At 39.3% G+C, this 72,089-nt stretch overlaps 2 protein-coding genes across 4 annotated transcripts; one reads left to right on the forward strand and one right to left on the reverse strand.

The window, feature by feature from the left end:
• Window positions 1-28,582: 28,582 nt before the first annotated feature.
• On the reverse strand, window positions 28,583-42,992 carry LOC135599194 (arabinosyltransferase XEG113-like). 3 transcript variants are annotated; one of them, XM_065094050.1, is made up of 14 exons: window positions 42,900-42,989; window positions 42,695-42,742; window positions 41,671-41,910; window positions 41,378-41,583; window positions 40,026-40,131; window positions 39,095-39,351; window positions 36,519-36,654; window positions 35,275-35,369; window positions 35,115-35,168; window positions 33,320-33,433; window positions 29,735-29,833; window positions 29,508-29,627; window positions 28,951-29,037; window positions 28,583-28,859 (listed from the first exon to the last, which is right to left on the reverse strand). In XM_065094050.1, exons 3-14 carry the CDS (start codon window positions 41,870-41,872, stop codon window positions 28,689-28,691), a joined length of 1,647 nt encoding a protein of 548 aa, XP_064950122.1. In that variant the 5' UTR covers window positions 41,873-41,910; window positions 42,695-42,742; window positions 42,900-42,989; the 3' UTR covers window positions 28,583-28,688. The 3 variants fall into 3 exon arrangements, with proteins under 3 accessions (XP_064950122.1, XP_064950121.1, XP_064950123.1); XM_065094049.1 differs by having other exon boundaries at window positions 42,695-42,992; XM_065094051.1 differs by lacking the exons at window positions 39,095-39,351; window positions 40,026-40,131 and having other exon boundaries at window positions 42,695-42,992.
• A 5,813-nt stretch (window positions 42,993-48,805) lies between these two features.
• On the forward strand, window positions 48,806-49,679 carry LOC135599196 (protein NRT1/ PTR FAMILY 5.10-like). The gene has a single exon (XM_065094053.1). It carries the CDS (start codon window positions 48,910-48,912, stop codon window positions 49,609-49,611), a length of 702 nt encoding a protein of 233 aa, XP_064950125.1. The 5' UTR covers window positions 48,806-48,909; the 3' UTR covers window positions 49,612-49,679.
• Window positions 49,680-72,089: the final 22,410 nt, after the last annotated feature.

Below are 72,089 nucleotides of genomic sequence, written 5' to 3' on the forward strand. Positions count from 1 at the left end.
ATGCTGAGGGTAGGTTCCATGCTTCAGAAAAATTCTTTGTTTTGAATTTGGCTTGCCTAGTGTATCCTTCAAAGGTAGGCTTCTGGATTGTTGACTCTATGTTAATTGCGGGGGGGTAGTTTACTGGCCCCATAGTAGAGTCTGTAGGTGGTCTGTAGTTTGATATGGCAGAGGAGGAATATACTTGTTGGGAGAGTTTGGCTAATTGTGAGTATCCCACTTCCCAATTTTCCTCAAGTCCTACTGCTATAATTTCTTCTTGAAATTTTTGGGGATATGGCATCTCCCCACCACCTTCTGAAGTGTTAATATCCTGAAAATAAAAATTCAGGTTATTCTGCAAGCCTTCCGCCTCATTGTCTTTGCTGCCTAATGTTTGTATTATGACAGTTATTGTGTGGCTCCAAATTTCTTACTCGTCGCTGAACGTCTCGTCATCAACGGTATTGTAGTTGATCCGGCTTGATATAGATGCAGCTTTGTAATTGTCAAAGCTGATAGATATCCTTCCATCTAATAAATTTCGGCTTCGTGCTTTTGATGGCTGCATTGTTTGTCTTTGATAATAAATCTTGAATATACTTTCTTTGTGAAAGGAAGAAACCTGAAGATGTAAATGTTGCTTCCACTCCCAGAAAGTAGCTTAAAGTTCCTAGATCTTTGAGGGAGAATCGATCGGCCAAGTGCTTTAGAAATGCCTGAGTCTTCAAAGGATCATTTCCTGTGACAATAACATCATCCACATATACTAAAAGATATATTATGCTTCCATTGTGCTGGCAAATGAATAACGATGTATCAGACTTGGAATTGATAAAGCCAATTGAGGTAAAAAATGAGCCAAGCTCGTTATACCAAGCTCTTGGAGCTTGACGAAGTCCATAAATAGCTTTTTTAAGTTTGCAGACATACCTCGGATATTGAGGATGAACGAAACCAGGAGGTTGCTGTATAAAGACATCTTCAGTAAGTGACCCCTGTAAAAAGGCATTGTTAACATCCAATTGTCGTATATGCCAGCCCTTTGAGATGACCAAACTCAGGATAAGACGAATTGTTATGAGTTTAACAACGGGACTAAATGTCTCTGTGAAGTCGACACCAGGTCATTGATGAAACCCTTTGGCGACTAGACGTGCTTTATGTTGAATCTCGGATTTTGATAATGAAGTCAATTGTCATTTGTTGTCTAATCTATGTGTTGAGATAAGTGTGCAGGATTAACTACGATGAAAGTTAGACAAGCAGCAAGAGTTGTGCCAGAGTCAAGTTCATGATCACGTTGGGAGTTCGAGAGTTCGACGGAAGTTCGGACGGTCGTCGGAGGTTCTGCGAGAACAGATCCGAGAAGTCCAGAAGCTTGCCAAGCGAAGCTCGTCGGAACTTGCCAAGTGGATCGTCGTAAAGTCCAAGAGTTTGCCGGAAGTCCGCAGGAGCATCACCGAGAGTTCATCGGATGATCGACGGAAGTTTGCCGGAAACTCGCCGGAAGAAGCGATTGACGCACCGAAGCAAAGCTGCAGAAATTATCTTAGATCTAATCGTAGTTAGCACGTTGATTAAGTTGGAAAATGGGAGGTGATCCCATTAGCTTAATCTTGGGGCAATTGGGCCCCTGAAAGACTGAAATTGGGCCGAATGGAGCTAACCATTCGGACCCTGATTGCACTAGGAGGTGCAACCGCCTAGGCCAGGAGGTGGCACCACCTGGGCTAAGCCTCCCAGCGAGACTGGGCGGTGCAACCTCCCCAGCCAGGAGGTGGCACCGCCTGAGCTCAGTCTTCGAGCAAGATTGGGCGGTGCAACCTCCCTAACAGAGAGGTGGCACCGCTTGAGCTCGGTCTTCGAGCTCTGGCAGAGAGGTGCAACCGCCTCAGTCAAGAGGTGGCACCGCCTGGGCTCAGTCTTCGAGCTATGCCAGGCGGTGCAACCTCTCCAGTCAAGAGGTGCAACCGCCTGATCCCGGAATTCCGGGATTTGATCGTTTTGAGCTCCAAATTTGAATTGGGTTGGGGCCTATAAATACCCCACCCATTCAGCACTGAAAAGATACAGATCCACACCGAATTCTTGATCTTTTCAGTGACTCTAAGAGCTCAAATTTGTGTAAAGTCCTAAAGTTCTCCTCTTCTCTGTTCTTCAAGTCTTGAGTTGTAAAGAGAGGAGAGAAAGGATCTGTAAGGGTTGTCTCCTGAGCCCGTCAAAAGGAGAGAAACTGTAAAAGGGCAGTTGGCCTTCGCCCATTGAAGGAAGGCCCCTAGTTGACGTCGGTGACCTCGCCGGTGGAGGAAGCCAAAAGTGGAGTAGGTCAAGACTGACCGAACCACTCTAAATCTCTGGTTTGCGTTTATTTTGAGCACTTTATCATTACTGCAAACCTCCTACATAGCTACTGCTCTCTACGCTTTTACGAACAAGCTTCTAAGTTCTAATCTTTCCGAATCTGCATTCAGACGTCAAAAGGTGTTTTCATACGATCTTTACATTGCAGCTTACATTTACGTCTTGAATCTGTTTGTAACTGTGAACTGTCTTCTGCGCTTTTACGAACGAGTTTCTTTGCAGTTTACATTTACATTTTGATTCTATTTATAACTGCAAACTGTCTTCTACAATTTTACCAACGAGTTTCAACATTTAGACGTAAAACTGCATTTAGACGTAAATCGGCTTTCCTCGCACAATCATCAGATTTCAGTTTACGTTTACGTCTTGATTTCAATTGCATACTGCCTTCTGCGAATATACAAACGAGTTTCAAAGTTCAGACGTAAATCTATGTTTAAGACGTAAATCTACGTTTAGACGTAAATCTGCGTTTAGACGTAAATCTGCGTTTAGACGTAAATCTGCTTTTTGCATATTACTTTTTGAGCTGTACAATAGCAGCACATTGTCTTTATACTTCTGCTTAAACTGCGCTTAGACGCAAACTGTGTTTAGGCGCAAACTGCGCTTAGACGCAATCTGCGCTTAGACGTAAACTGCTCTTAGACGCAATCTGAGTTTAGACGCAATCTGCATTTAGACACAAACTGCGTTTAGACGCTAACTGTGTTTAAACGTAAACTGCACTTAATCATAAGTAATCTTAGAATCGGCTTTTGCATCAAAATAGTTTTTATCGAACGAACGCAGCTTTAGTTTTTAATCGCTGAAAGATTTCCGCTGCACTAATTCACCCCCCCCCCCTCTTAGTGCTCTCGATCCTAACAATTGGTATCAGAGCAAGGTTAACTCTCTAACGGATTAAAACCCAAAGAGAAATGGCATACGCCGGAAACCAAGAGGGGCATTCTATTACGCGTCCACCCATGTTCAGTGGGACGGACTACACCTACTGGAAGACCCGAATGAGGATCTTTCTTATTTCTATGGATTTTGAACTGTGGAATCTTGTCGAAAACGGATTTTCGAAGTCTTCTCTTCCAATGATCGATTGGAATGATTTGGAGAAGAAGGCTTTCGCTCTTAATGCAAAGGCTATGAATGCCTTATTTTGTGCACTTGATAAAAACGAGTTTAACCGTGTTTCAACTTATGAAACTGCATTTGATATTTGGCACACACTCGAAGTGACCCATGAGGGCACAAGTAGAGTAAAAGAGTCAAAAATCAATTTGCTGTTACATTCTTTCGAACTTTTTCGGATGAAACCGAGTGAAACCATTGGCGACATGTTTACCCGTTTCACGGATGTCGTCAACGGTCTAAAAGGACTCGGAAAGAGTTTTTCGGAATTTGAGCTTGTTAATAAGATACTAAGATCCCTTCCTAAGAGTTGGGATCCTAAAGTCACTGCTATTTAAAAGGCAAAAGATCTACGAAATTTCCCTCTTGAAGAACTAATCGGGTCATTAATGACCTATGAAATGACTTGTAAAGCTCATGAAGAGCAAGAAGACATCCTTCCAAAGAACAGGAAGGATATGGCACTCAAAACTTCTGAATGCCACTTGAGAGAAAACTCAAGTGATGAGGACTGTGATGATGACTTGGCACTTCTAACAAGAAAGTTTAAAAAGTTCTTTAAAAGAAACAAGTTTAAGAATGATGCAAAAAATAAACTTGAACCCAAGAAGGACCAAGTAATCTGCTATGAATGTAAAAAGCTGGGACACTACAAGAGTGATTGTCCCCAAGTCAAAAGGAGAACATCAAAGAAGAAGGCGCTTCAAGCAACATGGGATGACTCAAGCGCATCCGAAGAAGAGGAGTCCAACACCGAGCAAGTTGCTCATTACGCCTTAATGGCCATCGAAGATGAGGTAACAAATTCAATAGATGCAGATTTATCATTCGATGAATTATTAAATGCTTTCCATGAATTGTTTGATGAATGCAAAAGTATCAGTAGAAAATATAAATTGCTGAAAAAGGTGCATGATAGTCTTACTTGTGAGTTTGACAAGTTAAAAGTTGAACATCATGATAGTTTAAATTCATGTATCAAATGTCATGATTTAGAAACTTTCCAAAAAAAAAACCTGCTACTCAAGGACACCTTGAAGAAATTCGAGGTTGGTAGCAAGTCATTGAACATGATCCTTGCAAACAAGGGTCACGTTCCAAAAAGAAGTGGAATTGGATTTGTGAGAAGTCCTCACCTAAATCCAACCACTTTTATAAAAGGCTCCATCTTACATGTTCAACACCAAGCAAAATGCAACTTTTGTTGCAAAATTGGACACAAGACACATTATTGTCCATTCAAGAAAATAAGTCCAAACAAATTGATTTGGGTTCCTAAAGGAACCATAATAAACTCTATGCAACATGATAAACAATGCAGATCTATCTTTGAGGCACCCAAAAGCAAATGGGTACCTAAAAATCATCCTTTCTTGTAGAAACCCACACCATCGCAAGCTAGGAGCAAGAGATGGTACCTTGATAGTGGATGCTCAAGGCATATGACCGGAGATCCATCTCAATTCTCTAAGCTCACTAGCATAGACGAAGGCTATGTCACCTTCGGAGACAACAACAAGGGTAAAATCATTGGCAAAGGAACCATAGGTAACAAATCCAACCTTTTTATTGAAGATGTTCTGTTAGTTGATGGTTTAAAACATAACCTCTTGAGTATTAGTCAATTATGTGATAAAGGATATACTGTCAAATTTGAATCTAATGCTTGCATCATTGAAAAACCACATAAAAATATGTCTATGATTGCATTAAAACAAAATAACGTATACACTATTGACATCAATGACTTATGTGATGAAATGTGTTTTGCGGTTATTAATGAGGATGCTTGGCTATGGCATAGAAGATTAGGTCATGCTAGCATGAAACTAATCACTCAAGTATCATCTAGAGAACTTGTAAAAGGAATTCCTCATATCAAGTTCATCAAAGACAATGTATGTGATGCTTGCCAATTAGGTAAACAAATTAAGGGTAGTTTCAAAGCTAAGAATCAAATAAGCACCTCTAGGCCCTTACAATTGATCCATATGGACTTGTTCGGACCAATCTCTACATCGAGTCTAGGATGTAGCAAATACGCCTTTGTCATTGTTGATGACTATAGCAGATATACATGGACCTACTTCTTAAAACAGAAAAATGAATGCTTTAGATATTTTACCAAGTTTTGTAAACTTGTTCAAAATGAGAAGGGATCTATGATTTCGTCAATTAGAAGTGATCATGGTGGAGAATTTCAAAACCATGATTTCCAAGAATTCTGTGAACTCAATGGATACAACCATAATTTCTCTACTCCAAGAAATCCTCAACAAAATGGGGTAGTAGAAAGAAAAAATCGAAACTTACAAGAAATGGCAAGAACCATGTTGAATGAACATGGCCTACCCAAATATTTTTGGGCCGAAGCTGTAAACACTGCATGCTATATTTTGAATAGAGTTCTAGTAAGACCCTTACTCACCAAAACTCCTTATGAGTTATGGAATAACAAAAAACCCAATGTCTCATATTTTAAAGTCTTTGGGTGTAAGTGTTTTATCTTGAATGAAAAGGATAACTTAGGAAAATTCGATGCTAAATCTGATGAAGGAATCTTTCTTGGTTATTCTTCGGTTTCTAAAGCTTTTCGTATTTTCAATAAAAGAACCTTAATTATTGAAGAATCCATCCATGTTGTTTTCAATGAGATTTCCGAAATTAAGAAAAATGATCTTGATGATGATGTTAACTTTGATTCTTTGAATTTAAACGAAACCCCGTCTCCAACTAGCAACTTGGATGCATCCACTTCCTTACCCAAGGATTGGAAGTATGTAGATGCTCATCCTAAGGAGCTAATCTTAGGAGACACATCAAAGGGGGTTCAAACACGATCCTCTTTTAAGAATTTTTGTGCCAACGCCGCCTTTCTCTCGCAAATTGAACCCAAATGTGTTGATGAAGTCATAAAAGATGATTCATGGATTATCGCAATGCAAGATGAATTGAATCAATTTGAGAGAAATGAGGTGTGGACGCTTGTTCCTAGGCCAAATGACCATTTAGTTATTGGTACTAAATGGGTCTTTAGAAACAAGCAAGATGAAAATGGTATCGTGGTTAGAAACAAGGCTAGATTAGTGGCCAAGGGTTTCAACCAAGAAGAAGGTATCGATTACGAAGAAACCTTCGCACCTGTGGCTCGATTGGAAGCCATAAGGATGCTCCTTGCCTACGCTAGTTGTAATAATTTTAAGTTATTTCAAATGGATGTTAAAAGCGCTTTTCTAAATGGCTTTATTTCCGAAGAAGTTTATGTTGAACAACCTCCTGGATTTGAAAATAATAGCCTCCCTAATCATGTGTTTAGATTAACTAAAGCTCTCTATGACTTAAAACAAGCCCCAAGGGCTTGGTATGAGAGACTTAGTTCTTTTCTTATCAAAAATAACTTTACAAAAGGCAAGGTTGATACTACATTGTTTATCAAGAATTTTGAAAATAATTTTCTTATTGTTCAGATTTATGTTGATGATATCATCTTTGGCTATACAAATGAATCTCTTTGTGAATCTTTTGCTAAAACTATGAGTCTTGAATTCGAAATGAGCTTAATGGGAGAATTAACATTCTTCTTAGGTTTACAAATCAAACAACTAAGCAATGGCATCTTTATTAGTCAAACTAAATATGCCATGAATTTATTAAAAAGGTTTAATATGAACAACTCAAAGGCTAGTAACACTCCTATGAGCACCTCCACTAAGTTAGAAATTGATGAAAGTGGAGAAAGCTTTGATCAAAAAACTTATAGGGGTATGATAGGAAGTTTACTTTACCTCACTGCCACCAGACCAGACATCATGTTCAGTGTAGGACTTTGTGCTAGATTTCAATCAAACCCTAAGATATCTCATCTCAAAGCAGTTAAAAAAATACTTAGATATCTTAATGGAACCACAAATCTAGGATTATGGTACCCAAAATCAGAAAATTTTGAGTTTATAGCTTATGCTGATGCGGACTTCGCCGGCTGTAGACTAGATAGAAAAAGCACATCAGGATCATGTCAATTTTTAGGACATGCCCTTGTTTCCTGGTCATCTAAGAAACAAAGCTCGGTTGCTCTATCAACAACCGAAGCTGAATATATTGCAGCAAGTGCATGCTGTGCACAAGTTGTATGGATGAAAAACACTTTAGAAGATTACAAAGTTAATCTTAAAGATATTCCCATTAAATGTGATAACACGAGTGCAATATGCTTAACTAAGAATCCTATACAACACTCAAGAACAAAACATATTGATATTAGACATCACTTTATACGAGATCATGTCACTAATCATGACGTAACCATAGAGTTCATTGATACTAAACATCAACTAGCTGACATTTTTACAAAACCTCTAAGTGAAGAACAATTTGATTTCATTCGAAGAGAATTAGGAATGTGGATGTGTCCGAATAGATAAATTTGTTAAAATTATTTTTCGGACTATATTGAATGATCAAATCACTTGATTGCCATGTTTCTATGATTATATGTGAAAATCTGTAACAAAATCTTGTCCGAATACATCTTATTCGAATGCTATAAAACAGATTTTCTCGTACACCTTCATGAAAAATAAGTTTCTAAAATAAATTTGATGAAGTGATTCATGTGTATGTATTCCATCCTGCAAAATCTTTACATAGACAATGGATTATAACAAAAAGGGGAAGAAGTATTTAAAGCAATCTATGTAAAATTCCTCTATAAGCTTGCTATTGTTATTTTCCTGGTATCATAATTACTATGTTTTTTTGTTGATGACAAAGGGGGAGATATATGAATTGATAAACACTGCCATGATTAGAAATACTATGAGTGATGCTATAAACACTGCTATGATTATGCCATCCTTGCATCACCAAGAGATATATGAACATGTGCTAAAGTTTGCATTATGCCCTGAGTTGATATCTTATCATGTGAAGAAAATGCAAAACTTGCTAGAATATTTCAAATGTGTGCATCATGTAATAGTGCTTCACAGCTTTATATGATAATGTTCAAACTATATGATGAATAGTTACAAACACAATCATACAAACTTGATGATGTATGTCAAGCCTTGACATCATCCTTGAAGAGATACATCATGATGAGTATCATGATGGGAGTATTGATAAGTTTAACTGATCTAACTTATCAATACGTCACTTGAATTCTTAGGTCTTGAATTCAAGGTTGACTTATCTCAACTATGGCATATAAACAGGGGGAGTTAAGGATAACTCCATTATCAATTGATTGTCATCATCAAAAAGGGGGAGATTGTTGAATCTCGGATTTTGATGATGAAGTCAATTGTCATTTGTTGTCTAATCTATGTGTTGAGATAAGTGTGCAGGATTAACTACGATGAAAGTTAGACAAGCAACAGGAGTTGCGCCAGAGTCAAGTTCATGATCACGTTGGGAGTTCGAGAGTTCGACGGAAGTTCGGACGGTCGTCGGAGGTTCTGCGAGAACAGATCCGAGAAGTCCAGAAGCTTGCCAAGCGAAGCTCGTCGGAACTTGCCAAGTGGATCGTCGCAAAGTCCAGGAGTTTGCCGGAAGTCCGCAGGAGCATCACCGAGAGTTCATCGGATGATCGACGGAAGTTTGCTGGAAACTCGCCGGAAGAAGCGATTGACGCACCGAAGCAAAGCTGCAGAAATTGTCTTAGATCTAATCGTAGTTAGCACGTTGATTAAGTTGGAAAATGGGAGGTGATCCCATTAGCTTAATCTTGGGGCAATTGGGCCCCTGAAAGACTGAAATTGGGCCGAATGGAGCTAACCATTCAGACCCTGATTGCACCAGGAGGTGCAACCGCCTAGGCCAGGAGGTGGCACCGCCTGGGCTAAGCCTCCCAACGAGACTGGGCGGTGCAACCTCCCCAGCCAGGAGGTGGCACCGCCTGAGCTCAGTCTTCGAGCAAGACTGGGCGGTGCAACCTCCCTAACAGAGAGGTGGCACCGCCTGAGCTCGGTCTTCGAGCTCTGGCAGAGAGGTGCAACCGCCTCAGTCAAGAGGTGGCACCGCCTGGGCTCAGTCTTCGAGCTCTGCCAGGCGGTGCAACCTCTCCAGTCAAGAGGTGCAACCGCCTGATCCCGGAATTCCGGGATTTGATCGTTTTGAGCTCCAAATTTGAATTGGGTTGGGGCCTATAAATACCCCACCCATTCAGCACTGAAAAGATACAGATCCACACCGAATTCTTGATCTTTTCAGTGACTCTAAGAGCTCAAATTTGTGTAAAGTCCTAAAGTTCTCCTCTTCTCTATTCTTCAAGTCTTGAGTTGTAAAGAGAGGAGAGAAAGGATCTGTAAGGGTTGTCTCCTGAGCCCGTCAAAAGGAGAGAAACTGTAAAAGGGCAGTTGGCCTTCGCCCATTGAAGGAAGGCCCCTAGTTGACGTCGGTGACCTCGCCGGTGGAGGAAGCCAAAAGTGGAGTAGGTCAAGACTGACCGAACCACTCTAAATCTCTGGTTTGCGTTTATTTTGAGCACTTTATCATTACTGCAAACCTCCTACATAGCTACTGCTCTCTGCGCTTTTACGAACAAGCTTCTAAGTTCTAATCTTTCCGAATCTGCATTCAGACGTCAAAAGGTGTTTTCGTACGATCTTTACATTGCAGCTTACATTTACGTCTTGAATCTGTTTGTAACTGCGAACTGTCTTCTGCGCTTTTACGAACGAGTTTCTTTGCAGTTTACATTTACATTTTGATTCTATTTATAACTGCAAACTGTCTTCTGTAATTTTACCAACGAGTTTCAACATTTAGACGTAAAACTGCATTTAGACGTAAATCGGCTTTCCTCGCACAATCATCAGATTTCAGTTTACGTTTACGTCTTGATTTCAATTGCATACTGCCTTCTGCGAATATACAAACGAGTTTCAAAGTTCAGACGTAAATCTATGTTTAAGACGTAAATCTACGTTTAGACGTAAATCTGCGTTTAGACGTAAATCTGCGTTTAGACGTAAATCTGCTTTTTGCAGATTACTTTTTGAGCTGTACAATAGCAGCACATTGTCTTTATACTTCTGCTTAAACTGCGCTTAGACGCAAATTGTGTTTAGGCGCAAACTGCGCTTAGACGCAATCTGCGCTTAGACGCAAACTACGCTTAGACGCAATCTGAGTTTAGACGCAATCTGCATTTAGACGCAAACTGCGTTTAGACGCTAACTGTGTTTAAACGTAAACTGCACTTAATCATAAGTAATCTTAGAATCGGCTTTTGCATCAAAATAGTTTTTATCGAACGAACGCAGCTTTAGTTTTTAATCGCTGAAAGATTTCCGCTGCACTAATTCACCCCCCCCCCTCTTAGTGCTCTCGATCCTAACACTTTATATCTGGCAACAGATCCGTCTAGGTTCCGCTTAATTCGAAAGACCCATTTACACCCGATGATATTTTGTGTGTGATGAAAGGGTACTGAGGTCCATGTAGAGTTATGGAGGAGAGCATCATATTCGTCACACATGGCTTTACGCCAGTGAGAATATTTTTGAGCTTGAGTGATTGTAGTGGGTTCACTGGCCTTAGTGGAGAAACTTGTTATAGCATGTAAGTCAAGGACTCGACGTGGTTTGAAAATACTACTTTTGGAGCGTGTTGTCATTGGATGTCTAAGGGGGATGAAAGTAGTAGATTGTGTTGGTGGTATAGCCGAGGGCGAGTCACTGTCACGGACCGGGCCAACCGTCGGCATAACAATGTCACTAGGTCTAGGAGAAGGTAAAGCCAGTGGCAATGTTGCCGAGGGTATGACTTCATTAATAGGGAAACTTGTGAGGAAGGGAGTGGAGAAATAGAGGGAGTGAGAAGCTGTTGAACTGGAGTAATAGTAGTATGCGGATCTTAAGAGTAAGGACTGGACGGTGTCATTGGAGGTTCGTGTGATGAGATCAGAGGGATATTCCAGTGATGTATGTTTATCAGAGTAGCTTGCATGGTAGGATTATTTTGAAAAGGAAAGACAGACTCCTCAAAGATAACATGACGTGATATAAAGACCTTTTTAGTTTGAGGTTCATAGCATCGAGAAACATTATGTTCAAGAGAGTAGCCTATAAAAGTGCAAGGCTTAGATCGTGGTGTTAGCTTATGTGACGCATAGGGACGGAGCCATGGATAACATAAACAGTCAAAAACTCTGAGTTTATGAAGGTTTGGAAGCTTGTGGAATAATTTTTCAAATGGTGACTGGTATTGTAAGACTGGAGTGAGCATACGATTAATGAGATAAACTACAGTTTGAAAAGCTACTGACCAAAAGATGGTGGCATGGATGCTTGATGTAGAAGGGAGAGACCAGTTTCAACGATATGCCGATGTTTGCGTTTGGCAGAGCCAACCAATTGGGGAGTATGTGGCGGTGACTTGAGGTGTTGTATACCACAAGCAGAGAGACAGGATGTGAGGGCTTGATATTCACCTCTGCCATTAGAGTAAACTCTTTTAATGGAAGATTGAAAAAAATTCTCGACCAACTTTCGAAAGTTGGTAAATACTATAGAAACATCAGACTTATGGTGGAGAGGATATAACCATGTGTACTTAGTAAAATAGTCTACAAAAATGACATAAAAGCGAAACTTGTCAAAAGAAGGAATTGGGGCAGGGCCCCACACGTCGGTATAAATGATTTCAAATGGTTTAGAGCAAGAAATGGAGGTTGTCCCAAAAGGCAGTTTATGACTTTTATTGCAAAGACAAGCATTGCAATGATTGACAGTACTATTGATTTTCAAGGTAGGAAGAAAATAACGAGGAAGTATTTTTTGTTGAATAAAAGGGGAGGGATGACCAAGATGATGATGCCATACATCAACCGGAGCTGCGACTAAAGAGTGAGCAGTAGGAAGGGTAATTTACGAAGCGGTTGGCCACTCATAAATGTTATCTTTGTTCTGGCCCTGGACTAAGGATGCCCCCATGCTCAAATCCTTGACAAGAAAAAAGTTATGAAAAAATTCAATTGATGTATTATTTTGTTTACAGAATTGAGAAACGGAAATGAGGTTTCTTTTAATGTTAGGTGCACATAGAACATCATCGAGTGTAAAAGTTGTGGTAAGTGAACTAAGCATTGAGGAACCAGAATAAGTAATAGGAATTCTTTTACCGTCACCGATGATGATATCTTCATTTCCGTCATAGTTGTTGTGGATGGACAAGTTTTGAAGATCAGAGGTGATGTGATGAGAGACGCCCGAGTCCACAATCCAATTAGGTTGGGTAGGAGTTGGAGTAGCCATGAAATTCGCCTGAGGCCACTATGATGGAGCAGGGAGTCTGGGACGAGATCGACAGACTTTCACAGAGTGTCCGACTTTATCATATAGTTGGCAAAGGACTCATTGGTGGCTTATGAAGTCAGGACAAGACGATTGAGGATTATGAAAGTTATCACCTTGATATGGATAAGGGGGGTTTGGTCTGGGCCCCATAGGGCTAGGAGGTAGCTTAGCCAAATCGTTGTTGACATGCTTATTGTACTGGTTGCTCTTCCTCTTGGATTTTTGATTAACTTGAGCTGTAATAGGTGGTCCGGGCAACCTATCATCACGCTTCAAGTACGTCTCATAGTCGATCAACTTATCATAAAGTTCTTTGAATGATATTGGTGAGTCGCGTGCCCGAAGTGCTGCTGTCAGTTCTTTGTACTCGCCTCCTAAGCCATTGAGGGTATGGATTAGGACTTCTTCATCACTGAGAGAATGACCTATCAAAGCTAAATCATCGATGATAACTTTGATATTTTGTAGATAATCAGCAATAGTACTTCCCTCTTGTTTCATTTTCATCAGATTGGAGAGAAGTCCGAGCATGCGAGTACGCGAGCGATTTGCCAAAGTTGTTTGTAACTTACACCATGCTTCTACAACAGTCATACATGAGGATATCAGCGGGGCAACGGATCCAGCAACGGAAGTTTGAATAGCTTGGAGGATGATGCGATCTTGACGTAACCATAGTTTATGGGCTGGATTTGGCACTGGATTAGGTTCGCCTGGGATGTTGATCATTTCAGGTGGACACTGGAGAGAGCCATCAACGTAACCTAGGAGATCATAGCCAAATAGAATATTAGAAAGTTGTGCCCGCCAAGATGCGTAGTTGTCGCCTTTGGATAATTTGAAGGGAATGAGTGCTGCAGCATTGATGGTGATAAGACTTTGAGAAGTGCTCAAAGTCCCTGCAGAAATAGGGACAAGAATATCGAAAGAGAAAAATGAAGACATCCCAGATATTTTGTGGCGGTTTAAGTGATCTCTACAGAAGATGTAAAGATATAGCAGGAAGGGAGGAGGAGAAAAGCAGATCGATGCGTTGTAGAGGAGGCTGCAGCGGTGAACAGCAGAGGAAGCTACAATAGTGAACAGTAGAGTAGGTTGCAGCGGTGAACAGCAGAGGAGGTTGCAGCGATGCACTGCAGAGGAGGTTGCAGTGATGCACTGCAGAGGAGGCTGAAGCGATGGGCAAGAAGGCTGCAACGATTAGGGAAAAAAAAAATCTGCAGCGATTAGATGGAAAAAATCTGCAGTTGGGAACTTGGAAATGGTTTCGGATGCTACTTGTCGAGGTGAAGTAGAAGCAGAGGATATCAACTTGGGAGCAGATCACTACTGCTGCAGCTGCTGCGGTAGAGAGGGCTGCTGTGGCATGGATGGCGACAGCGGCACTTCTTGCTCGAGTGGGAACAAGGAGGAGAGGTCGCTGGCCGGGAAGCAGTTGCGAGGACGACGGCCACCACGATAGTGTAGGCGAGGTTCTTGTGAGGGTAGGAGGTGGCCGAGCAGTCTCTGACTCCGGAACAGGAAGCAGCGACACCGGAGGAGAGGTAAGCAGCAGCACTGCCCTTTCCAACTGAACAGAAAAGAGGAGCTGTAGAAAGCTTCGGCAGAGCTACCTACATCCGCAAGGAAGAAGGCTCTGATACCATGATAAGAATTAAATGAAGAAGATAGAAAGATAGAAATTGTAGAAGAAACTATGAAATGTATAAGATGTAATTGCCTAATACATTTTGATAGTGAGCTCTTGATAGTTATTTATACACACTCAGTAGGGAGGTTATACACATTCAGCATGGAGGATTTTTCTCAACTGCCTTGAGGAAATCTTATTTGCTTATCACAAACAACACACACTACACGTACTACACAAAACTCATAACACAACACACACACATACATACACAACTCATAACACACACACAAACAACACACACAATACACACATACATATATACACAACTCATAACAAAACACACTAGAAGGAGGGCCGATGTCGCAAGAGCATCCCGTAGGAACTCACCCCGAGGGAGGACCACCAACTGCTCACCTCCCTTTCAGACTCGGAGAATAGCCCCTCCCCGTCCTTAGGGATGGAGGCATCCCGACGCTGATGCCAGATCGCTACTGGTGCTTGTTCAACGATCCGAGACTCTCTCTCCCTAGAAACACTATAACACCCTCGGTCGTTTCGCCCGAGGCATTCCTTGGCTTAGCCAAGCAAGTACAAACTTTGGCGGGAATGATGCAAACTGTCGTCTCGCTCATCTCGCTGATCATGCAGTTAGCGGCTCTCCCGACTGACCCAACACCGTAGAGGCCAAATAGGGAACAGGTCGGGATATGAGAAGCTCGGGAGCAGACCACAACCCCTAGAAACCTCCCCGAGCAAAGCACGCTTGCACCTTGCTAAGCCGCACCATCGCTCCTTGAGCCTGACACCTTATCATCATACTCGATAGACGACTCATTCAGGGTCCAATTATCCATGGTCAACCATCGCTTAGACGAGTTCCAGCGTGAATTCTAGAAGTCGCGCAGCGAGACTAGGGAGAGCAGTTTAGATGGATCCCCTATTGCTCAAAAAATCCATGACAAGCCTGTGTTGCTCAACTTCAGACTTCTAGCACTAGAGACATACGACGGTGGTTCCGACCCCACAGAACACGCCACTGCATTTCAGACTCAAATGGCCCTTTATGACACTTATGATGCCCTAATGTCAGGAAGATGCAAGGATAGCAAGAGGCTGAGGATGGAATTGGCTCGAGGGGCAACTTCAGGATCATCAATAGCACAACCCCGTAGGAGGCTTGACCAGCCCAAGCATCTACTCCTGAGGCCCCTGCCTTTGCCTTTGAACACCTCTCGTACTGAGATCTTTCTCCAAATTAGGGAGAAAGATCTTTTGCGACAACCCAACCCCTTGAAAGCTACTCATAAGGATCAATCTAAATATTGCTGGTTCCATCGGGATTACGACCATGATACTGAAGACTGTCACGAACTCCGGAATCAAATTGAGGAGTTGATCCAAAGAGGTCACCTCGGGCACTACCTCAAGAAGCCGAGAGAAGCATTATCATGTCCCGGAGGCCCCATCGAGAGGCAAATCGATATCATCATCGGGGGACCAGCTTCCGGGGGCAACAGCAAAGATCTAGTGGCAATCTTCTTTAGCACCACAACCATATGAAACATTACATTTTTATGTTGTTTCAATTCAAATTTTAATGGAACTGACAACACTAACATCAAGTTGCAACCATGGATGTCCAGCATTAGTGCAGAAAATTGCTTCACATAGTCTCGGATGGAAGTATTTTGGCGGAGTTGTCTCAACTTCCTTCTTGCGACGAACTCAGTGTTCTCCGGTAGGAACTGAGTTCTCAACTCCCGCTTCAAGTCCTCCCATGTGTCGACTCAACACCGACCTTGTTGGACCTCCTCCCAATGGGTTCGCCACCAAAGTTTTGCATCTCCGTTAAGATACATGGTCGCTATCGAAACTTTGGTCTCTTCAGAATCGGGCCTCGTAGCTCGAAAGTATTGTTCCATGTCGAACAGAAAGTTCTCGAGCTCCTTGGCATCTCTGGCCCCTCCATAACCGTGAGGCTCGGTTGCCCTCAAATTTTGTGGTGGTGCAATGCGGGTGTTGCTTCCTCCCGCATTTAGTGCTCTAGTGAGCATAGCCACCCTTGAAGTGAGTTCCGCCACAACTTCCTGCAGGTGTTGCACGGAGTCTTTGGTGTCATCTGACAGTCGGTCGACTAGGGCCTCGACCTTATCGATCTTGGACTCCGCTTCCTCTTGCGAGCTCTCTACCTCGACAAGCCTTTGTTGGCCATGATAGAGTTCCTCCATGCTCGCTTCAAGAACATCCAGGCAGGTTTCCGTCATTGTGAGTCTCTCCTTGTGACTCTTTTTCCCAGTTGGCGCTCTAGATTGCGCTTCCTCTACACGCAGAGAGTAGCCAACTTCTCGCTCATCATGTTCGCTACCGCGTTCCTCTTGAGCAACTCCAACAGCATGAGAACGAGTGTGCACATGCAGCCCACCTATGGCTGCTTGGGGCAAGGGTCCGGCTTGCCTCGTCTTGCTTGATTCGCCACGACGCTTTGCAATGGCGAAGTTGTGAAGTTCCTTCGATGCTCGCTCGAAGTGCTTGCCTGCTCTGATACCATAATGTCACAGCCTTAGCTAGAATTGCCTAAGGCGTGAGGCACCCTTGCGGCCAAGACACGAACTTAGCTTGCGTTGCCTAAGTCGCGAGGCACCCTTGTGGCAAAGACGCGAACTTAGCTTGCGTTGCCTAAGTCGCGCACCGCCCTTGCGATATTGCTCCGCAAAGATCAGCCCACTTGCAATCTCTCGCAGGTCCCGAAGGACCTGTAAAAGAGAAAGTTGATTAGTTCGAAAGAACGAGCGTGCGTCGACCGCCGCTCGTCTCCTAGCTGCCGCTCCCCCTTGCTCTGCATCCTTTGTAACAGAAACAGGGCAATCACGGGCAACTCACCTCTGCTACCCTTGTTTCCAACCATCGTCGTCGCCTCGAGCGTCATCGTCGTCGCCTTCCAACCAACCCACCACTGCTGCCAGCCATCGTACGATGACCACCGCTCGCCTCCCAACCACTACTCCCCCTGCTCTGCATCCTTGGTGACCAAAATAGGGCAATAACCATCGTCGCAGTCGTGGGTCCCCTTGCTGCTGCGAACGCCGGTTGCCACCCCCGTCGCTACTACTGCCTAGCCAACGACGACACCGCTCGCCGCCCAGCCATGATACTCGCAGCCTTCCCCTTGCTCTAGTGATGGAAACAGGGCAAATCATCGATTGCCCTTGTTCCTCGTAGTGCCACCGTCGATTCCTATTCTCCACTGCAACCTCAACCCCGACCACTTCAACGACCGCTCCCTCTTGTTCTGCCTCCGCTGTCGCCGGTTGCCATCATCGCAGCCTCAACCTGACTATTCGGCGATCACTGTCGTGAGTCACAACAGTTGCAGCCGTCGCCTTCCAGCCCCCGACGCTCTCATCTCACTCAGCGACTGAAACATAGGGCAGCACCTCTTCCTTCTTGCAGCGACCGCAACGGCCACAGTGCGGATGCCCTGGACTAGACATCATAAATAATAACTAGGGATTACCGATTTACAATTGTACGCAATGACTGCCGATAACTCAGCGAAAGCACAAATGGAAGCATTGGAAACCAGAATTAAGAATCAGCAACAAAAAAGAGCTTGTTGGAGCACTTTAGAGGGTTCCAACAAGATGGGAGCTCAAGTTATACGTTGAACAGATTGGGAGGTACAGGAAAAGTGACACACTACCCATGCATTAGGGTAGAATTTCCACGATAGGAAGATGGAGATCTAACCAATTGGATCTCTAGGGCAGAAATTTTTTTTCGTTTTCACAGAACTCCAGAATAATCCAAGGTGGAAATAGCCTCAATAAAAAAAAAAACTAGAGGGAGATGCAATCCAATTGTATGATTGGTACGAAACATGCCACGGAGTCTGCTCATGGGAGCAATTTAAAAAAAGACTTGTTATTCGTTTTGGACCATCTGAATACGAGAATGTTGATGGGCAGCTCGCCAAAATTTGTCAGACTTCTACAGTGTTGGAATATCAGAGCAGGTTTGAAAGATTGTCAAATCAAGCTAGAGATTAGTCGGAATGACAACTTCTGGATACATTTATTGAAGGGCTTAATTCAGAGATTCGGTGTGAAGTTAAGGCTCGTCAACCCCGCACCATGATAGCTGCGATTTTATTTGCATGCCTGCATGAGGAAAAAATCAGCATGGAATAACATCGAAACAGAGGTGTCAATAAATAGGTAATCAGCAAGCAACACACCCCATCTACTCCCAGTCGAAATCCTATCACTTGCAGACTAACCCGAGAAGAACTTAAAGAAAGATCAGCGAAGGGTTTATGCTGGCATTGCGATGAAAAGTGGAGTAAGGAGCACCGATGCAAACAGGGAAAACTTATGATAATTGAGCCGATCGAGGAGAAACCAGAAGCAGAAGAGTTGGACTCCGATCATGAAGGTGCGAAAACTGATAAAGATATAGAAGCCATCACATATACAGTGCATACATTGGCCGGCTATGCTAACCCACAAACTATGAAAATCAAAGGAACTTTGAAGCATCAGCCTGTCACTATTTTGATTGATACGTGCAGCACTAATAATTTTATGGACAAGAAAGTTGCAGCTCGATTAGCTTACCACATTGAAGGTTGTGACAGATTCGAAGTAAAGATCATTGATGGACGAATTTTAACTTGTGATAGCAAATGTTCAAAGAAAAATTTGATTATACAGGGCCACGAGATTCTTGCAACAATTACTACACTAAAAGACCAACCTGTTGTATACACTGTCAGAAAGTGGAGACCATACTTACTTGATCAATAGATTGTGATGCGTTATAGATAGCCTAAGACTAAAGTGCTGAAAGAGAAGCTCCCCGAGTTTGATGCTGCTCAACCTTGAGGACAAGGCTGATTTGAAGAGGGAGGAATTGTTAGGACCTTTTTTCTGAGCTTTTCAATAATATTTATTGAGTATGTTTAGTTCAGTTATTTATTGAGTTTATTTGGTTCAGTTAGAGTCAGGTAGAGGTTTATTTAATATTTATTTATTATTAGAGTCTAAGTCCTGGTGGACTCTGGGTAGAACTCTATAAATAGTGATGTAACCCTTTCTTTTCGGAAATCAATGAATCAATCAATCAATGAAATATTATTCCAGTCTATGGACAAACCCTAGGAGGCCGATCCCCTCAAAGCGATCAAGGAGGTCGTTCCCCTCGAAGCGATCATTCCCTATTCCCTTCTTTCTTTTACGATAAAAGCTTAGGGTCTATTCAGCGACATCAAATGTGCAGCGGAAGAACAGAAAACAAATCCTCAATTCCCAAAGATATGTTCGTCGTCGTGGGAAGATTGGTGCGCAAAATCTGTGAAACAGAAAACTATGTGTTAGATAGATTGTGTTACCTACGGAGATCGTATATCCCTGAATCCCTACAGATCTCTAGGAGAGGGTGAAGGAGGTCAAGCGCCCTCCTCTCTAGTAGTGATACACACAGCAGGGCTACGACGACGCTCCTCCAAACTCCAAGTCTACTCTGAGGTGGAGAGGGAGAGGAGAATAAAAGAGGCAAGCAAAGGCTCTAGCCTATGAACCACTGATTCCCTCCTATTTATATAGGTCCCCTGTCAACTTAACCCTAATGGATCCTGCCTTATTGGGTATTGGATCTTCGTTCAACTACTAAAGCCTCTTAGATTAGTGGATCTCTATCCAATAATCTCTCATCGGCTCTTATTGGATCTCATCCATATGATTCTATAATTATGAGGTTTATTAGATATCCAATAAGATAGGGGGTCCGGCATATATCTCATATTCGAACCTTTACTCATCGCAATGCCTACCATATGTGTATGACCCTCTAGGCCAAATATCGAGCTAGCCGTGAGTCATACCTATCAGAACTACTTATAGCTCAACGAATTATTATCCCCATAATAATTTACTCGACTCATCGACTACGGACGTACTAGGCCACTACGCTATAGTCCCCAGACGATACAGGGGAATCCAATCCATTAGACTTGTTTGTCCTTAGTTACCAAGTACCTATAGTCCCTCATCTATCTAATATCCAGAGATCGTATACCGGGCATGGTGCTATCAGACTCATACGGTTTCCTCTATACATAGAGATGTACGAAGAACTTGAATGTGTTTGATCCATCGATACTACCTTTGATGTATGACTTGGTGATCGACCAAGAGAAGGCTTTGGATGAATACACCATTGTTAAAAAGAAGGTTAGTACCATGACATTTGGCGCAAAATAGTCAAGTAGGACACAAAGGGTAGAATCTGATTCAACAAAGCGATTCATAAAAGAGGCCAATGAACCAGAGTTTCCCCATCTTCAATTTCATATTCAACTCCAAATAAGGAGAACCATGATTAGAGATGATGAAACCAACTTGTTGTGACCTCGAGTGTCGTTGACTAAAGAGCCAACACGGCCTGGTTCTGTTTCGAAAATGCGGACCCGTCCAGAAACCTAAGCGAATCGCGTGGGTGTGATTCGAGCGTGAGGTTGGGGTGACAAGTGGACTCTTGAGGTTTTGCTGAAGGATGTTCTGAGTTGTCCCAAGGTGCGCCTTGGTCTTGTTTGTTGATGCTCTGCATCACCTCGAGGTGCGAATTGTCTGTTGGAGGAAGTTCGGGGTCACTCGAGGTGCACATTGGTGCCACTCCGAGGTGCTCCTTAAACGCGCCTGGGTCCTACACAAGCAGCCAACGTCGAGGGGATGTTCTGACCCAACCCCTCTAATGCTCAAGTTAGCAAAGTGGAGGGGGTTTTGTAGAGCTCAGGAGAGTTGAGAGAGATTCTTCCCATTTCATTGTTTAGGATGTGTTTTTATATCTTGAAGGGGAGGAAAAAGTTTATAATATCTTTCCTCATCATAAAGGAAGAAAAGAGAGTTTAGGATTGCTTTCCATATCATAATGGGAGAGAAGGAACTTAGTGATTATCTTCCTTACCATGATGAACGAGAAGGAAGCTTGTGTTTCTCTGTTTTGAATCTTTGTCTACGTTGGAGGATGACTTGGATGACACATGGTAACTACGTGTCAACTGTTAGTAAATTCCTAATCACAACTCAACTCTAAGTTTGATCAACCCAAAGACAAGCCCGAGCTCAATTGGAGTTTGACTCGAGTTGAGAAGACTGAGTAGGAGTCCCTACATGAGACTTAGAGTTAGATTCCAATTGAGAATCTATGAGTCCTTTGTGTGGACTGAGAGTTAGACTCTAGTGCTTCTCTAGTAAGGAGTTTTACCCAACTGTTTATAACTTTCTATTGGGAACTCCGATTCAAGCAAAGTATGATTTATTGGAAACTAGACTCAAAAATATTTTTGTGCTTACTAGATTTGAAATTTTTGGAATACAAATGCAAACTGAAAATATCTATTTTCTTTGACCCTATGGATTCAGTAAAACAGAGCTGATGTTTTCAGACCTTTCGCTATGAAATTATCTATAACTCCCCGTTGTAAATTTCAATTCATGAAAAACTTGATTTACATAAAACTAGATTGATACCTATTTTGTATAAATTAGGGCATAATTGGTTATCCAAATAATTGGAGCAAAGTGCCTCTCAAATTCTGCTAGAATCGAGCTTTGGTCGGTCGATTTCGCCTCTTCTTATTTATTCTCTTTGGTAATTAATTTTGGCAAAAACCTTTACTTTAGTTGAGCTTTACATTATTGATTTGAATTTATACACTTGCAGCTATCATGTAATGTTTATGTTTGCATCATAATGATTCATATAGGTACATACATTCCGTTGTTTCGCATGTGTTTCCGATATATACCAACCTTATTGTTCACAATGCCCTTTTGTACTCTGGTGTTTATGGGATTGTCTGGACCTTTGCCAGAAATGGTAAAGGGATTATTTGGACCTTTGCTAGAAATAGTAAAGGTATTATCTGGACCTTTGCTAGAAATAGTAAAGGTATTATCTGGACCTTTGCTAGAAATAGTAAAAGGTATGTGCTTAGAGCCTGCGATGCTCTGCCGATCCCCTTTGGCTTCATCTAGACATGGATGGATGATGCTCCCAAACATGGAAGATTATGTTTGGGATCCCACTTCACCTTATATATATTTGATATGATATCCAAAGCTTTGGTTATATGCTTCTATATGTGCTTTGGATAAGAATGAAATGTATGCAACATAAAATGCGATGTTTGAGCTTCTATTTTGTATTTGTTCTTTGATATGTTCTGAAATACTTCTTACGCTTCTGAAACATTCCATATGCCATTGATACGTTCCAAAGTATTGCATCTGCCATTGATATATTCCGAAATATTTCATATGTCATTGATATCTGAAATACTCCTTATGATATACTTTGAAATATACCATATGCTATGGATATACTTCTTCTGCCACTGATATGCACCAATTAGCCCTTACTTCATTGTTATGAACAAAACATACATCGAATGAAATGACATTGTAACTCTGCATTTGTCGAGTGGCTATCTTTGAACTCTTGTATCTCTGCATTGTATTTTGAAATCTTATTTGTTCGAAATTATCCTCTTTGTTATGGATATGTTAGTCACTTACTAAGCTTTATATGCTCACTTTGTTGCTATATAATTTTTTTCAGGATAGCTTATCGCTTGCTAAAATATATAAATTGGGTTGAGGCAGTGGAAAGCTAGAAGGTTTTGAGGCAAACCTTTCATACTTGATAAGTTGATGTTGTATAAGTTCCTTTTGTGTGTATCAATGACGAATCTAGATTGATGTATCTTGAAAATATTTGAAAAGTACCATTCATATAGGGATTTTGGGAATGCTAAGTTTAAATTATGTAATGATATAAATATATGATATATGTTGGTTTTATGATTGTATAAATTATCATGCTTATGGATTTATGATGTGGTTATGGTTTAGTTGAGTTGGCATTTGATTTTGTGAATCATTAAGTGATATGATGGTATGATAATAAACTACATAGGTTTTATAAACAGTGGATTATAAAGGTGAATTATGACTTGAACGTTTTCTCAATGTCCTCAAATGTGTGATTGGATCTTGAAATGTATTGTTGTTGATTAAAAAATTCAAAGGGCGTGACAAGTTCGTAGCTCGCGGTGGCATCTACCAACTGATCTATCCTCGAGAGTGGATAGGGGTATGCTCAGTTGAGATCGGTGTAGTCAACACACATCCTCTAGCTTCTATTGTGTTTCTTAACGAGGACTACATTTGATAACCACCGAGGGTATTTCACCTCAGCTATGAACTCGGCCTCTCTAAGGCAGTCGACCTCATCACTGATCACCTTTTGCTGGTTGGGGGCGAACTTCCTCGGCTTTTGTTTCATTGGTTGAGCCTCAGGGTGGATGTTGAGGTGGTGTTGGGTCAACCCCCGGGTTGATCCCGAGCATATCTCTTAAGGACCATGCGAACACATCAGCATTTCCCTTTAGGAAATCGATGAGTTGGAGCTAGTTTGCGTCAGGGAGTGTTGTCCCAACTTTCATGGTCATGTCGGGTAGGTCCCTCTTCAAGGGTACCACAGCGAGTTGTTCGGGCGGCTCTAGGTGCGTCAATGTCCTGGCTTCCTCATGGGGATCCGAGGCTTACTGGGGTCGCGACTTCTCGGAAGGGTGACTACTGTAAAGTAGCACCACCTTGACTCTCTAGGATCGCTTCGGGATTCCCCGATCCCTATTGAAGTCAGAAATTTGACGGCCCAGTGATAAGTGGAAACCATCGCTTTTAGTTTGTTGAGTGTCGGGCGACCGAGGATGACGTTGTAGGCCGAGGGAAGGTTGACTACCATGAAGGTAGTCATCATTGTCTTGGCCCTCGATTCTTCCCTGATGGTAATGGGGAGGATGGTGGTCTCGAGTGGGGAGATGGAATCCCCCATGAAGGCGTCGAGGTATAGTACGTCGATAGAGCTCCCGGTGTCGACCATCACTCTTTTCACCCAAGCATTGGCGATCGGGATGGAGATCACCAAAGCGTCATCGTGATGGGAGCGTTCGACCTCTTCGGCTCCATAGGTGATTTTGGGTTCGAACTTGGGTCTAAGATGCTTTTCCACCGTGCTGCGGGCGTAGACCTTCCTTATCATCATGCTATTGCCACCGGTAGCTGATCCATCGGTGATGACATCGATTTGTTTCTCGATGGGACCCCTGGGGTGCAGGGATGCCTCTCTTGGTTCCTTAAGGTAGCGCCCGAGGTGACCTCTCCGGATCAACTCCTCAATCTAGTTTCGGAGGTCATGGCAGTCTTCTGTATCATGGTCATAATCTCAATGGAACCTGCAATATTTAGATCGATCCTTGTGAGTAGCCTTTAAGGGATTGGGTTGTCGCAAGAGGCCTTTCTCCCTGATCTAGAGAAAGATCTCGATACGAGAAGTGTTTAGAGGTAGAGGTGGGGGCCTCGGGAGTAGTTGCTCGGGTCGGTCGGGCCTCCTGTGAGGTTACGCTGGTGGTGCCGAAGTTATTCCTCAGGCCTGTTCCATCCTCGGCCTCTTGCTATCCTCGCACCTTCCCACCATCAGGGCTTCGGCGGCAATGTACCAGTTGGTGCATTGGAGCATCTCGGGGATGGTTGCAGGCGGCTTCTCAATCAACAACCAGAAGAACCTCGAGGGTCTTAGGCTCATAAAAAATGCTTGCATGATCAGAGAGGGATGAGTGTTTGGGAACCCCCGGATTTTGACGGCAAAGCACGCCACAAATTTGGAGAGTGACTCATCTTCGCGTTGGGATAACACGAGCAGTGTGGCCATGGAAGGCCTGGGTCGTACACTAGCTAGGAAGTTTTACTCAAACTCCCTTGCGAGCTAATCAAAGGAAGAGATCGAGGATGGCCGTAATCGGTTGAACCATGCCCATGCTGGTCCTCTGAAGGTAGTCGGGAATGCCCGACACATCAGGGTGTCGGAGGTGCCATAAAGGGTCATTTGAGCTCGAAACGCGGTGACATGCTCCATGGGGTCGGAGCCGTCGTCATATGTCTCCAACGCTAGGAGTCTGAAGTTGAGTGGCATAGGCTAATCCTAGATTTCCTAGGCGAATGGGAATCCACCTGAGCTGCTTTTGCCCGTCTCGCCGCATGACTTGTGGAATTTTCACTGGAACTCATCTAAGCGATGGTTAACTACGGATAGCTAGACCCCGAATGAGTCATCCGCCGAGTCCAATGACAAGGTGTCAGGCTCTGGGAGGGATGTAGCAACTCGGTGAGGTGCAGGCACGCTTTTCTCGGAAGACCTCCTGGGGTTGCAATATGCTCTCGGGCTTCTTCGGTCCTAACTTGTTCCTCGTTTGGCCTCTGTGGAGTCGAGGAAGCTACTAAGTGCACCATCTGTGGGATGAGCGGGACAATCATTTTCATCATTCCTACCAAGGTCTATACTTTCCAAGCTAGGTCGAGGAATGCCTTGGGCGAAACGATCAAGGGTCATGTAGCATATCCGGGAGGGAAAGCCTTGGTTCATTAAACATATGCTAGTAGCGCTCTGGCGTCGAAACCGGAATGCCCCCGTCCCTAAGGACAGGGAGGAGATGATCGCCGAGTCCAAAAAGGGGGCAGTCAACTGATAGTTCTCCCTCGAGGGAAACTCCTGCGAGGTGCTCCTACGACATTGGCCCTCCTTCTAGCGCCAAAATGTTAATGAATGAGTGTATCGTGACTGATGTATCAGCACGGTTTGGTCCACGAGTCAATATCAGGAGTTCACGATTGGTTGGGCGAGGCGCCAAGGTTGATTACGTCCGTAAGTCGAGGTGTCGATGCCATCTGGGGGAAATGCCTCTCGTTCGAGACGTCGACTCCATCTTCGAGGAGAGCGTCTCTCGGTCGAGGGAGTCACACTTCAGGGGACGATCGCACTCCTGCACAAAAGGCACTCGTCGGGGGGTTCTCGACTTTGGCCTCTCGACGGTTAAGTTAGTAATTGGTTTTCTTCTTTTTTTATCCTCCCCTGGCCTGATGTCGGTCAGAGGCTTTTATACTACTTATGCGAGGATCGGCTATACACGGGTTTGGCGCGACAGTCGATCCCGAGTGGAGAGGTGGTACCTTCGTACGGTCGTCGTCCCGGAATACGCGGAACGGTGCCAGGCGACGCGCCGTCCTGAGCCTTTCGAGACGGGATGTACCGACGGGTGCCTCGGCATGGCTTCTGTCTTGGTGTGTGAAAGTCCTCCCTCAAGCTGATGTGGCAAGGACGCGAGTGGTGATATGGCTGGAGTCGAAAATATGCCTTATCATATTCCGCTATGAATCCTACGTATCCAGAGAAACTTCATCGAAGCCATGGAATCAGGAGTCTAAGGAATACCACGAGATCCGGTATGGATGCCTTCTTTCAAGTATAGTCAGCCACATGAGATAGAGACGTGTTAGTAGATCTAAAAAGACAAACGAAACTCATGCACCTATGAAATATAGCTAAACAACCATTACAATGCCATATGGTTTTAACATTTTTAAAATATTTCCAATCACAACCGTCTTAGCATGCGATATAGTTTGAGAAAAAAATCTTGCAAGTTACCAATTATAACCTAAAGTGTGTGAAAATTTTGGGAAGGTCGAGGCGAGAATGTCGTAACTTTCTTGCAATGATTCAATGAAGCTTTCTCTGTTTCAAAAAAGATAAATGTCTGAAAATACAATAAGTCACACATAATTTACGAAACACTGTAACTAAATACAAATTACAGATGTGACTCACCCACCCTCACTCCCTAGATATGTACCACAGTCATCAGTCATCACACTGGTCATGACTAGTGATGTGAACTAAAGAGGTCTAATAAATCATCATGATCATACTAATCCTTATCATGATAAATACTAGAAAATGCAATAAGTTGGATAAGTCTCTCTTGGCACTTGATAGGAAGCTAGACATGTTGAACCTGGCTTAGTTTACCTAAAACACCCAAAACCCAACTCCACTTAGTTCGGAGACCTAAACTTTTGATCGAGATATGACACTAAAATAAATTTTGACATCTAATAATAAAAAGACTTATATAGATGCAGAAAGTTATATTCTGGGCCAACCCAGACGTTTGTCCTAGATCTAAAATATAAAAAAGGAAAAAATTGTATGTAATAGTAAACCTTGAGTTGAATAAAAAGAGTGCTTCAAGATGAGGTTTGAGAAGAAACATCAAATAATAAACTCATGTTGAAAGGAGAGTGATGGTAAAATAAGTTAGCATTCATGATTTGTCTACTTGAGAAATTACATTATATGATAAAATCATCCAAAAACGTAAACCTTTGTTATAGATCTAAAATATGGAAGGAGAGTGATGGTAAAATGTGTGTTGTGTGTATTGTGAGTGTGTGTGTTGTTATTTGGTGTTGTGTGTTGTTTGTTATGTATATATGTATTGTGTGTATATATGTGCTGTGAGTTTGTTTGTGTGTATATGTTGTATGTGTTATATATATATATCCGATAAAACAACTTAAAAGATAAAAAAGTATCGCTAATTTTTTCAAGCTTGTTGCAAGTTCAAAGTATTATTTGTACAAATAAGAATCCCCTTCTGATTTCTTCTTCATATATATAGATATAGGATCTATGAGACAATTACTTAGAAGTACAGTATAAAAACCAATACAATAAAGGAAGACAACATAAGAGCTTAAGCTAGCCCTCACATGTCAACCATATAAAAACCAATACAATAAAGGAATATAACAGTAAAAGTATTCATATATCTCTCCAAACTCAGCAAAAACAGAAGCATCAATAGATATTCATCCAAAATTACTCTTTTAAGAGTACAAGGAAGATCTAAATAGGTCTCCCCTCTTAGACACAATATCCTATACATGAATCCATCTAATGTTACTACAAATTGCCTCTACGTCATAAAAGGAAGATTTATTAGTAGGATGTAATGATCAATGAAGGATAGTATATATACAAAGAGTGGGAGGAGTGAGAGAGAAAAACAAAACATAAGACGTTAAAAACCTCTATCTGTTTAAAATATGCATATCGTCCCAAAAGTGCCACATTGAGTTGTCAACTTCTTTGAGAGAGAACAAATAAATAAAAACATAATGCTGAAAAGTTGACTATTAAAACCATGGACACTCAAAATTGCTCCCTCATGATTGAACCTCTCGATTTTTATTCCGTACAAAAAGAATTTTTGAGACAAAAATACATCAAAAAATTCTCATTTATAGGATGAATAATGTTTTCAACAAGTATAATTATGTCTGAAACTTCAGATGACGATGATCTTTCATGACAAGCAAATATAATGTTCAATCCCAAGGTGGATGATCATCTTGACTAGTTCGTGGTGGTTCAGGTTTCCATTCTGGTTTCTCATCCCAGTATATGTCATAGTATATGTGGCCAGGGTCACGGTTCTCCACGCAACACCACATTCCGACGTATCTCTTCATGCGATTTCTAAATTTTACTTCTCTCGCCTAAATCAACTCATCACGTTATCATCTAGAACAAAATAGTGATATAGAAAATGAATTTTTAGCCAAAAAAAAAATGTATGATAATGCTTACCTCATCATTGAACCCTTGGAAGGCATTCGCCATAGATGAAAAGTGCAAGACTTTGATATCTTTGTACTGGGAGAATACTTGCATGTACTGTAAGACAAATTGGCAAACTATTTAGCAAAGCTTCTGAACTTTTCTGGAGTACATCAGTAAAAGCTTCAAGCATCTACCCTTTTCATGGAAAAAAAAATACAAAATAATCATATCCATGTGTCATGACCATGTCTGATTAACTATAAGACAAAAAAGTAACAAAGTCCATTAAAAACACAAAAACACGTTTCTAGAGCTTGTAAGAAGAAACCAGTTCTTTGCTCTGCTTTTTGGCATTGTATCAAGAGGCCTTAGAAGAACACATAGAATATGGACAACAATAGAAAGTCAAAGGTTTAAGGTTCCAAGACTAGAATACTAAGTTGTCTGCTTTCTAACTGAACTTTGCTTAGTTAATACCATTAGAAAATGTGCTCCCACCAAATGAACAGACAATCTCATCCTACCACCATTATTATGATCTTAAACCATTACAGAATCAAAATTTAATCATTAGATGTATGTACCATCTGCTCAGTGCTATTTCTGGGAAATTGGATGAAACCACGACTAGTTGTTCCATCGGATATATTGCATCCTTTGGAATGTGCATCACAAAGTTGAACATTAAGTAATGATTCCTTCACCTGAATCCATAATAAAAAAAGGTTATTGGGATTGAAATATATGTATGAGCCACTGAAAAACTGTACGAGCTGCTAAGTATTGCATATTGATACAATAATATTTTTACATGTTTGGGCACTGATGGATTCTGCAGGAATGAGTACTCCCTGAAATGAATTTGTGGTCCAAACTCTTCTTCAGAAAGGCCATGGAGCATGGTATGAATCTGCAACGGTGAATCAACTCTAATCAGATGATCGAAATTGTGGCAGCAGGCGTAACAATTATAACATGCAAAAAACAGTTTACTTGCAGTGGAAGAAGAAAAAAACAAGCATTGAGATGCTGTAAATATAATCAAGCATATACTTCCATTCACAAAAGACTGTCCTTTTAAAATAACTAATTAATACTGACAACAAAGACTAAAAAAATTTATTCCCAATCATTATAGATGGGATTGCTAATGGATCTCCTCTTTGTTGCTATGCTCGGTATCAAGATTTTAAATACTGGTCCAATACAAGTTTTCAACATTTGATCTGACCATTATGGTACTGGTATATCAAGCAGTGTATTCTTTGTTACATTGTTACCAAATGAAAAGAAGAAATTGAAGAACAAAAACAACGTAAAAATGGATAAAGCATAGAGATTAGAGAATTCCTATTTTATCGAATCTAAAGAAGATAAAACTACACTCTATGATCAAAGGACGAACAGAAATTGGTATCAAAATCAATTGGTTGAAGGAGAATGGATGAAATGTTTCGTGAAAATACAGTACACAATCAATAAGTTGAGCATGTGCAATCAGCTTAATTTGAATCGGAGAGTAAAAACTGATATGACAAACTGCAAAATCATTGTACATGACATCTTATAAGAAATTTTCCTCATGGAACAGGAGACCTACCTGCAAAATTATAGCAATTGAAAGAGATTTAGTCAACATATGTTTTCTTAGAAGTTAATTGTAGCAAAGCAAAATATTTTTTCAATAATTACAATTTCCAAGAACTTGGTTATCCGTTTAAGTCAAACGAAGCTAAGGAGACTATAATGCATATTAATATTTAAATTTCAATGCTAAGGATCAGTTTTGTTTTGGAATAACATCAAGAAAATAATTTATAATTACTGGAATTATGGAGAATAGCATTTAGTAGAACAACTACCTCTACCCCTGTGTAATAGGAAAGCTCATCATGATTCAACTCTCAACAGGCCCAGAGTATAGAACAAATAAGAAAGTAAAAGAAGATGCAATTTCAAGACGAGTGTATGTTAAAATTTTAATTGAAGAACAATATGCCCTTACTTCCAATCAAATCTACTCTTGCGCCTCTACTTGCTTTCTAGTATTCCAACAAAACCTGTGCACAAGGCTTCCACTGATGCAGGGTTTGAAAAGAGTTAATGTATGCAAGCTGATCCCTAGAAATAAAGAGGTATTTTCTTATAACTTGAACCTGGTCTTCTATGTCACAGGAGCAATCTTACTTTTGTAACCAAACTCACCCTTATTCCAACTTGCCCCTCTCTAATCTAAGTTATATTTAAACTAAAACAAGCCACATTAAACAATATTACTACTATCATATTCTGACCTTAATTAATTATTATTTATCTTTTCTCTCTCAACACCATCCTCCTACTCTACGAGAACCCATTTCAATGTCCACTTATAGAAAACTTGAATTAAGGTGACTAAAGCTCGTCTATAGTACTTGTTGATGATTGTCAAACATACTTGAGCTTCTCATGTAATGTTATCAAGGTCATATTTGGTATCATGAATGCATATTGTTTCAAATCCCAAAAGTAAGAAATTTGACAACCAACGAAAGAACCATGTTTGATCGTCTGATAGAGACTTAATTTCTAAAAATTTGAGTAGAAAATTTAAACTTGCTTGAGTGATTCACTGAATAGTGAAGATAGGACGATTCTTGTTCTCTCTAAGACCAAACTAAACTTTGTTCAATCAATTAACGGATAAGAACACCCATTCATTTATTGAAAAAAAGTTCTCTGATTTTTCAGAATAGGGAATTGTTTAAACTTATTTCAGTGATTGGTCAATCAATTTTCTGCATGGATCTAAATATCACAGCATATCATTACAAAGTGTACCATATCAGGCCAACTGCTTAATTTTACAAAATGTTTAGTACTTTATCAGATGTACCAATACTTCAGATCATACTACTGTACCAAGTGGATAATGATGCAAGGCAGGTGTCTAACTTTTAGTTCCTTGGCTCTTAGAGCACTTCGATATTGCATATCTTCCATCCCACCTCATCTCTTCATCTGCCCATCCTACTTCATCTGTTGAGAGTTAAAATTCTCCATTCCTCTTGTATCATCTTTATTTACAACAGGGAATTTAATTTACTATGGATCGGTCCGAACTGACCGTTATTTACCATGACATGTGTACTTAATCTTTTACTGTAAATTCCAGATAGTATTGACCAGTCTGTGCTTGAACCGGGCTGCCAAACACCCAGAGTGACTGTTTTTTCTTTAAACACCATTGCCTGATGCGTAATGGCTAACAACTCGCAAGTGTCTCTATTGTCTGTCGTTCAACTGCCCTACTGCCTACCTCATCTTTGATGTCTCCTCCTCTTCTATGGACTTCCTCTTTCTTTGACTTCCTATTCCTTCTTCCTTCTTATTCTCCCTAGTATGGTTCATCTTATCGGTTCGTACCGAAGTATTGACTGGCCATCGATACGGTATGCACCAACATACCGACACATGGTATAATGGGATATACTAATAGACCGGTATGTACTATGTACCATCTATATCGGTCCTCTATTGGATCGGTATGTACCGCCCATATCGGGTAATATGCCACAGTACAAAAAACCTTGCTCCCTACCACTTCCTTCCTCCTCCCCCTCCTTCCACACCTCTCCCAATAGAATGGCATTCCGTGTGTCGATACATTGGAACAGACCAGACTTGTACCAATCTGTTCATAGACTACCATGGGCCCAATACCCAAAATTGAAAACCTTGTTTAAGATCATTGGAATTCCTATATAAAATTGCGCATGGCAAGTGGCAAAACGGAACACTATGGAAATTAAGTTTACAGTATTAAAGGCTAAAAGCATATAGCCATAAACATCAAAAACTAGCCAAAAGGAAATTAGTGTATTACCCAAAACCTTAGTGATTCATCAGCAGGGAAAATCTGATTCCATACATCATGAATGAGCAGGAAGATCCCACATTGTTCTGAGTATTTTAATAACCACATCAATGCAGGATAATGGAGAACGTGCAGGTATAAATAATTCAAGTAAGCCAAGAGCAACAAGATCAAATAATTCAGACCACATAAACAATCATCTTAAAATCGAAGATGCAAGAAATTTGACTTTGATCTATTTGTAAGCACACAACTCATGCTAAAACTTTTTCTCTTGGTTAAAGTCCTGGTATATGTACTATTTGAGGACGAGCTTTCGTACAATGATAAGGTTCATCCCAAGCAACCTACCATTTTGCTGATCCTTTGGATTTTTGAACTCAATGGAAAAGAGCAAATAGAACCCATAATTTTATGATCCAAGTTAGCAAGTGAATGGCACGAACAGATAATGAAGGAAAATGCCCATCCATGGATAATGTGTTAGAGAACTAGCAAGAGAGTGCACAATCTACATACTAATCTAACAAATCTAATTACCTCAAACAAGTGGTCCATAGGGCATACAAAAGGTTGCTTGGTCAGTGTCCCTTCCAAAATACCAGGATGTCCAAACCACATTCTTTCAAACCTGCACCATAATGGAGGCATTACCTAAACATAGACAAGGAATATGAGTCAGAATTATTGCAACCACAGCAGTCAAGCACGTTGAATAATAATTTCACAACAATGTCCTGTCCAAGGTTTTTAATTTTGTACCATATCGATGTACCAAGCTTTGCTCGGTATGGTACGGTATGGCGTACAGAGCAGTATGCCCTGGTATACCGCTCGATATATGTATTTTCATATACATATGTATATAAAAATATGTTTATATACGTATGTTTACTCATAAACATATGTATTTTTATATACATATGTTTATGAGTAATAATTACTATAAAAATTGTTTATAAAAATATCCCCTTCCGTCTCAAGAGATGGGAAGGGGGTGATGGTGGAGCGGGTGAGGATGTGACACGTCGCCTCCATCCCCAGCTCGAACTCATCCCCCGTGAGGCACTCCGCAATGCTCTTGCAATAGACGAATCCGACAGGAATCTAGCCCCGGGAGAGCTCATCTCCCGCTCCCCCGCCGCAGCCGCCCTTAGTGACTGTGAGGAAGAAGACCAAGATGACGACGAGAGCGAGCAAAGGAAGCACAGTCCTACCTGGGTCAGGATCCCTTCCATCATTGTCGATCGCGACCTCCTCGACCACAACGGCCACGATCCCTCCGCACCCTACCGTGTTTCGCCCGACGGAGCGAGGACCTGCCCCCTACCATGTTCCGCCCGACAAAGTGAGGACCCATCCCCTACCGCATTCCTCTCGACGAAGCGCTTCTTCTTGTCCCGCCACGTCCAACTCTCTTCTTCGTCATGCCTCCTCTGTCCAACGAGCGTCGCAGCCTCGTCTTCCTCGCTGTCATGCTCCTCGTTCTATCCACCAACTGATACTGCCCGGTAGCGGGCGGTCTGCGTACCGATCAGCTGGTGGACCAGTACGAGCGGTACAATTCAAAATTTAAAACCTTGGTCATGTCAATTGTTAATGTGTCAAGTCTTTGTGTTTTATGTTGCTAAAGTGTAACAAGCCTCATATTGCATATTGCAGAAGACTATGCTCGTTGTGCTGATGAGAACAAAGTTGACCTTCCATCCTTATTCTATGATAGAATCAGGATCTCAAAAATTAGACACAAAATTCAATTATTTGATACTCCATGATTTTCCAAGAAGCAACTCCCGTTAACATTACTATTCTCGAGCAATAACTAATGAATAATAAACTCCTTAAAAAAAGGATTTTGAGAAGTAAATGGTTCTCAGCTCAATGGCCATTTGGAATTTGATTAGATGATAAATTAATTGCACAATTTAATGAAATGTTTATCAACATCTGCATGGACAAAATGTTTGGACGACAGGTACATCCATTGTTTTCCAAAGTGCACAATTTGTGAAAGGAGAAGGGATCTTTGAAAGATCCTATCTTCTGAAGCTATTAATTACCATAGCAGAATATCAAGGAAAAAGATCCATGCAGAATATCAACATCCGCATGGACAAAATGTTTGGACAACATGTACATCCATTGTTTTCCAAAGTGCACAATTTGTGAAAGGAGAAGGGATCTTTGAAAGATCCTATCTTCTGAAGCTATTAATTACCATAGCAGAATATCAAGGAAAAAGATCCCTTTAAAGTTTAAACTATGCATATAAGATATCTTTTATAAAATCTCAGCTGGTCAAGTTTAATTTTTTAATTGGTCAAACCTCACTCACCAGTGTTCGGTTCAACAGACAAGCAACAGCAAGTGCAGTCCTTATCTGCCTCAACTGAAACATGCAAATAAGAATGTCACTTGATCAGTTAATTACTTGGACATCTCTCCAAATCTCAATAAGAAATGCCAATGCTGATCTTTTTTTTATATTATCTTACCTGGTAATTAACCAATGAGAAGTGTGATTGTAAGGTATGTGGCCCATCCAGCAACAAACTCTTAGGAATACCAGGTTTGAATGATAAGAAACCTCCTGCAAAGACACACACGGAGGCAGAAGGATAACAAGCATGACAACATAACATAGTTTTTGGAAGAATTAAGCATAGAGTCCAGTAGCCTCGCAAGTAAACCTCATGAGATAGACACTACACTCTGGGATGTGTAGGATGTGCTGAATTTTCTATCATCATTTCATTGATTGTGATGCTCTAGTTCTTGCTCCAGACCTCAAATAAATTTAGTCATACGAAAGATTCTTTATTACAGAACTTTCAAAAATGAACACCGTCCATATACATGAATCTCATAAATTTTTGGCATTTTTGTGGTAGGTGCAGGTATATATTTTTGGCATTTTACATCTAATTATTGTGTTTACATGTTAGTTAGAATTTCTTTCTCACCTTCTCGGTATAGTATTCTTTATATGCTACTTTCAATTTTTATTCGAAATATGTTTCGATTTGGTATTTTTATTGTATTCTATATTAAGATCACTTTATTGACACCTAATTATTGTCTTAAAATGTTAGTTAGAATTTCTTTCTCACCTTCTCGGTATACGTATTCTTTATATACTAGTTCCAATTTTTATTCGATATATGTTTCGATTGGTATTTATATTGTATTCTATATTAAGATCACTTTATTGTTATCAATATTGATTATACTAGGCTCATTTATATGTGAGAAAGAACCCTAAATTAAGATTTTTTTTATTTTTCACTGATTTTCAAGTACTTTTGTAGTATATTGTACACGCCGACATAATATGTGTTGATACGCTGATACAGACAAGAGTCATTAGTCCAGGCCTTGAATGCTGGTACAAACCAAACCATTTCAGATCGAGACTTGGACTGGTAGGGTCCGATACACGGTATTGTAGTCCTTGCATACTCCACATGAATCTATAGCTTATCAAGTTTTTCAATAGATAATTTCTCAAAAATTAAAGCGCTCAACACAGCATTGCATCTCAAAAATCACATAGCACTAGTACTGGTTTTCAGTATTTGGGCAAATATTTTTCACTTATTACCTATCAATATTACAACTCACTTATGAATTGTGTAGTAAAAGTCAAGTACAAAAAAAAAATAAGTAGTCAACCAGCTAAGACATTTAGCTTAGTATAAAAAAGATGAATTTTACCAAATGAGATGAGAAGAAAGAAAACCTGGTGTATCATAATATGCAGGTTGGTCATAGAAAAGCATAGCCTCACGTAACCTATGGCGCTTTCCATCAGAACCTGCAAACTGGAAGGTAGTATGCACAGCATATGGTTCCAGTTTGAGCTGCTGGGGCATTGCCTGCCAGTTCATTTAAAAGAATTGTTACATGGTCATTCACATATATTTGGTGAAAAGAGAGAGAAAACAATATAACAAACTATATAATAACCACGGTTGAGCAACAATGAACTAACAGCTCCAAGAACAACAACAACAACAACAACAACAAAGCCGTAAGTCCCAACTATTTGAGATTGACTACATGGATCTTTTGTTGCCATTGAGATCTGTAAAAATTCATATGTTTAATTAAATTCAGAGTACTTAAATCTTTATAGTTCTTATTAAAATCTTTTTTAGCCTTCCCTTACCCTTCCTCGTACCACTAATATTAATTATTTCGTCTCTTTTGATAATCGCATCCGGAGGTCTCCTAAGCACATGCTCATATCATCTTAAACGATTTTCTCATATCTTATCCTCTATCAAAGCTTTTTTATACTTAGTTGTTCACGAACAAAAATATTTTTTCCTATATTTCCTAGTAACTCCACACATCCATCTCAAAGTTCTTATCTCGACAACATAAACTTTTTGTAAATATTATTTCTTAACTATTCAACACTCAGATCTATAAAGAATTGTTGGTCTCACAACTATCTTATAATTTTTTTTCTATTATTAAAGGTATTCGATGATCACAAAAGACTCCTGATGTCCCTCGTCATTTTATTTTTACTCTATAAATAATATATTCATCAATCTCTCTATCTTGTTGAATAACTGATTTAAGATACCTAAAACTTTTACTTAAAGGGAATTCTAGTCTATCCAATTTAATTATATTCTCTTATTTACTGCTAGAAGTACTAAAATTACATTTTATATATTCAATTTTAGTCCTACTTAATCTAAAATCTTTAGTTTCTAAAGATTGCCTCCATAGCTCACGTTTATAATTAATTTCACTTAGGTTTTCATCAACTAAGATAATATCATTAACAAATAACATACATCAGAGAGGTCTATCATGTAGGTATCTAGTCAGTTCTTCCATTATCAATGTGAAAAGATAGGAACTTAATACAGATCTATGATGTAATCCTATGCTAATAGAAAACTCACTAGACACTCTCCTTGTAGTTTTGACACTAGTAACTATATTATCATATATATCTTTAATAACTTAAATATAATTAGTGGAATACCTTTCTTTTTTAAAACCCACCGTAATATATCTCTAGGAACTCTATTATATGCTTTCTCTAAATCAATAAAAACCAAGGATTTTAATTTTGAATAATACCACCCATACAAGGCAATACATATCGGTCCGTCAACAGACCAGTACGCGAACTGCCCGCTACCGGGCAGTATCAACCTAGTTGCGGTGAGGGAAGAAGCGTCAAGGGAGAAGACACTCGAAGAAGAGGGAGAATCGGGAGAACCTCGACGCTTTTCAATCTAGCGCCACACCCACACTTGACGATCCTGATTTAGCAGGTAACAGAGAGGCAACGACTCGGCTTCTTCTTTGTCACGTTCTTTGCCAAAGGCCGAAGACATATGCAACCTTCGACGTCTTCGCCGGATGCCACAAATGAGGAGAAGACCGTGTTCTTCTTCTTGTCGCGTCGCGTCGCACCGAAGGCCGAAGATGTTTGCGACCTTCAACGTATTCGTTGAACGTTGCAGATGCAGAGAAGACCACGTTCTTCTCCTCGTCACGTCACGTCAAAGGCCGAAGACGTCTACAGCCTTCGATGTCTTCGCCGAAAGTCGTAGATGAAGAGAAGACTGCGTTCTTCTCCACGTGGTGTTGCGTCGAAGGTCAGAGACGTCTACGGCCTTCTATGTCTTCACCGAACGCTGCGGATGAGGAGAAGAAAAGGAGGCGACGTCGCCGAGGCAATGTAAGCCTCCTTTTCTTTTTTTATATTTTATATTATATTATATTTTATATATATATATATATATATATATATATATATATATATATATATATATATATATACTGAGACAGTGTACGCCCATACGATACCGTAACAAGCAAACCTCGAAACATTGGTACGATACGAAAACGAACTTTGATAAAAACCATACACAAATATTTCTTTTTCTCCCTATACTTTTTCATTAATTGTTTTAATAAATAAATAGCTTCTATTGTTGATCTTCAAGATATAAAACCAAATTGATTTTCAAAGATATTTGTTTCAAACCTTATCCTACTTTCGATAACTTTTTTCCAAAGTCTCATAGTATCGCTCATGATTAAAATTCCTTTATAATTTGAACATTTTTGTATGTCACCCTTATTTTTGTAAATTGGCAAAAAAATATTTTTTCCATTTAACAGGATAACAATTCCAAGAACAATTAGAAGAAAAAGAATTGTTGCTTAGGATTCATATTATATGCTTTAAAACATAGAATAACATACAACATACTATACCATAACCACAATTGGATGAGCAACAATGAATTAACAGCTACAAAGACAATCAAAAGGAACTACCTGGACAAAGTATGTGTGCCCACTGCAAAATATACTTGCTGGCAAAAGACCAAGCTTAAGGGTCCCATCATAAGCATAAAAAAGTCCACTTTCTCCTTCAAGTGATGGTCCTAAAACTTGGTGGACAAGATCATTAAAGCCAGCCTGGTCCCATTTCTGGTCATCACTTAAAAGTATATCTTTCCACTCCTTAGCTAGCCTTTTTGCAGGATCAGTGGGACGCCAATGAAATATTCCAATATTGTAGGCAGTAGTTACTACAAACAATAGAAGGGGAAAATATTAATTAACGATCCTAGAACTATCAAAGTCAAATTTTGATTAAATAAAATTTTAAAGAACGTTAAGAAAGGGTTAAGGAAAGAAATGAAAGTGCAGATGCTGTGTATTAGCCTCATTTTGGCTTGCACCTTGCGTGCCACCAAGACAAGTGCCATTTTGCCACAACATGTGTCAGCCATGTGGACATATGCAAACTTAAACACCAAGTTTTCTACAGTCTAGTTTATAGGCTCCTTCATAGAACCTGACATCAGCAACATTGTTTGATATCTTTGAACAACCATTATCACTAACAATTAAAAAGTAACTAAGATGATGTATTTGATAATACTAACTAAGATTCACTCGACTGTGAAATGAGTCATAAACAGAATGTCAGTTTTATTACTTATGCCCAATTATAAAGGACCTACCGAGTAGTTTATCGAGATAATTTTTGCTACAGGAAAGAAGATTGTGTGTAAAAATTTGTGTACATGATAAGGTCAAACATTTTAGATACTAGTACAAGTAATGGTACCCATACCAGAATCTTATTATATCAGTACAACTTGGCATATTAAAAAAAATCAAGAATGTTTAATATATCTGTACCAGCTAGTGTGGTTATTACTTATTATTAAGATTCGTTGACATTAGTAGAAAATACCATTCTGCCAGACTTCCAAATTGTCATCAGTTGTTGTTGGTCTAATCTGATCGCTTGATGCTAACATATCTGCTTCAGGAAAACGAGCAAAATATGGAAGTGGGTTCTGTTCCAAGAAAAAACATATACTAAATCATTTATAATATGAGACAAGAAAAAACAGTAAAGAATGCTTTGAGTGAACTATCCAATTCAACAGATATAATTCAAGGACTGGTTGGGCCAAGAAAATCAACAAAAGAAATTTGCTTATATCCTGGTAAGTCCGAGGAAAGATTTAACTCTTGCAAAGCTTGATAAACATTGAGAGAATTTCATTCTTACTCTAACTGCATTACATACAAGAACAAGAATTGACCAAAAGATAGAGCTTGGGCTTTGGAAAGCCAGTTTTCCTGATACTGACATGTAATTCCATTTGAAATCATCTTGCATCCTCAAGAGGAATCCAACATTCCAAACCAGAACTCGTGTATTGCACTAATTATTTTTAATCCAAAATTATTATTTACATTATTAAGAACACTTATTAAAGTGTGCATTTGGAGGAGACCTACCATGCTACAAGAAGCTTTTGTGACGTAGCAAGGTGCACAATCCATAGTATTTTCTACGTTCATATGTTCATCCATATCCTTACTCCGTCACTTCTTTTCACTCAGTTGAAGATTAAAAGGCACGATATCCTAAATTTTTTGTTATATCAAGATTGGTCTAAACCCGCTAGGTTATCTTAAAAGGAAATGTACATATACATAGTAATTTGAAGTTTCCATCAAACATATTCCATACACATTTCAAGTTATTTCTAACTTTGTCAATTTAAATTATGTTAATATCATAAAATAGTCAGAATTGGCCTGGGTGATGCTAATTTCTTGTAGCATGGTGAAATTTTCAAGTTTCCAAAAATTAGCTACCATAAATTTGGAAATGGCAACCATATTTAAATCATGTCTCCAGTAACAATTAATATATGAAAAGTCTGTAATATAGGAAAGATAAGTATAGATTAAACGTGTAGGTCTTATATATGGTTTGATCCCCAGAACACACATACAGTCTCCAAGGTATAAAACTTCACGTGTGCAGGAACATTTGCTTATATTAGGTTACAGAAGGTTATATTGATGAAACTATTATAAGTTGTGCTAGGTGCTACATACAAGAAGGTACAAGAGAACATCTGTAAGTTCAGCTAACAAAGACAGACATCAAGATCTAAATTTTAGCATAACCAGAATAAGTAAAACATGAACTACTGATGAGATCCAAGAAAGGTTATAATGTTGTGACATTCTACACCTATGGACTATCAGATCAAAAATAACAGAATTGAAACTGGTGTATACCTTTAACCAAACCATATCTGTATCACACATTAGTAACTCATAACCAAAAGGTAGGAGAGCATTTATCAACAATACTTTTTCCCTTCCCATTTTGTGAAATTTGGCAGATCCCCACCCAACATCTACTGTTACCATTTTGCTGCCCATGTCAAAAACAGGAATCCCTTTCCAATACAAAGCCTCCAATAATTTGGTATCCATAGCACCTATATCCAAAAAGAGAACTCAGATAAGTGTTATGTGAACTTTTTGTACATATGAATCTAATGTTGCTTAAGAGGTGCTTGACTTACCAACAAGAATGTTAAAAATATTAAGATCCGTTAGGTGTTTGACCCAATTCAAGATAAAGTCCAGGAATGCATGGTTCCCAAATGTCACAATGATGATATTATCTTTTGCACGGTGCTTCACCATCTCCTTGGTTAGTAGAAACGACTTCATACCAGGCATTTTACTATCAACAGGCACATCCCATATGGTTCTTGTGAACATGTCCGAAGGCTCTCTTTGCAGCCTTGGTGTTCCGGTTACTGTCAAAAAAAAAAAAAAGCTTCTTAGGTTTACTCAGATTGCTACTGAAAAGGTATAAGAATTCAAAATTAGTCTGTTAAGACAAATCTAATAAGAGCCTAACATCTAATTACAGCATAGCTCCTCTTCAGCCTTTCTTTAGTATGTTAAGACAAATCTAATAAGAGCCTAACATCTAATTACAGCATAGCTCCTCTTCTGCCTTTCTTTAGTATGTTAAGACAAATCTAATAAGAGCCTAACATAGAATGGTGAAAATCTAAGTAGAGGTAGAAATTATTATTAATAATCAAAGCAGAGATAGCAGAAATTATTAATTTTGTACTAATTTAATCAAGTCCTTGTCATTGTAAATTAAAAACATATATTTATCCAAGTGAAGCTTTATTGATCATAATAGCATCTAAGCCCCATTGAATAAGCAAAAAAATGCCAAACTGTAGAGCATTCACTCTTTAGAGTGATGCTTAGCAACAACAGAGACATTTCAGGGGACGTGATTTCTTATTGAGTATGTATTCAATCAAGCCACTGAAGATCCATTCATGGGTTCGCAGAAATCTATGCTTGTATTTCAACAGTATTTATTACAGAAAAGGTAGAAATAACTAAACGACCTTTTACTAACATATTACATGCCCTACAGACTTTCATCTTCGGTATTGCGGAACAAATCTATGAGAGCAGAACCAAGACTATCCTAATCTTGCGGAACAAAGATACACAGCATCGAAACAATAAGACTGATCGAAGAAGAAAAAGAAGAAGAATTTGACCGGATACCTTTCGGCGACGGGAAGTATTTTTCGTTTCCTCCATCGCCGGCGCCGGCTGCAGGTAAGGAAGTATAGACTGAGGAGAGAATCACAAAAGTACAGAAGATAATACCGGCAACAATCGTAGCATAGATCGCCAAAAACAGTGGATTGCACGTCGCCATAAGGAAGAATGCGATCAGACGTGTTCGGCGGAAGAGCCGTTCACGAACCCTTTAACAGCCGGCGAACCGCCGGCGAACCCTTTAACAGCCGGCGACCCTTCAGCGAACCCTAACAGCCGGCGACCCTTCAGCCGAACCCTTCAGCCGAGCGAGAAGCCCTGCGAAGGGATTATTTATATTAAATTTAATAATATAAAAAATTTTAAATATAAAAATTTATATTATTATAAAAATAAAATTAAATAATTTTATTTATCTTAACATTATTAATTATAAATTTATATATTATAAAAAATTATAATAAAATTAAAAATTAAAATTAAAATTTTGTTTATCCTAAAAATAAAATTAAAAAATTTTATCCTAAAAAATATATATAATTTTATCCTTAAAAAATAAATTTTACCCTTAAAAAATAAAAAATAATTTTGTTTATCCTAAAAATAAAATTATATCCTCAAAATAAAATATAATTTTATCCTTAAAAAATAAATTAAAAAATTTTGTTTAAAATAATTTCACAAGCCCTCTTGTAATTTTCCTTGTAATTTGAGTTGTGTGTGTGTGTTGTGCGTGTGCTGTTTATTGTATGTGTAGTAGGTGTTGTATGTGATATATGTGTGTGTTGTTTATTGTATGTGTAGTAGGTGTTGTAATTTGAGTTGTGTGTGATATATGTGTGTGTGTTATGAGTTGTATATGTGTATGTGTGTTGTTTGTGTGATGTGTGTGTGTTGTATTGTGTTGTGTTATGAGTGTTGTGTGTTGTTTGTTATATATATATATATATATATATATATATATATATATATTGTATGTGTAGTAGGTGTTGTATATGTGTATATGTTATGAGTTGTATATGTGTATGTGTGTTGTTTGTGTGATGTGTGTGTGTTGTATTATGTTGTGTGTGTGTGTGTGTTTTGTGTGTGTGTTATAAGTTCTATGTGTTTGTTGTGTGTTGTGTATGAGTGTAGGTGTATATGTTATGTGTGTGAGTGTTGTGTATTGTTTGATGTGTGTGTTGTGTTCATATATATATATATATATATATATATATATATATATATATATATGAGTTGTGTGTATGTGTGTGATGTGTATGTTATGTGTGTGTATTGTGTATTGTGTATTGTTATGAGTTGTGTGTATATTACGTTGTTATTTGTGTGTATATTATGAGTTGTGTGTATATATGCGTGTTGTGTGTGTTGTTTGTGTGTATGTGTGTGTTATATATGTTATGAGTTGTGTGTATAAGTTATATGTGTGTATAGTGTGTTGTTTATGTGTGTGTTATGAGTTGTGTATGTAGTGTGTGTTGTGTGTGTTTGTGTGTGTGTATATGTTATGAGTTGTGTGTATAGTATGTTATTTGTATATGTGTGTGTTATGTGAGTTGTGAGTTGTGTGTTGTTTATGTGTTATGTGTGTTGTTTATGTGTGTGTGTATATGTTATGAGTTGTATATATATGTTATGAGGTGTGTTTGATGTGTATTGTTTATATGTGTGTATATGTTATGAGTTGTATGTATGTTATTTGTATATGTGTGTTATGAGTTATGTGTGTGTGTATTATGTATGTTATGTGTGCGTGTGTGTAGTATGTTATGAGTTATGTGTATTGTGTCTATTGTGTATATGTTTATTTTATGTATAGTGTGTGTTATAAGTTGTGTGTTTGTTGTGTATTTTATGTATGTGTGTTATGTGTATGTTGTTTGTGTGTGTGTTACGAGTTTTGTATGTGTAGTGTGTGTTGTTTATATGATGTGTGTGTGTTATGAGTTATGTGTGTATTGTGTATATTATGTGTGTGCACGTTATGAGTTGTGTGTGATATATATATGTGTGTTGTGTATGTTATGTGTGTATTGTGTGTGTTTTGTGCGTGTGTGTGTGTTGTGTGTGTTATGAGTTCTGTGTGTATGTGTGTTATGAATTATGTGTATGTGTGTATGTGTTGTGTGTGTATTATTAGTTGTGTATGTTATGTGTGCATGTGTTGTGTGTAGTTTGTTGTTACGAGTTATGTGTATATGTTATGTGTTATGAGTTATGTGTGTGATATGTATGTTGTGTATGTTATATGTGTGTTTGTATTGTGTGTGTTATGAGTTGTGTGTGTATGTTGTTTGTGTGTTGTGTGTTGTTTGTATGTGTGTAAGTGTTATGAGTTGTGTGTGGTATATGTGCATGTGTATTGTGTATGTTATGTGTGTGTATTGTTTGTGTGTGTGTTGTGTGTGTGATGTGTGTGATATGTGTATTGTGTATGTTATGTGTGTGTATTGTTTGTGTGTGTGTTGTGTGTGTGATGTGTGTGATGTGTGTCGTTTGTGTTGTTATGAGCTGTGTACATGTGTGTATTGAGTATGTTATGTGTGTGTGTGTCGTGTGTATTATGCGTGTGTTGTTTGTGTGTTATATAAGTTGTATATGTGTATGTGTTTTGTGTATGTTATGTGTGTGTAGTGTATGTTGTTTGTATATGTGTTATGAGTTATGTGTGTATGTGTATTGTTGAGTATATTATGTGTGTTGTGTATGTTATGAGTTGTGTGTGTTGTGTGTTGTTATGAGTTGTGTATGTATATATTGTATATATTATGTGTGTGTGTGTGTGTTATATGTGTATGTGTATTGTGTTTGTGTTATATTGTGTGTGTGTGTGTGTATTATATGTATGTGTATTGTGTTTATGTTATGTTGTGTGTGTAGTGTGTGTTGTTATGTTTGTGTGTGTAGTGTGTTGTTATAAGTTGTATGTGTGTAGTATATGTGTTATTATGAGTTATGTGTATATGTTATTTGTGTATAGTGTGTATTGTATATGTTGTATATGTTTGTGTGTATTGTGTATGCTATGTGTGTGTAGTGTGTGTTTGTTACGAGTTATGTGTGTATGTGTATGTGTGTGCTATTGAGGAATTGCAATAACGTTTTCACTCAAATTTTCGTTCAGGATCTTTGTGATCCGAGTTGGGATGAGTGAGGTATTTATAGGCCCCAAGTGACTTCAAAAATGAAGTCAAAAAAGGTCTAATCCTGGATTCTCGAGATATTGGCGGTACTACTGTCAATTCTAGGCGGTAATTGACACCCCTGCACTGGTGGTAACATTGCTTAGTCTGAGCGATACTACCACTTGATAGAGCCTCGGAGATTGAGCTCTATCGGTACCACCGCCTAACAACATTAACTGCCAATGGTACCATCGCCTAGTCTAGGTAGTACCACCATCTAGATCGCTTGGGGCGTCGAGTCTCAAGCGGTTCCACTGCTTACCTTGGTGGTGTCATCGCTTGATGTGGCTCTAAGTGGACCATCTATCCGGCCCAAATCAGCCCTGATTCGAGCTCAATTGGCCTTTAATTTAGTTAGTAGGATTACTCCCCAAACTAATTCAAATTGACACATAACTACTATAATTATATGCTTTAAAACATAGAATAACATACAACATACTATACCATAACCATAATTGGATGAGCAACAATGAATTAACAACTATAAAGACCAGGAACTACCTGGACAAAGTATGTGTGCCCACTGCAAAATATACTTGCTGGCAAAAGACCCAGCTTAAGGGTCCCATCATAAGCATGAAAAAGTCCACTTTCTCCTTCAAGTGATGGTCCTAAAACTTGGTGGACAAGATCATTAAAGCTAGTCTGGCCCCATTTCTGGTCATCACTTAAAAATTATATCTTTCCACTCCCTAGCTAGCCTTTTTGCAGCATCAGTGGGATGCCAATGAAATATTTCAATATTGTAGGCAGTAGTTACTATAAACATAGAAGGGGAAAATATTAATTAACGATCCTAGAACTATCAAAGTCAAATTTTGATTAAATAAAACTTTAAGGAACCTTAAGAAAGGGTTAAGGAAAGAAATGAAAGAGCAGATGCTGTGTATTAGCCTCATTTTGGCTTGCACCTTGCGTGCCACCAAGACAAGTGCCATTTTGCCACAACATGTGTCAGCCATGTGGACATATGCAAACTTAAACACCAAGTTTTCAACAGTCTAGTTTATAGGCTCCTTCATAGAACAAAGATACACAGCATCGAAATAATAAGACTGATTGAAGAAGAAAAAGAAGAAGAATTTGACCGGATACCTTTCGGCGACGGGAAGTATTTTTCGTTTCCTCCATCGCCGGCGCCGGCTGCTGGTGAGGAAGTATAGACCGAGGAGAGAATCACAAAAGTACAGAAGATAATACCGGCAACAATCGTGGCATAGATCGACAAAAACAGTGGATTGCACGTCGCCATTAGAAGGAAGAATGCGATCAGACGACTGAAAGAGTGTTCGGCGGAAGAGCCGTTCACAAACCCTTTAACAGCCGGCGAACCCTTTAACAGCCGGCGACCCTTCAGCCGAGTGAGAAGCCCTGCGAAGGGATTATTTATATTGAATTTAATAATATCTAGCATCTCAATTTTTAAATATAAAAATTTATATTATTATAAAAATAAAATTAAATAATTTTATTTATCTTAACATTATTAATTATAAATTTATATATTATAAAAATTTATAATAAAATTAAAAATTAAAATTAAAATTTTGTTTATCCTAAAAATAAAATTAAAAAATTTTATCCTAAAAATAAAATATAATTTTATCCTTAAAAAAAATTTACCCTTAAAAAATAAAAAATAATTTTGTTTATCCTAAAAATAAAATTATATCCTCAAAATAAAATATAATTTTATCCTTAAAAAATAAATTAAAAAATTTTGTTTAAAATAATTTCACAAGCCCTCTTGTAATTTTCCTTGTAATTTGAGTTGTGTGTGTGTGTTGTGTGTGTGCTGTTTATTGTATGTGTAGTAGGTGTTGTATGTGATATATGTGTGTGTTGTTTGTGTGATGTGTGTGTGTTGTATTGTGTTGTGTATGAGTGTTGTGTGTATGTGGGTGTTGTGTGTTGTTTGTTATATATATATATATATATATATATATATATATATATATATATATATATATATATATATATTATTTTATTTATTTATTTATATATATTTATATATATATATTGTATGTGTAGTAGGTGTTGTAATTTGAGTTGTGTGTGATATATGTGTGTGTGTTATGAGTTGTATATGTGTATGTGTGTGTGTTGTATTGTGTTGTGTTATGTGTGTTGTGTGTGTGTGTGTGTGTTATGCGTGTATGTTGTGTGTGTTATGCGTGTGAGTGTTGCGTATGTTATGAGTTCTATGTGTTTGTTGTGTGTTGTGTATGAGTGTAGGTGTATATGTTGTGTGTGTGAGTGTTGTGTATTGTTTGATGTGTGTGTTGTGTTCATATATATATATATATGTGTATGTGTTGTGTTGTGTATGTATGTGTATTATGTATGTGTCTTTGTGTGTTATATATGTGGTGTGTTGTTTTTTATCCTCCCCTAGCCTGACGTCGGTCAAAGGCTTTTATACTACTTATGCGAGGATCGGCTATACACGGGTTTGGCACGACAATCGATCCCGAGTGGAGAGATGGTACCTTCGTACGGTCGTCGTCCCGGAATACGCGGAACGGTGCCAAGCGACGCGCCGTCCTGAGCCTTCCGAGACGGGACATACCGACGGGTGCCTCGGCATGGCTTCTGTCTTGGTGTGTGAAAGTCCTCCCTCAAGCTGATGTGGCAAGGACGCGAGTGGTGATATGGCTGGAGTCGAAAATATGCCTTATCATATTCCGCTATGAATCCTGTGTATCCAGAGAAACTTCATCGAAGCCATGGAATCAGGAGTCTAAGGAATACCACGAGATCTGGTATGGATGCCTTCTTTCAAGTATAGTCAGCCACATGAGACAGAGACGTGTTAGTAGATCTAAAAAGACAAACGAAACTCATGCACCTATGAACAACCATTAGAATGCTTGCATACGCCGCTGATATATAACATCCTTAAGCTATGATTCCTCGTCGTTGACCAAGGAAGATGATGAATTCGTCTGCAGGGATGTTGGTTGTGGAGAAGGCTCGGAGGGGTTGCTTCGACTGTTGCCGACATGGGCGACCTGCTTGACTTACGCTATGGTATTTGGCCAGTCGTCAACGCTCTTCACCAAGCAAGGCAGCACCTTGGACAGGAGGATAGGCTTCATATACTTGAACCTTGAAGTGCCGCCGGCAGCCCTGCAAGTCTTCATCAGCGTCTCCATCGTGGGCTTCATCCCGGTCTACGATAGGATTCTCGTGCCGGTAGCGAGGAAGTTTACGAAGCTCCCTTCCGGCATCACCACGCTCCAGAGGATCGGTGCCGGATTGGTCCTCTCGCTCGCCTCCATGGTGGCAGCAGCTCTGGTTGAGATGAAACGACTCCGAACGGCAAGGGAGTTCGGACTCGTGAACCAGCCCGAGGCCGTGATCCCCATGAGTTTTTGGTGGCTGGCGCCGCAGTACGTCCTCTCTGGGGTCGCAGATGTTTTCGCCATGGTTGGCTTGCAGGAATTCTGCTACGACCAAGTCCCTGATGCATTGAGGAGTCTGGGGCTGGCGCTCTACCTGAGCATCTTTGGCATCGGCAGCTTCATCAGCGGATTCCTGGTGTCCGTCATCGACAAAGCCAGCAGAAAGAAAACGGGGGAGAGCTGGTTCTCAGACAATCTAAACCGTGCCCATCTCGATTACTTCTATTGGTTACTTGCAGGTCTCAGTACTTTGGGGTTGCTTCTGTACCTTCACTTTGCACAAGCTTATGTGTACAAGAAAAAGGGACGCAATGCATCTATGTAATGTCGATTCAATGTAATCTAAGCAATTTATCAAAAAGAAAAAAAAAATCTAATAATGGGATTTTATCATATCACGTTCCGATATTTAGTTTTATTAAAGGTTATTTTTTATCAAAATATCTTTTATAAAATAAAAAAAATTAATATTAGTTGACCCTGGTTGACTTTAGATTATCTAGGTTGAATCAATTTATTTGATATGAAAAAGATAAGCTCGTTTAAAATTATTTTCTTATTGGATTCATAAATTACTCTCATCTTCTTCTCATCTTCTTTATCTCTATTACGTCAAAAGGTACATTAGAATGTAACTATTACGTCAAAAGGTACATTAGAATGTAAGAAGTATAGTATATCAAAGAGTACAACTCATCATGGTATATTTTATTTCCCTACTCCCTTTTATCGATAAAAAAAAAATACACAACATATTCAGGTGATGGTAAATAAAATATCTAAATAAAATATCTAAATAAAATATTAAATCAAAATTTACTACATCTCGGTTAAGATATGTTCTTGATGTAGTTTAATTCGATTCGGTCGAGTCACTATTGAATCGGTAGATGAGAAGGGTGCTTGCTCTGTTAGAGGTGCTGCCTCAAAGGGATTGGTAGAAGGAGAATGACTTTTCCTATATAGGTGTTTTTGATTTTGGTTCAGATAGGGGAGGTTCAATCCTCCTGAGTAATATAGTCCAAATTTTGTTTCTTACTGTGCATCTTAATCTCCTTAATATATTTATATTGATGACATTGAATCGATTTAGTTTTAAGGTTTCTTCATCAGGTGGAATAACTATGTCATCAGTATGCATTAGTCTAGTAATTAAACCACTATATGGAAGCATCATATCTTTTATGGATAGATCAATCATGTTTTGTTGTATTAGATATCCAAAGCAATTTTCATGTCGTACCATAATCCAATACATAGTTCCTAATTCTATTTGACCGACTTCATCATGATGATGTTGTTTTGGAAGTAGAATACTTATTACGATGTGATGAAGCAATTTTGTGCTAAAGGGTAGTAAATGTTCATAACTTTTTGGAACGATAGACAAATTTGGGTTACCAAAGATAGTGCATAATGCCTTAGAATATGTAGCTTCAACTAATTCAATGTCACATTGTCCTCTAAAGTAGCAACCTCTTTTTTTTTCAAGAATTTCTATAAGGTTACAAATTACACTATCCATAATGGGTATGTGATACCCTAGGAGATAAATGGACACTCTATAATTTTCATCCATATGCAAGTTGTTATAAAACAACCAAACAAGTCTTGGATAAATGAGTTCACTCATTTGAAGAATCGAAAGGATATTCAAGTTAGCGAACCGTTCAAATTATTCAATTTTTCTAAATCTATATATTTTCGCTTATATATACTTCTAGACTCAAAGGTTGGGAATTTAAGGGTATGTTTAGGAGAATCAAAAAGCATGGAATCATAGGTTTCATCTAATCCCCTCTTTCTTTTGTCCCTAGAGAATCTTCTAGATGCCATGAAACTACACATATTATCAATGAAAGAAATACATATAAGAATAAAGATCTATCAATGAATTGAGAGAAAGGTTTTGAGGATTACCCTTGTAGTGATCCCCTAGAAAGTTGAGATTGATCTTTAGATTTACAAAGGATGAGGATTTTCTTGAGTTTCTAGAGGGATAGTAAGAGGAATGGGGGTATGGAGAGATTTATAGGCGTGTAGAGAGAGTTGGGGGTGGTTCTACCGTCGACCCTAAAAGAGATTTTATAGGGGAGGGTTGCTGGTAGTGCTACCACCTACGGGTAGTGTGCTCTGGCGGTGCCATCGCAAGTCCAGTGGTGCTACCGCTAGTGCACTCCCTTCTATCTTCAAGCTACAACTTTTGATCAGTTACAACCTAGCAGCCATTTTTAGCATTCTAAAGATACTAATCATTCAAGTCAAAATCCAAAGACATTCAAGCTAATATTTACTAATCTTAAACTTAGCATTCAAAGTCATCACTTTTTGCTTATTGAAAGTGCAAGCTTCACAGCACTTTTAAGATGAGCAGGCCAACACTTTTCTATCCATGTGCATTAATGATTCAATCATACAAATCATAAATACATGAAAATTTATAATATAAATCAAGTTACAGAAATCAAGAAATTATATATCATGTTTTATTTATAAAACTCCTTTCCTTAGTTAATGATAGGCAACATCGTGGGAGAAGAGTTTAATGAAGAGTTTAAAAACAAACGAGGTGAAAGAATCAATATTTATATTAAAAAATATCTTCAAGAAATAAGAAGATTATTTTATGTATGGTACATCTCAAGTTGTAAATAGTGACATCTCATCTCAACAAATCCAAAGTCATTATCACCAAACCCCCTCCTCTCTTTTTTTTTTGAAAAACCCATTGGAAGCAATGTAGATAGTTTCCTATAAGATTAAGGATAGCTAAGTATGCTCTAATATTTCATAAAAAAAATCATGCTTCATTATTTAACACCAAAAGACACTACATAAGCTATCTTTAATTGAAGGGTTTATCAAAAACCCAAGTATCAAATATCAAAAAATCAATATCATGATTAGGATAAAATTTATTTAAATTTAAATCATCAAATCATCAAAATTATTTTCAAGAGATTCAAAATGACATAAATAGATTTATTAAAAACTTGATAAGATTTTAGGGATATAGACATTTTCAAGAATAATGTATTCTCTTTTTTATGTGTTTTAATTTTTGTGATTTATTTTATATAAGCATGTCTGTCTTTTATGCCAAATAAAAATATGCATTATCGTTTAAAATCAAAAACCAAGATTTTACAAAAATCATCAAGATCAAATGTGTAACACATAATTCCAAAACATAAGATTTCAAATAATCATTGCAACATTAAATCATCAAGCATGATTTCATTGAATATAAAATATCTTCAATTAAAATTATTTTTTAACCGATAGTTCTAATTATAATGATCTTCCTTTATTGTTTTGGCTAGAGAGCTTTATGAAGTATTTTGGATCTCCGGTTATAAGCCTTGAGCATCTATTATCAAAATATCATTTTTGCTCCTAGTTTGTGATTGTAGACATATCTACAAGAAAGAGAGTTTTCTTTTAGGTATCCATTTTGGGTTCCTTATAAATCGATCTACCTAGCTTATCATATTGTATTGAGTTATTTAAGGTTCCTTTAGGGGCCCAAATTAACTTATGTGAACTATACCTCTTAAATGTACATTTATGAGCATAATGTTTAAAGTTGCAATAAAAGGTACATTTGTTTCAATATAAAACATACAAGGTTTGGCCTTTAATAATAATGGTTGGCTTTTTATTAGTGTTACAAAGTTGATTCCATCTCTTTTATGAACATGATCCCTTTTTGCAATGATCAAGTTTAAGGATTTGTTTCCTATTTCAAATTTTTTTGAGGTTTCATGTAGAGGCAAATTCTCCTTTTTAAGCATTTGTAATTCTTCACATTTTATATGAGGTAATATTTCATTATCATGCTCAATGTTCAATATATCAAATTCACTAGCAAGAGAAGCATGTTTTTTTTTAAATAATTTATACTTTTTACTAGCTAATTTACATTCATCAAACAAATCATTAAAAGTATTAAGCAACTCAACATAAGATAAATGGGATTTGTTTAGGTCACTTACCTCATTATTGAGCACCATTACAACATAATTCACTACTTCTTTGTTGGTTGGCTCCTCGCCTTCGGATGCACTCGAATCGTCCCAAGTAGCTTTTAGCACTTTCTTCTTCTTCGGTTTCTTTTTCTTCACTTAGGGATATTTATTTTTGAAGTTTTCTAACTTCTTGCATCCATAACAAATTATTTGGTCTTTTTAAAATTTATTTTTATTTTTAATGTCATGTTTAGTTTTGTTCCTATTTATGAAATTTTTAAATTTTTTTGTTAGAAGTGCCAAGTCATCATCATCATCATCATCATCATCATCATCATCATCATCATCATCATCATCGTCACTTGAGTTTTCTCTCAAGTGGTCTTCTTGAGTTCATAGTGTCAAATCCTTTCTGTTCTTTGGAAGGTTGTTCTCAAGTTCTTCATATACATTGTATGTCATTTTTAGGTCATCAAGGACCCGATAAGTTCTTCGAGTGAGAAGTTGTTCAAATCTTTAGTTTCTTAAATTGTAATTACTTTAGGATCCCAACTCTTTGGAAAGAATCTTAGTATTTTATTAACAAATTTAAAACTAGAAAAACTTTTACTAAGTGTTTCTAGACCATTAACGACATTTGTAAATAGGGTGTACATGTCTCTAATGGTCTCACTTGGTTTTATGCGAAACAATTCATAACTATGAACCAAAAGATTAATTTTTGACTCCTTTACCCTACTCGTGCCTTCATGTATGTTTTAAATGTATGCCAAATGTTATAAGCCATTTCATAAATAGAAACTCGATTGAATTCATTTTTATCCAATGCACAAAATAAAGCTTTAGCATTCAAGGAGAAAGTCTTCTTCTTCAAATCATTCCAATAGTTTATTAGAAGAGAAGACTTTTGAAATCCATTTTCGACGATGTTTCATAACTCAAAATCCATAAAAATTAAAAAATCCTCATTCTAGTTTTTCAATAAGTGTAGTTCATTCCATTGAACATGGAAGAACGTGTGATAGAATGACCCTCATTATTATCAGCGAAAATTATCTCTCTTGGGTTTTAAACCAAATTGAGAGTAACCTCGCTCTGATTACACCAAATTGGGTTTTAAACCAATTGTTAGGATTAATATGATACTAAGAGGGATAACAAAAAACTGATTTGCAAAAGGATAACAAAGAACTGATTTGCAAAAGACTGAACTTGTTAGGTGATTTGCAGGCTTTAAATAAAGTCATGGGCTGAGTCTTGATAGAAGTTGTTCAACCCTCGGGCAGCTTTTGTTTTTCTTTGAGTTGGTCACTAGTTCTCATACTTCAAAACAATTGTCATACTTCAAAACTTGTTAGGTCACTAGTTCTCATACTTCAAAGCTTGACTGGTACCTGCCAGTCTTTGTACCAGTTGTCTTTCCCTGAGCTTTGCCGCCGGTACTCTTCCACTTTAAGTGAGTGGATGTCTCTGTATTGCTGCAAGGCATTGATTGCTTGTTCTGCTGTCTTCTGTTGTAAGATTCCGAGTGTCCTCTTTGTGGAGTCTTCGTTATTAAGTAACCTTTTCTTTCCCTTTTGAAGGCAGGTGAGCTTATCGGTGTACTGGAATAGGAGGTTATTATTTTGCAGGCTATTTGATTCAGAAAGGCTTCCGCCTTTGGGTTGGGCTTGGCATTGAGTTCTTGGGTTGCTTCCGCCAATAATGATAGTTGGTCCTTTTGTTCTTCCCTCCATCCTGCATTTAAAAGAATGTTGATTAATCTAGATAAGGAGTCGGCGAGGATGTTACTTGTTCCTTCGATGTGTTCGAATTGGACTTCAACCCCACTTCCGGTGATATAATCAATGAATGTCATCCATCGGACTCTTGATGGTTTATTTTGGGCTGATTTGTTGAAAAAGCTGATTATGGCTTGGCAGTCCGTTCTTATCAGGATCTCTCTTTTGTCCAGATAGTAGATCTTTAGGGCTTCGAGAGTTTTCAGGACTGCGTGTAATTCTGCGTCAATAGCTGATTTGATGGGGCTGAATTTTCCGCTGGCATAGGCACAGATTCTTTCTGTGCTCCTTGGATCTCCTTTCTTATTTTTCCATTTACACACTCCTCCCCATCCTTCCATACATCCATCAACTTCTAGAACTATGCAGCAATCTGGGGGTGGTACTTCTAGATCAGAAAGCCTTTGGACTTTGCTTTTGACTTCCTTGATAAGCTTCCAGTCCTATTCATTGAGTCTCTTTTCTCCTGTTGGGCTTGTTTTCGAGTAGAGAGGCCCTAGGAGTTTGCCGAGATTTGGAATGTAATTCCTGGCATAGTTTAGAATCCCCAGCCAAGACCTTAAACCCCTTTTGGTTGTTAGGTCTTCTTCTTTGAATTCAGTAATTTTTTTTATTATGTGGGGCTGCAGCTTAATCCTTGAGTTTCCTAATACTGCCCCTAGGAATTCTATTTCTTTGACTACAATCTTCATTTTTGTCGGGCTTAATACTAATCCATTTTCTTGACAGATTTCTAGCATTTTATGAAGATGCCTAGCATGGTCCTTCGTATTTTCAGAGAATACTAGGATGTCGTCTATATAGACTACTATAAATTGTTCCGTACCTTTGAAGTAGTCATCCATTTTTCTCTGAAATATTACGGGGGCATTTTTGAGCCCAAATGGCATTGCCAGCCATTCATATAGTCCATCTGGTACCCAGAAAGCCGTCCATTCTATGAAGTCCGGGTGCATTGCTACCTGATGGAATCCGGATTTTAGGTCAAACTTGGAGTATATCTTGCTATTGCTGACCTTTCTTAGTATGGTGTTTATCCCTGGTAGGCTGTATTGGTCTTTTTCAGTGAGGTCATTTAGTCTTCTGTAGTTAAAGACCATTCTTTCCTTTCCCCTTCTTTCCTGGCCAGTGACTGGGTCTACTGTTGTACTAGAGTTGACTATGATTGCTGTTGTCCTATGCCTGCTTTTGCTTGGTCTGATCAAGCCAATGTCCAGAAGTGCTTTGACGTGTTTAGAGAAGGATTCTCTGGCCTGAGGCGTGAGGTACTTTAATGGCTTGTCCTCTATTGTAAGGTTTGGGTTTTGATTTCCAGTTCACACATCAACCCGTTTTTCTTCCGGTGTTGAAGAGGATTTTCACCAATGTACCCTTGGGCCTTTAATTTTTCGATCAAGCTTCCAAACTGTGCTCTGAGTTTGTCTTCATCCTTTTGAGGTTCGGTTGAGTATAGAACCAGCTCCTGAATTTGGATGTAGTCTTCTTCTTCTAGTTCCAGTTCTTCTATTGCAGTTGTAACTGGAACATATGGGAGGGTGTTAATAGTGGTCAGGTTCTTATAGAAGGTTATCGTATTTCCTTCAATTCTGACTCCTCCTTGCATGGCGTGGATGAAATTGCACCCGATTATCATCTGTATGTCATCCCCTAATTTCATAGGGAATGCATATGTGTATGGGATTCTGAAGGAGTTGTCACCTATCATCATCCTTCCTCCTCTCAATTTCTTATATGTTGTTGTCTTTGATGTAATCCCGTTGAAATGTACCAGGTAGGGATTCTTTTCCAGTGCTTCCCTAGGTATCGCGCCTTCATCTATGCAGCAGGTGGTGGCCCCTGTATCTAGAATGACATTTACTTTGATTATAGGAGCATTGGGTATTTCAAGTTGTACCTTAAGGTTGAATAGTATATTCTTTGCTTTTTCTGGTTTGGCGGCTTCTTTCGTCTCGGCTGATAGTATCTGCTGCTTTTCCTCCATTAGTAAGACATAGGTGCTTTCCTTTTCAACCTTTTCCTTTTGTTTTAGGAGATTGATCTCCTTTTGTAAGTCTGCCCTTTCCATGCGGAGTCTGTCAAGTTCCATATTTTCTTGTTCTAGCTCTCGGTATTTCCTTTTCAGCTCTTCTGCTTCACATTTTAGCTGGAGGTTTTCCTGGACAATTGTAATGGCCTGTTGATGGGCTTCCTCAATTTCCTTTGCCTTTTCTTTTTCTGCTTCCACTGTGGCTTTCAGTTTCTTTATCTCTGCTTCACATTGGTTAATATAATCCTGCTATTGTTGGAGGAGATTTTTGGGTTCATACTTGACTGGTTCCACCAGTGCTACAGGGGTCTTTTTGTTGAAGTAGTAGATACTGCACATCCCGCACGAGGTGATTTCACAAAGCGGGCAATGTCGTCTGTGCCTTTGCTGTGAGATTCTTTTACAGCAGTTGCACCTTTCCAGTCTTGCCGGTAGTTCCTCGTTTATCCTCCAGATGTGGCTGCACTCGGCCTATTTTTGTGAGACTTGTATTCTTGCTCTGTATCCTGACTCTGGTCCAATCCACCAGGTCCTGCTATCTTCAACAAGAGCAAATATCTTATGGGTGAAGGAGTGTATACCATGTTGTAATCCCTCTACGTCTTCTCCCTCAGAAATTGAGTAGATTGCGTCACTTTAGTTTTCTCCTTCTTGGACAGAGATGATTTCATAATCCTCTGGAAGGTCTAATTGTTCAAACATTGCAACCCTCTTTATGTTTTTGCGATCGTTGGGGCATTCCCTGGCGAAATGTCCTTCCTCACCGCACAAATAGCACTTGCACTTTTTGTTTCTTACCAGGTGCTTTCTTTTTTCTCTCCTTGCATGTGATGAGTGGGGCTTGCCTTTATATGTTGTGGATCTCCTAACCTCGTATTTCCTTTCGGGCTTGTTATAATACCCTGGGATGGGTATTTCACTATAGAAAGACAGGTCTTTGAGCGCCCTTTTGAATGCGGCGTCCTTGCATTCTGCTTCTAGATATTTATAGGAAAATAAGATCCTGGGGATTACCCTGATCGTATTGCCCCTGTATTTGGATTCAAAGGCGTCCTTTATTCTCTTTCCTAATTCTCCGGGCATCTTAGACCATAGTTTTTCAGATAACTCGGGGCTTGTGAACAGCCTTCCCGTTTTTTAGGCTAACCTCATGTAGTCATTCAGGAATTGGATAATATGTTTCTGGCTGTTGCACGAAAGCCTCTCTAGGTCTCTGTAGGCCTCTTCTTGCATCCCGGTTGATCCCTGAAATGGGTCTTCAAGTATGAAGATTGTTCTTAATTGAGATAGGATATTTTGGGTACCTCTTGCTCCGTCGGCGTTTTCCAGTAGTAGTTGGTATTCGTCAGGGTACGCCATCCTCCATTGGATCCAAGCTAGCTTCTCGGATTCACCGAGCAGATTTTCGATAAATTCCATCTTTGCTGGAGAATCTGTGAATCCTTGGAGTGAGACTAAATTCTTAGTTATTGACTCCCATCTCATAAAAACTTCATCAAACATCCCTAATTGTGTAGGGATAATGAACATGGCTCCCTATTGTTGAAATGCTGAGGGTAGGTTCCATGCTTCAGAAAAATCCTTTGTTTTGAATTTGGCTTGCCTAGTGTATCCTTCAAAGGTAGGCTTCTGGATTGTTGACTCTATGTTAATTGCGGGGGGGTAGTTTGCTGGCCCCATAGTAGAGTCTGTAGGTGGTCTGTAGTTTGATACGGCAGAGGAGGAATATACTTGTTGGGAGAGTTTGGCTAATTGTGATTATTCCACTTCCCAATTTTCCTCAAGTCCTGCTGCTATAATTTCTTCTTGAAATTTTTGGGGATATGGCATCTCCCCACCACCTTCTGAAGCGTTAATATCCTGAAAATAAAAATTCAGGTTATTCTGCAAGCCTTCCGCCTCATTGTCTTTGCTGCCTAATGTTTGTATTATGACAGTTATTGTGTGGCTCCGAATTTCTTACTCGTCGCTGAACTTCTCGTCATCAACGGTATTGTAGTTGATCCGGCTTGATATAGATGCAGCTTTGTAATTGTCAAAGCTGATAGATATCCTTCCATCTAATAAATTTCGGCTTCGTGCTTCTGATGGCTGCATTGTTTGTCTTTGATAATAAATCTTGAATATACTTTCTTTGTGAAAGGAAGAAACCTGAAGATGTAAATGTTGCTTCCACTCCCAGAAAGTATCTTAAAGTTCCTAGATCTTTGAGGGAGAATCGATCGGCCAAGTGCTTTAGAAATGCCTGAGTCTTCAAAGGATCATTTCCTGTGACAATAACATCATCCACATATACTAAAAGATATATTATGCTTCCATTGTGCTGGCAAATGAATAACGATGTATCAGACTTGGAATTGATAAAGCCAATTGAGATAAAAAATGAGCCAAGCTCGTTATACCAAGCCCTTGGAGCTTGACGAAGTCCATAAATAGCTTTTTTAAGTTTGCAGATATACCTCGGATATTGAGGATGAACGAAACCAGGAGGTTGCTGCATAAAGACATCTTCAGTAAGTGACCCCTGTAAAAAGGCATTGTTAACATCCAATTGTCGTATATGCCAGCCCTTTGAGATGACCAAACTCAGGATAAGACGAATTGTTATGAGTTTAACAACGGGACTAAATGTCTCTGTGAAGTCGACACCAGGTCATTGATGAAACCCTTTGGCGACTAGACGTGCTTTATGTTGAATCTCGGATTTTGATGATGAAGTCAATTGTCATTTGTTGTCTAATCTATGTGTTGAGATAAGTGTGCAGGATTAACTACGATGAAAGTTAGACAAGCAGCAAGAGTTGTGCCAGAGTCAAGTTCATGATCACGTTGGGAGTTCGAGAGTTCGACGGAAGTTCGGACGGTCGTCGGAGGTTCTGCGAGAACAGATCCGAGAAGTCCAGAAGCTTGCCAAGCGAAGCTCGTCGGAACTTGCCAAGTGGATCGTCGCAAAGTCCAGGAGTTTGCCGGAAGTCCGCAGGAGCATCACCGAGAGTTCATCGGATGATCGACGGAAGTTTGCCGGAAACTCGCCGGAAGAAGCGATTGACGCACGGAAGCAAAGCTGCAGAAATTGTCTTAGATCTAATTGTAGTTAGCATATTGATTAAGTTGGAAAATGGGAGGTGATCCCATTAGCTTAATCTTGGGGCAATTGGGCCCCTGAAAGACTGAAATTGGGCCGAATGGAGCTAACCATTCGGACCCTGATTGCACCAGGAGGTGCAACCGCCTAGGCCAGGAGGTGGCACCGCCTGGGCTAAGCCTCCCAGCGAGACTGGGCGGTGCAACCTCCCCAGCCAGGAGGTGGCACCGCCTGAGCTCAGTCTTCGAGCAAGACTGGGCGGTGCAACCTCCCTGACAGAGAGGTGGCACCGCCTGAGCTCGGTCTTCGAGCTCTGGCAGAGAGGTGCAACCGCCTCAGTCAAGAGGTGGCACCGCTTGGGCTCAGTCTTCGAGCTCTGCCAGGCGGTGCAACCTCTCCAGTCAAGAGGTGCAACCGCCTGATCCCGGAATTCCGGGATTTGATCGTTTTGAGCTCCAAATTTGAATTGGGTTGGGGCCTATAAATACCCCACCCATTCAGCACTGAAAAGATACAGATCCACACCGAATTCTTGATCTTTTCAGTGACTCTAAGAGCTCAAATTTGTGTAAAGTCCTAAAGTTCTCCTCTTCTCTGTTCTTCAAGTCTTGAGTTGTAAAGAGAGGAGAGAAAGGATCTGTAAGGGTTGTCTCCTGAGCCCGTCAAAAGGAGAGAAACTGTAAAAGGGCAGTTGGCCTTCGCCCATTGAAGGAAGGCCCCTAGTTGACGTCGGTGACCTCGCCGGTGGAGGAAGCCAAAAGTGGAGTAGGTCAAGACTGACCGAACCACTCTAAATCTCTGGTTTGCGTTTATTTTGAGCACTTTATCATTACTGCAAACCTCCTACATAGCTACTGCTCTCTGCGCTTTTACGAACAAGCTTCTAAGTTCTAATCTTTCTGAATCTGCATTCAGACGTCAAAAGGTGTTTTCGTACGATCTTTACATTGCAGCTTACATTTACGTCTTGAATCTGTTTGTAACTGCGAACTGTCTTCTGCGCTTTTATGAACGAGTTTCTTTGCAGTTTACATTTACATTTTGATTCTATTTATAACTGCAAACTGTCTTCTACAATTTTACCAACGAGTTTCAACATTTAGACGTAAAACTGCATTTAGACGTAAATCGGCTTTCCTCGCACAATCATCAGATTTTAGTTTACGTTTACGTCTTGATTTCAATTGCATACTGCCTTTTGCGAATATACAAACGAGTTTCAAAGTTCAGACGTAAATCTACGTTTAAGACGTAAATCTACGTTTAGACGTAAATCTGCGTTTAGACGTAAATCTGCTTTTTGCAGATTACTTTTTGAGCTGTACAATAGCATCACATTGTCTTTATACTTCTGCTTAAACTGCGCTTAGACGCAAACTGTGTTTAGGCGCAAACTGCGCTTAGACGCAATCTGCGCTTAGACGCAAACTGCGCTTAGACGCAATCTGAGTTTAGACGCAATCTGCATTTAGACACAAACTGCGTTTAGACGCTAACTGTGTTTAAACGTAAACTGCACTTAATCATAAGTAATCTTAGAATCGGCTTTTGCATCAAAATAGTTTTTATCGAACGAACGCAGCTTTAGTTTTTAATCGCTGAAAGATTTCCGCTGCACTAATTCACCCCCCCCTCTTAGTGCTCTCGATCCTAACAATTGGTATCAAAGCAAGGTTAACTCTCTAACGGATTAAAACCCAAAGAGAAATGGCATACGCCGGAAACCAAGAGGGGCATTCTATTACGCGTCCACCCATGTTCAGTGGGACGGACTACACCTACTAGAAGACCCGAATGAGGATCTTTCTTATTTCTATGGATTTTGAACTGTGGAATCTTGTCGAAAACGGATTTTCGAAGTCTTCTCTTCCAATGATCGATTGGAATGATTTGGAGAAGAAGGCTTTCGCTCTTAATGCAAAGGCTATGAATGCCTTATTTTGTGCACTTGATAAAAACGAGTTTAACTGTGTTTCAACTTGTGAAACTGCATTTGATATTTGGCACACACTCGAAGTGACCCATGAGGGCACAAGTAGAGTAAAAGAGTCAAAAATCAATTTGCTGTTACATTCTTTCGAACTTTTTCGGATGAAACCGAGTGAAACCATTGGCGACATGTTTACCCGTTTCACGGATGTCGTCAACGGTCTAAAAGGACTCGGAAAGAGCTTTTCGGATTTTGAGCTTGTTAATAAGATACTAAGATCCCTTCCTAAGAGTTGGGATCCTAAAGTCACTGCTATTCAAGAGGCAAAAGATCTGCGAAATTTCCCTCTTGAAGAACTAATCGGGTCATTAATGACCTATGAAATGACTTGTAAAGCTCATGAAGAGCAAGAAGACATCCTTCCAAAGAACAGGAAGGATATGGCACTCAAAACTTCTGAATGCCACTTGAGAGAAAACTCAAGTGATGAGGACTGTGATGATGACTTGGCACTTCTAACAAGAAAGTTTAAAAAGTTCTTTAAAAGAAACAAGTTTAAGAATGATGCAAAAAATAAACTTGAACCCAAGAAGGACCAAGTAATCTGCTATGAATGCAAAAAGCCGGGACACTACAAGAGTGATTGTCCCCAAGTCAAAAGGAGAACATCAAAGAAGAAGGCGCTTCAAGCAACATGGGATGACTCAAGCACATCCGAAGAAGAGGAGTCCAACACCGAGCAAGTTGCCCATTACGCCTTAATGGCCATCGAAGATGAGGTAACAAATTCAATAGATGCAGATTTATCATTCGATGAATTATTAAATGCTTTCCATGAATTGTTTGATGAATGCAAAAGTATCAGTAGAAAATACAAATTACTGAAAAAGGTGCATGATAGTCTTACTTGTGAGTTTGACAAGTTAAAAGTTGAACATCATGATAGTTTAAATTCATGTATCAAATGTCATGATTTAGAAACTTTCCAAAAAGAAAACCTGCTACTCAAGGACACCTTGAAGAAATTCGAGATTGGTAGCAAGTCATTGAACATGATCCTTGCAAACAAGGGTCACGTTCCAAAAAGAAGTGGAATTGGATTTGTGAGAAGTCCTCACCTAAATCCAACCACTTTTATAAAAGGCTTCATCTTACATGTTCAACACCAAGCAAAATGCAACTTTTGTTGCAAAATTGGACACAAGACACATTATTGTCCATTCAAGAAAATAAGTCCAAACAAATTGATTTGGGTTCCTAAAGGAACCATAATAAACTCTATGCAACATGATAAACAATGCAGATCTATCTTTGAGGCACCCAAAAGCAAATGGGTACCTAAAAATCATCCTTTCTTGTAGAAACCCACACCATCGCAAGCTAGGAGCAAGAGATGGTACCTTGATAGTGGATGCTCAAGGCATATGACCGGAGATCCATCTCAATTCTCTAAGCTCACTAGCATAGACGAAGGCTATGTCACCTTCGGAGACAACAACAAGGGTAAAATCATTGGCAAAGGAACCATAGGTAACAAATCCAACCTCTTTATTGAAGATGTTCTGTTAGTTGATGGTTTAAAACATAACCTCTTGAGTATTAGTCAATTATGTGATAAAGGATATACTGTCAAATTCGAATCTAATGCTTGCATCATTGAAAAACCACATAAAAATATGTCTATGATTGCATTAAAACAAAATAACGTATACACTATTGACATCAATGACTTATGTGATGAAATGTGTTTTGCGGTTATTAATGAGGATGCTTGGCTATGGCATAGAAGATTAGGTCATGCTAGCATGAAACTAATCACTCAAGTATCATCTAGAGAACTTGTAAAAGGAATTCCTCATATCAAGTTCATCAAAGACAATGTATGTGATGCTTGCCAATTAGGTAAACAAATTAAGGGTAGTTTCAAAGCTAAGAATCTAATAAGCACCTCTAGGCCCTTACAATTGATCCATATGGACTTGTTCGGACCAATCTCTACATCGAGTCTAGGATGTAGCAAATACGCCTTTGTCATTGTTGATGACTATAGCAGATATACATGGACCTACTTCTTAAAACAGAAAAATGAATGCTTTAGATATTTTACCAAGTTTTGTAAACTTGTTCAAAATGAGAAGGGATCTATGATTTCGTCAATTAGAAGTGATCATGGTGGAGAATTTCAAAACCATGATTTCCAAGAATTCTGTGAACTCAATGGATACAGCCATAATTTCTCTACTCCAAGAAATCCTCAACAAAATGGGGTAGTAGAAAGAAAAAATCGAAACTTACAAGAAATGGCAAGAACCATGTTGAATGAACATGGCCTACCCAAATATTTTTGGGCCGAAGCTGTAAACACTGCATGCTATATTTTGAATAGAGTTCTAGTAAGACCCTTACTCACCAAAACTCCTTATGAGTTATGGAATAACAAAAAACCCAATGTCTCATATTTTAAAGTCTTTGGGTGTAAGTGTTTTATCTTGAATGAAAAGGATAACTTAGGAAAATTCGATGCTAAATCTGATGAAGGAATCTTTCTTGGTTATTCTTCGGTTTCTAAAGCTTTTCGTATTTTCAATAAAAGAATCTTAATTATTGAAGAATCCATCCATGTTGTTTTCAATGAGATTTCCGAAATTAAGAAAAATGATCTTGATGATGATGTTAACTTTGATTCTTTGAATTTAAACGAAACCCCGTCTCCAACTAGCAACTTGGATGCATCCACTTCCTTACCCAAGGATTGGAAGTATGTAGATGCTCATCCTAAGGAGCTAATCTTAGGAGACACATCAAAGGGGGTTCAAACACGATCCTCTTTTAAGAATTTTTGTGCCAACGCCGCTTTTCTCTCGCAAATTGAACCCAAATGTGTTGATGAAGCCATGAAAGATGATTCATGGATTATCGCAATGCAATATGAATTGAATCAATTTGAGAGAAATGAGGTGTGGACGCTTGTTCCTAGGCCAAATGACCATTTAGTTATTGGTACTAAATGGGTCTTTAGAAACAAGCAAGATGAAAATGGTATCGTGGTTAGAAACAAGGCTAGATTAGTGGCAAAGGGTTTCAACCAAGAAGAAGGTATCGATTACGAAGAAACCTTCGCACCTGTGGCTCGATTGGAAGCCATAAGGATGCTCCTTGCCTACGCTAGTTGTAATAATTTTAAGTTATTTCAAATGGATGTTAAAAGCGCTTTTCTAAATGGCTTTATTTCCGAAGAAGTTTATGTTGAACAACCTCCTGGATTTGAAAATAATAGCCTCCCTAATCATGTGTTTAGATTAACTAAAGCTCTCTATGGCTTAAAACAAGCCCCAAGGGCTTGGTATGAGAGACTTAGTTCTTTTCTTATCAAAAATAACTTTACAAAAGGCAAGGTTGATACTACATTGTTTATCAAGAATTTTTAAAATAATTTTCTTATTGTTCAGATTTATGTTGATGATATCATCTTTGGCTATACAAATGAATCTCTTTGTGAATCTTTTGCTAAAACTATGAGTCTTGAATTCGAAATGAGCTTAATGGGAGAATTAACATTCTTCTTAGGTTTACAAATCAAACAACTAAGCAATGACATCTTTATTAGTCAAACTAAATATGCCATGAATTTATTAAAAAGGTTTAATATGAACAACTCAAAGGCTAGTAACACTCCTATGAGCACCTCCACTAAGTTAGAAATTGATGAAAGTGGAGAAAGCTTTGATCAAAAAACTTATAGGGGTATGATAGGAAGTTTACTTTACCTCACTGCCACCAGACCAGACATCATGTTCAGTGTAGGACTTTGTGCTAGATTTCAATCAAACCCTAAGATATCTCATCTCAAAGCAGTTAAAAAAATACTTAGATATCTTAATGGAACCACAAATCTAGGATTATGGTACCCAAAATCAGAAAATTTTGAGTTAACAGCTTATGCTGATACGGACTTCGCCGGCTGTAGACTAGATAGAAAAAGCACATCAGGATTATGTCAATTTTTAGGACATGCCCTTGTTTCCTGGTCATCTAAGAAACAAAGCTCGGTTGCTCTATCAACAACCGAAGCTGAATATATTGCAGCAAGTGCATACTGTGCACAAGTTGTATGGATGAAAAACACTTTAGAAGATTACAAAGTTAATCTTAAAGATATTCCCATTAAATGTGATAACACGAGTGCAATATGCTTAACTAAGAATCCTATACAACACTCAAGAACAAAACATATTGATATTAGACATCACTTTATACGAGATCATGTCACTAATCATGACGTAACCATAGAGTTCATTGATACTAAACATCAACTAGCTGACATTTTTACAAAACCTCTAAGTGAAGAACAATTTGATTTCATTCGAAGAGAATTAGGAATGTGGATGTGTCCGAATAGATAAATTTGTTAAAATTATTTTTTGGACTATATTGAATGATCAAATCACTTGATTGCCATGTTTCTATGATTATATGTGAAAATCTGTAACAAAATCTTGTCCGAATACATCTTATTCGAATGCTATAAAACAGATTTTCTCGTACACCTTCATGAAAAATAAGTTTCTGAAATAAATTTGATGAAGTGATTCATGTGTATGTATTCCATCCTGCAAAATCTTTACATAGACAATGGATTATAACAAAAAGGGGAAGAAGTATTTAAAGCAATCTATGTAAAATTCCTCTATAAGCTTGCTATTGTTATTTTCCTGGTATCATAATTACTATGTTTTTTTGTTGATGACAAAGGGGGAGATATATGAATTGATAAACACTGCCATGATTAGAAATACTATGAGTGATGCTATAAACACTGCTATGATTATGCCATCCTTGCATCACCAAGAGATATATGAACATGTGCTAAAGTTTGCATTATGCCCTGAGTTGATATCTTATCATGTGAAGAAAATGCAAAACTTGCTAGAATATTTCAAATGTGTGCATCATGTAATAGTGCTTCACAGCTTTATATGATAATGTTCAAACTATATGATGAATAGTTACAAACACAATCATACAAACTTGATGATGTATGTCAAGCCTTGACATCATCCTTGAAGAGATACATCATGATGAGTATCATGATGGGAGTATTGATAAGTTTAACTGATCTAACTTATCAATACGTCACTTGAATTCTTAGGTCTTGAATTCAAGGTTGACTTATCTCAACTATGGCATATAGACAGGGGGAGTTAAGGATAACTCCATTATCAATTGATTGTCATCATCAAAAAGGGGGAGATTGTTGAATCTCGGATTTTGATGATGAAGTCAATTGTCATTTGTTGTCTAATCTATGTGTTGAGATAAGTGTGCAGGATTAACTACGATGAAAGTTAGACAAGCAACAGGAGTTGCGCCAGAGTCAAGTTCATGATCACGTTGGGAGTTCGAGAGTTCGACGGAAGTTCGGACGGTCATCGGAGGTTCTGCGAGAACAGATCCGAGAAGTCCAGAAGCTTGCCAAGCGAAGCTCGTTGGAACTTGCCAAGTGGATCGTCGCAAAGTCCAGGAGTTTGCCGGAAGTCCGCAGGAGCATCACCGAGAGTTCATCGGATGATCGACGGAAGTTTGCTGGAAACTCGCCGGAAGAAGCGATTGACGCACCGAAGCAAAGCTGCAGAAATTGTCTTAGAACTAATTGTAGTTAGCACGTTGATTAAGTTGGAAAATGGGAGGTGATCCCATTAGCTTAATCTTGGGGCAATTGGGCCCCTGAAAGACTGAAATTGGGCCGAATGGAGCTAACCATTCGGACCCTGATTGCACCAGGAGGTGCAACCGCCTAGGCCAGGAGGTGGCACCGCCTGGGCTAAGCCTCCCAGCGAGACTGGGCGGTGCAACCTCCCCAGCCAGGAGGTGGCACCGCCTGAGCTCAGTCTTCGAGCAAGACTGGGCGGTGCAACCTCCCTGACAAAGAGGTGGCACCGCCTGAGCTCGGTCTTCGAGCTCTGGCAGAGAGGTGCAACCGCCTCAGTCAAGAGGTGGCACCGCCTGGGCTCAGTCTTCGAGCTCTGCCAGGCGGTGCAACCTCTCCAGTCAAGAGGTGCAACCGCCTGATCCCGGAATTCCGGGATTTGATCGTTTTGAGCTCCAAATTTGAATTGGGTTGGGGCCTATAAATACCCCACCCATTCAGCACTGAAAAGATACAGATCCACACCGAATTCTTGATCTTTTCAGTGACTCTAAGAGCTCAAATTTGTGTAAAGTCCTAAAGTTCTCCTCTTCTCTGTTCTTCAAGTCTTGAGTTGTAAAGAGAGGAGAGAAAGGATCTGTAAGGGTTGTCTCCTGAGCCCGTCAAAAGGAGAGAAACTGTAAAAGGGCAGTTGGCCTTCGCCCATTGAAGGAAGGCCCCTAGTTGACGTCGGTGACCTCGCCGGTGGAGGAAGCCAAAAGTGGAGTAGGTCAAGACTGACCGAACCACTCTAAATCTCTGGTTTGCGTTTATTTTGAGCACTTTATCATTACTACAAACCTCCTACATATCTACTGCTCTCTGCGCTTTTACGAACAAGCTTCTAAGTTCTAATCTTTCCGAATCTGCATTCAGACGTCAAAAGGTGTTTTCGTATGATCTTTACATTGCAGCTTACATTTACGTCTTGAATCTGTTTGTAACTGCGAACTGTCTTCTGTGCTTTTACGAACGAGTTTCTTTGCAGTTTACATTTACATTTTGATTCTATTTATAACTGCAAACTGTCTTCTGCAATTTTACCAATGAGTTTCAACATTTAGACGTAAAACTGCATTTAGACGTAAATCGGCTTTCCTCGCACAATCATCAGATTTCAGTTTACGTTTACGTCTTGATTTCAATTGCATACTGCCTTCTGCGAATATACAAACGAGTTTCAAAGTTCAGACGTAAATCTATGTTTAAGACGTAAATCTACGTTTAGACGTAAATCTGCGTTTAGATGTAAATCTGCGTTTAGACGTAAATATGCTTTTTGCAGATTACTTTTTGAGCTGTACAATAGCAGCACATTGTCTTTATACTTCTGCTTAAACTGCGCTTAGACGCAAACTGTGTTTAGGTGCAAACTGCGCTTAGACGCAATCTGCGCTTAGACGCAAACTGCGCTTAGACGCAATCTGAGTTTAGACGCAATCTGCATTTAGACGCAAACTGCGTTTAGACGCTAACTGTGTTTAAACGTAAACTGCACTTAATCATAAGTAATCTTAGAATCGGCTTTTGCATCAAAATAGTTTTTATCGAACGAACGCAGCTTTAGTTTTTAATCGCTGAAAGATTTTCGCTGCACTAATTCACCCCCCCCCTCTTAGTGCTCTCGATCCTAACACTTTATATCTGGCAACAGATCCGTCTAGGTTCCGCTTAATTCGAAAGACCCATTTACACCCGATGATATTTTGTGTGTGATGAAAGGGTACTGAGGTCCATGTAGAGTTATGGAGGAGAGCATCATATTCGTCACACATGGCTTTACGCCAGTGAGAATATTTTTGAGCTTGAGTGATTGTAGTGGGTTCACTGGCCTTAGTGGAGAAACTTGTTATAGCATGTAAGTCAAGGGCTCGACGTGGTTTGAAAATACCACTTTTGGAGCGTGTTGTCATTGGATGTCTAGGGGGGATGAAAGTAGTAGATTGTGTTGGTGGTATAGCCGAGGGCGAGTCACTGTCATGGACCGGGCCAACCGTCGGCATAACAATGTCACTAGGTCTAGGAGAAGGTAAAGCCAGTGGCAATGTTGCCGAGGGTATGACTTCATTAATAGGGAAACTTGTGAGGAAGGGAGTGGAGAAATAGAGGGAGTGAGAAGCTGTTGAACTGGAGTAATAGTAGTATGCGGATCTTAAGAGTAAGGACTGGACGGTGTCATTGGAGGTTCGTGTGATGAGATCAGAGGGATATTCCAGTGATGTATGTTTATCAGAGTAGCTTGCATGGTAGGATTATTTTGAAAAGGAAAGACAGACTCCTCAAAGATAACATGACGTGATATAAAGACCTTTTTAGTTTGAGGTTCATAGCATCGAAAAACATTATGTTCAAGAGAGTAGCCTTTAAAAGTGCAAGGCTTAGATCGTGGTGTTAGCTTATGTGACACATAGGGACGGAGCCATGGATAACATAAACAGTCAAAAACTCTGAGTTTATGAAGGTTTGGAAGCTTGTGGAATAATTTTTCAAATGGTGACTGGTATTGTAAGACTGGAGTGAGCATACGATTAATGAGATAAACTACAGTTTGAAAAGCTACTGACCAAAAGATGGTGGCATGGATGCTTGATGTAGAAGGGAGAGACCAGTTTCAACGATATGCCGATGCTTGCGTTTGGCAGAGCCAACCAATTGGGGAGTATGTGGCGGTGACTTGAGGTGTTGTATACCACAAGCAGAGAGACATGATGTGAGGGCTTGATATTCACCTCTGCCATTAGAGTAAACTCTTTTAATGGAAGATTGAAAAAAATTCTCGACCAACTTTCGAAAGTTGGTAAATACTATAGAAACATCAGACTTATGGTGGAGAGGATATAACCATGTGTACTTAGTAAAATAGTCTACAAAAATGACATAAAAGCGAAACTTGTCAAAAGAAGGAATTGGGGCAGGGCCCCACACGTCGGTATAAATGTTTTCAAATGGTTTAGAGCAAGAAATGGAGGTTGTCCCAAAAGGCAGTTTATGACTTTTATTGCAAAGACAAGCATTGCAATGATTGACAGTACTATTGATTTTCAAGGTAGGAAGAAAATAACGAGAAAGTATTTTTTGTTGAATAAAAGGGGAGGGATGACCAAGACGATGATGCCATACATCAACTGGAGCTGCGACTAAAGAGTGAGCAGTAGGAAGGGTAATTTACGAAGCGGTTGGCCACTCATAAATGTTATCTTTGTTCTGGCCCTGGACTAAGGATGCCCCCGTGCTCAAATCCTTGACAAGAAAAAAGTTATGAAAAAATTCAATTGATGTATTATTTTATTTACAGAATTGAGAAACGGAAATGAGGTTTCTTTTAATGTTAGGTGCACATAGAACATCATCGAGTGTAAAAGTTGTGGTAAGTTAACTAAGCATTGAGGAACCAGAATAAGTAATAGGAATTCTTTTACCGTCACCGATGATGATATCTTCATTTCCGTCATAGTTGTTGTGGATGGACAAGTTTTGAAGATCAGAGGTGATGTGATGAGAGGCGCCCGAGTCCACAATCCAATTAGGTTGGGTAGGAGTTGGAGTAGCCATGAAATTCGCCTGAGGCCACTATGATGGAGCAGGGAGTCTGGGACGAGATCGACAGACTTTCACAGAGTGTCCGACTTTATCATATAGTTGGCAAATGACTCATTGGTGGCTTATGAAGTCAGGACAAGACGATTGAGGATTATGAAAGTTATCACCTTAATATGGATAAGGGGGGTTTGGTCTGGGCCCCATAGGGCTAGGAGGTAGCTTAGCCAAATCGTTGTTGACATGCTTATTGTACTGGTTGCTCTTCCTCTTGGATTTTTGATTAACTTGAGCTGTAATAGGTGGTCCGGGCAACCTATCATCACACTTCAAGTACGTCTCATAGTCGATCAACTTATCATAAAGTTCTTTGAATGATATTGGTGAGTCGCGTGCCCGAAGTGCTGCTGTCAGTTCTTTGTACTCGCCTCCTAAGCCATTGAGGGTATGGATTAGGACTTCTTCATCACTGAGAGAATGACCTATCAAAGCTAAATCATCGATGATAACTTTGATATTTTGTAGATAATCAGCAATAGTACTTCCCTCTTGTTTCATTTTCATCAGATTGGAGAGAAGTCCGAGCATGCGAGTACGCGAGCGATTTGCCAAAGTTGTTTGTAACTTACACCATGCTTCTACAACAGTCATACATGAGGATATCAGCGGGGCAACGGATCCAGCAACGGAAGTTTGAATAGCTTGGAGGATGAGGCGATCTTGACGTAACCATAGTTTATGGGCTGGATTTGGCACTGGATTAGGTTCGCCTGGGATGTTGATCATTTCA

This window comes from Musa acuminata, chromosome BXJ2-1, assembly GCF_036884655.1.
Source record: "Musa acuminata AAA Group cultivar baxijiao chromosome BXJ2-1, Cavendish_Baxijiao_AAA, whole genome shotgun sequence".
Lineage (NCBI taxonomy): Eukaryota > Viridiplantae > Streptophyta > Magnoliopsida > Zingiberales > Musaceae > Musa > Musa acuminata.

What these genes read in the sequence shown, in the direction of transcription:
- LOC135599194 (XM_065094049.1), bottom strand. Translation starts at nt 42,851, where the DNA reads ATGGCGACGTGCAATCCACTGTTTTTGGCGATCTATGCTACGATTGTT. An exon ending in GGCACACATACTTTGTCCAG is followed by an intron (nt 36,655 to 39,094) that starts GTAGTTCCTTTT and finishes ATGAACTGGCAG; the next exon opens with GCAATGCCCCAGCAGCTCAA. An exon ending in ATCCATCAGTGCCCAAACAT is followed by an intron (nt 29,628 to 29,734) that starts GTAAAAATATTA and finishes TTATGGATTCAG; the next exon opens with GTGAAGGAATCATTACTTAA.
- LOC135599196 (XM_065094053.1), top strand. Translation starts at nt 48,910, where the DNA reads ATGGTATTTGGCCAGTCGTCAACGCTCTTCACCAAGCAAGGCAGCACC.